General features: G+C 50.9%; 2 protein-coding genes and 1 long non-coding RNA gene across 3 annotated transcripts; 1 reads left to right on the top strand and 2 right to left on the bottom strand.

The window, feature by feature from the left end:
• Nucleotides 1-32,787: 32,787 nt before the first annotated feature.
• LOC149346129 (uncharacterized) lies at nucleotides 32,788-34,767 on the bottom strand. The gene has a single exon (XM_089585351.1). It carries the CDS (start codon nucleotides 34,765-34,767, stop codon nucleotides 32,788-32,790), a length of 1,980 nt encoding a protein of 659 aa, XP_089441477.1.
• A 7,683-nt stretch (nucleotides 34,768-42,450) lies between these two features.
• On the bottom strand, nucleotides 42,451-45,512 carry LOC149346128 (uncharacterized). The gene is made up of 2 exons (XR_016292058.1): nucleotides 45,372-45,512; nucleotides 42,451-42,621 (listed from the first exon to the last, which is right to left on the bottom strand). It is a non-coding gene; the product is annotated as an uncharacterized LOC149346128 (long non-coding RNA).
• A 4,497-nt stretch (nucleotides 45,513-50,009) lies between these two features.
• Nucleotides 50,010-51,321, top strand: LOC149346127 (uncharacterized). The gene has a single exon (XM_089541258.1). The coding sequence runs from the start codon at nucleotides 50,227-50,229 to the stop codon at nucleotides 51,319-51,321; it is 1,095 nt and encodes a 364-aa protein (XP_089397384.1). The 5' UTR covers nucleotides 50,010-50,226.
• Nucleotides 51,322-69,647: the final 18,326 nt, after the last annotated feature.

The following is a 69,647-nucleotide window of genomic DNA, read 5'->3' as shown; positions in this document are numbered from 1 at the left end:
AGTCGATACTCAGTCGCTGGAAGAACCAACGGCTCAACCGCAGACTCAGAAAGAAGGTGGCGGAGGTCAACCGAGCGATCGAGGAGCACTGCCGCGCTCTATGCACGCAACAGTGGAACGAGATCTGCAACGCGGCAGACGGGCAGATGCACAGCGGGAAGACGTGGAACCTGCTGCGGCACCTGCTCGACGAAACGAAGACCAAGTCGCACCAAAGGGATAGACTCGCCAAGCTCATACATCGGGCTGTCTCGGTACTGGGTGCTGATGCAGTCACCAGGCGCATCAATGACAAATACCTGCCCACTACGCCCACCGAACAACACGCGCCGTACGACGGCCTACCCAACGCGAAGCTCGATCGTGACATCGACGTCGAGGAGGTCCGCGCGGCCCTGCACGCCCTCAACAGCCGGTCGGCAGCTGGCCCGGACCTCGTCACGAACAAGGCGCTCAAGAACCTCGACGACGGCTCGATTGAGAACCTCGCAAAATACTTCAACAAGTGCTGGAGAGCGGCCGCGCTACCAAAGCAGTGGAAGACAGCCAAGACTATCCTGATACCCAAGCCGGGGAAGCCACCGGACACGGACAACCTTCGGCCCATCTCGCTCACGTCCTGCGTGGGCAAGGTGCTGGAGCACGTCCTGCTCAACAGGTGGCAAGACTACCTGGAACGAGAGGGGCTGTATCCGGCCACGGTGATCGGCTTTAGACAGCACCTCAGCACGCAGGACGCGATGCTGCAGCTCAAATACCAAATCATAGACAATTGCGGCAGCGCCCGCGACAACAAGGCAATCCTGGGTCTCGACCTAAAGAGCGCCTTTGATAATGTGAAACACTCGGCGATTCTGTCCCAAGTCTCTAAGCTCAACATGGGCGAAAGATCCTACAACTACATCAAGGACTTCCTCACGGACAGGACCGCCCAGCTACGAGCAGGCGACCTACAAACGCAAGAGAAGAAGCTCGGGAGCACCGGCACACCGCAGGGATCGGTCATTTCGCCGATGCTGTTCAACCTGGCAATGATCGGAGTGGCCGAGAAGCTCGCGGACATCGAAGACGTCAGGCACACCATCTACGCGGACGATATCACACTGTGGGTGACCGGCGGCAGTGACGCCCACATCGAGGGCGCTCTGCAAGCAGCCGTCGACGCGATAGAAGACCACCTGGAAGGCACCGGCTTGAGATGTTCGCCGAGCAAATCGGAGCTCCTCATACTCCCACCTACCAACAATGGCAGATGCAAGACCAGACAACGCGAATGCGAAAAAATCAGAATCGTAACCAAATCCGGCAACGTGATCCCCGAGGTCAGAAAAATCAGGATCCTAGGCATGGTCATCGAAAAGCATGGAAGAAACGGCGAAACCATCGCCCGTCTCACGGCAAAAGCGGCCAACGCTATGCGACTCCTCAAAAGAGTCACTTCCCGGAAGGCTGGCATGAGAGAGGACAGCCTAATCAGGCTCGTCCAATCCTTCGTCATCAGCCACGTCGCGTACGTTGCAGCCTACCATAGATGGCTGCAACACGAACGCAACAAAATTAATGTAATCATCAGGAGAGCGTACAAGGCGGCGCTGGGCCTGTTCGAGTCCACGAGCACGACCCGCCTCTTACAACTCGGGATCCACAACACGCTCGAAGAAATAGCCGAAGCGCAACGGACCTCTCAACTGGAGCGGCTGTCCACGACCAAAGCCGGGAGGAAGATACTGGACGACCTGGGAATAGGACACTCGAACGACGCGCAGACGAAGCTCCCCGTCCCCGAAGAGGTCCGACGCCAGACCAGAATCGACCCCATACCCAAGAACATGAACCCCGAGTATAACAAGGAAAGAAGAGCGGCGAGGGCCAAGGCTCTCATCGACCTGCACGCCAACGACGAGCACGCGCGGTACGTGGACGCGGCCGAATACCAACGGAACGCCTTCGCAGCGGTCGTCATAGAGGCGTCGACCGGCGCCACGAGGACGGCAGCGAGCGTGAGAGGCGCCGGAGCGGAACAAGCGGAGGAGGTGGCCATCGCCCTGGCCATTGCCGACGCAGACTGCTACACGGTGCTGAGTGACTCGAGACAGGCGGTGCGAAACTTCGCCAAAGGCCAAGTCTGCAGGGAGGCCGAGCGCGTACTACGAGCGACTAGACTGCAAGACAGAAGAGTAAGAATCAAGTGGTTTCCGGCGCACGCGGGCGACGCGTCGGAACGCAGTGCGAACCACAATGAGACGGCACACGCAGCGGCGCGAGCGCTAACCAACCGCGCCCCGGCAACACACCGTCCGACGTGGTTCGGAGCCAAGGACCGCATGACCGACTACAGCGAAATCACGAAGGCCTACCGCCTGGCTCGCAGGACTCTCCCACCCCCGCACCCGAGGCTGAGTCGAGCGGAGGCGGTACTACTGAGACAGCTCCAGACCGGATCGCTACCGAGCCCGAGACTGATGCATCGCATGTACCCCGAGACCTACCCGACCGATACGTGTAGAGTCTGCCGGAGGGAGCCGGCAGATCACACGCACATCCTGTGGGACTGCATCAAAAATCCAAAGGAAGCAAGATCAGGAACAATCCCGCCGCGGCTGGAGGCAGCCGCGAAGAGCAACGACCATGACCAACAGCTATGGGCCGTCCAGCAGGTCCTCGGGGCGCTCGAAAGGCAGGGATCCAGCGAGCCGGCAACGGCGAGCGGAGACCCGCGCCGAGTAACGGCAGCCTCGTAGACGACGTAGGCCCTCGTCGGGGCGCGCGAGCGTCCAACTGCAGGCACAAATAAAGTTTACTCCAATCCAATCCAATCTGCAAAGTTCTATTGGTCGGAAAACATCATTACTGCGGAAACGAGGGGGCACGATGCTTGATAAAATTAGGAATGTTTTATTGATATGATTTTCATATTACAATAACACTGGAACTCGTAATGTTTTGTAGTTATGACTTGAACGTTAAAAATTGGCGATGACATGCAAGGTCCGCCTTAAAGGGCACCTGCCCAGAGTCAGGACATTTTTTTAAAAAACAAGCCCACTGCATAGATGAGGCATCGAAGATGACCTCTGCAAAATACTAGAGCCATGCGCGCCCCGAAAAGCTGTAAAAATTCAAATCAAAGCCCGCTCGTTCTTTTCTTCCACAAGCAAACGTCCACGCCCTCTACTGTGGATCGTTTCACGTCATACGAACACTTTCGCTAGAGGCATTCATTCATTGGTGCGTCGTTCTGACTGACAGGAGAAGGTTGGGTGTAGCCGGGGCGTTGCGTCGTCTGCGCAACGCTTTCCGCAGCGCCTTCCGTTTTGGCACATGCCTACAAACCCGCATTAAGGAAGAAAAAAAAACTAAGGAGGAAGCATCCGGCGACAGCCTTGAACCCTAGTCATAAAAAGTAAAAAATAGTAAAACTGAGAGAGAATGACGTAGACATGTGACGCACTCCACCAGACACCACGCCTCCCGCTAGCATAGGAGGAGGAAGGGAGATTTTCCCTTTCGGAGCCTACAAATCTCGAGGAGGGAACGGAAGGAGGGGAGCATTGCGAAGTTGTTGATTGCGATGGCTGTAACTATGCTTTCGACCAGAGTGTAGTCTGTTGCCCTTTAAGGCTCTGACGCGATGGCTCAATGAGTTCATGTCCATACGCACCGCCGGCTCCTACTCTAACCCTAACCCAGGCCTCCCACTGGCGCCGACTCCAGACCCGTACTGCTCCCTACCCTATTCTCCATAAGCAAGCAAGCCGGCACCCTCCTCTTAGAGGCGACAAAACTCAAAAACAAGCAGAGTGTGGTATGGGCACCTGGGCACGGAGGAGTGGAGGGAAACCTTAAAGTCGATGCGATAGTTCGAGGTTACGCAAACCGAGTGAACAACGGCAAGGGGGAAACCAACACTACTCCGAACAGCTCCGGCGAGCTCACCATGTTTTGGAAGTTAGGACGCCGTAAACACCCGCTTCCCGACAAGACCCTCACAAGACATCAGGCAACTACATGGAGACGGCTACAAACTCATACCCAAGTCGCTACACATACAGTAGGATATGGCCTACGCAATACAATGCAGATTTCGTGTGGTGCGGAGAGATAGCCACCCTCTCCTACTCCACATGGGGCTGTCGGGCGAGCCCGATAGAGCCCAAAATTACAAACCCGTCAGACGAGCAGTGGGAGGAGCTTCTGTCCAGCTCCGACCTGCAAGATCAGCTTGCGCTGGTTGAGCGGGCCGAGGAGGCAGCAAGAACCAATGGGATCCTGTACCTAGGAACACCATCTGCTGCTCAAGACCCCAACCCCTAAACCCCAACCCATTTTCCGGAATAAAGTTTTATACTACTACTACTACTCCTGTAAGCTCCGCGGGAAACCGGGAGACTTTATCCGTATCCTTCTCAAATGCCCTACCTTCCCATAACCTCCATCCCCAACCACGGCGGAGTCATACGGGGAGACTCTCCTGGCCAGCTCCGCTGCTGCTGACTAGCGCCGGACAATTACCGACGCCTTGAAGCGGATAGCCCTCCAAGTTATAAAAATGGTCTGTAGACAGTCTATAGACTTCTATTGACTCTATTGACTTCCTATAGATATTGCTTTTTGTCTATTCATAGTCTACAGACTGTCTACAGAAAAAAGTCTACTAAAAGTGCATGGTCATAAATCTATAGATTGTCAATAGACTGTTTATGGCATTTGTAATGCCTATAGACTGTTCTCTAGGATTTGTCTGTATACAGTCTATAGACTTTATAGACAGAAGTCCATAGACAATCTATAGACTGTTTAAAACTTGTTTTGTAAGGGCTAAGGGTGGCAGGGCATGCGCAGCTCAATTCTTCAAAAAACTGCATTCTAAAGATATGCCTTGCTCTAGCGCCGTTGCGAAATAAAGCTTAGTTCCTTCTGCATAAGGGAGATAGAAGGATTGCTGATGCAATCATCCTCTTGCAAACTAATCAGGAACGCCTCGAGGATTTCGTGCTCGACTTTTTCTTTGCCTCTGCCAACAATACTGACATTTGAAAACAGCGGACAGTAGCCGCATTCCAGGCAATGTCTAGGCAAGTTAGCACCGTCCGTAGGGGACAGAGATTTGTGGTGCTCTTTCAGTCCCTCATTAATACACCGGCCTGTTTGGCCGATGTACACTTTTTCTCAGGTCAGCGGAATCCTGTGTACCACACCTGTGGCACAGGAGACGCAGCGGTTTTCATGCTGCGTAGAACAGACCGGATGAGAGGTCCTGCCACGTGCAACACGTGAGCACAGGCGAGAAAGCTTGCGGAGAGCGGAAAACGCAACATTGACGCCCTGCCTTCCAGCGACCTTTTTGATGGTGTGGGATATTTTATATACATAAGGCATCACTGAAAATTTTCTTTTGTTGAAAAAGCAACACTACGCAAGTCGCCGAGCCATTTCGCAGAGCTGACGAAAGGCCATACTAAGGATGCGCTAGGAGCAGTGACGTCCCACGGCGCACAGCTGGCGCGCCGCCGCCGTTGCTGCGCGGGTGACTCAGAGGTGCCTCCGCCGCGCTGGCCAGTTGCGCATGCGCAGTAGCGGCGCATAGCTAGCGTGCCGGGGCCGCCGCCACTGCCGCGCGCTCTCCATCGCCTCTCTCTCTCCTCGTTGCTTTCGCAATCTTCCAGGTTTAACCAGAGCTAAACCACTGCCAATTTTTTTTCAACTGTCTTTGGGTCAACCCTTTTCACGTCTCGAACTTTAATCATTTGCAACACCGTTTCTGCCATCGCCCTCAAAAGCTCTTCCCAGTCGTCGTGTGCGTGCCTCGTCTCTTCGCTGTGTTCCATATTTTGACTGGTGTTTTCATGAATGTGTTTTTTGAACAGACGGGATTGAAGCCTCTCCTGTTTATCGCCAGGTAGCTATGCGCAGTAACAGGACGCTCCGCGTGTGCTGACGATTACAGGTCGGCGACCACACCGGCTGTTCTACGCAGTGTACCGCGCACGTGTGATTTATTTTTAGTGAGAGAAGACTCCGCGCGCGCGGTTTGTACTACATACACATTCCTCTTCTGTGCCAGCGCCGCGCCCAGCGATGCATATTTGCTTCGCGAACCCCCTACGCCCGGCTTCAGAAGCTCTGCTCTGCGCCTTCGCATGGGAGAGGGCAGATACTCATCGCGTTTGCTGCCGCCATGCGGTCACTATGACACAAGCGGACGCCCGCCCGCAGTGACAAGCAGTGCAGTGTTGAGACAATCCCGGGCACGTGTCGGGCTCATGTAGAGCTGCTTCATTGATAATAGTTTTATTTAGTATGTATACTAAGCGATAGGGATTAAGGGCAGGGTTAGGTATGCGTATACCTAACCCTGCATACGTACAGCCTCCGTCAAAAGTATACAGCCCAAGGGGTTTGATTCTAAGCTGCTTAGCGGGGCTCCCTACCATATCTAGCATCCAAAGTTTGGCAGGATTGTGGACGCGATGCCATTCCTCATTCGAGAGGTTATGATCGCTGAGGATGCATAACGAGGCATGCAGCAGGCTTTCCAAGCAAACCCCTTAGGCCGTACACTTTTGACGGGGGGTGTACGTATACGTACACCTAACCCCGCCTTTCCTCCCTATCGCTTCTCTCTTTTATTTCATCTCTGTCTACTCGATGTCCCTTTATTTCCGTCGACCGCAACTCATCTGATTCAGTATCCAACAGCACGTGACGCAGCCGGCAGAAATCCTTTCCTTCCATTTTTGTTTTGTTTAATAAATAACCACATACTACTACTACTACTACTGCGTTTATTCACGGCGACGTGAATTCATTCAAATGTGATTCAAGTAACGAATAGTGTGTGTCGCAACTCATCCAGCCGATGCCCGAGTTCCATTCTAGCAGTTTAAACAGGCATTCAGAATCGCTTCCTCGCTTTGGGTGACCTGGCTAAGCAGATCACATCATCAGCCTGACAACGTCCACTGCAGGGCAAAGGCCTCTCCCATGTCTCTCCAATTAACCCTGTCCTTTGCCCGTTGCGGCCACCGTATTCGCGCAAATGTCTTATTCTCATCCGCCCATCTAACTTTCAGCCCCCCCCCCGATGCGCTTGCTTTCTCTTGGAATCCAGTTCGTTATCCTTAACGAGTTTTGGTTTTCTTGCATTCGCATTACATGCCCTACCAAAGCCAATTTCTTCGCTTTGATCCTTGATTTTGACTAGGACATCATTTGCTCTTGTTTGTTCTCTCACCCACTGTACCCTTTTCCTGTCTCTTAGCGTTACGCCTGTTTCCGTGGGCTCATTGGGCTGTCCTTAATTGTAAGTTCAACCATTTTTGCGACCCTCCACGTTTAGGCCTTACAGGTGAGTATCGGCAGGGCACAGCTGTTTTATACTTTCCTCTTGGGAATATGGCTAAACTCCTATTCATCACCTGACGTTGCCTGCCGAATTCGCTCCACCCCATTCTTATTCATCTGGTTATTTCACCTCGTGCTCCGTATCTGTGGTCACTACCTGTCTTGAATATACGAGGTCTGTTAGAAAAGTATCCGACCTTTGGCCGTAGAAAAAAAACTTGCATAACTGGAACGTTCCAAACCTAGTCACCTTCAAAGTAGTCTACTTGGGACTCCACACACTTCTCCCAGCGGTGCTGCCATTTTGGGAAGTATTCCGAAAAGGCCCCTTTCGGAATGGAGTTTAGCTCAGCTGTCATTGCTGCTATAATGTCTTCTCTTGTCTGAAATCGCGCTCCTTTCAATGGCCTCTTGATTTTGGGAAACATTCAGAAGTCACAGGAGGCCATATCAGAGTAAGGACTGTGCTGAACTACAGCAGTCTGGTTTTTCGCGAAAAAAGTGTGAATTTAGTGCGAGGAATGTGCAGGAGCATTGTCGTGATTGATGCGCCACTTTCCTGTTGACCTCAACTCCGGTCTCTTGCGCTGCACAGCACCACGCAGGCGACGGAGGACATCCCTGTAGTACTCTTTGGTCATTGTTTGACCCTGTGGAGTGCGTACTCGTGGTCTGCCACACAGAGGGTGTCAAAGAAAGCAGTCAGCATCACTTTCACATTGCTGCGCACTTGGCGGGCCTTCTGAAGTCTTGGTGTCGTGTAATGCTTCCACTGTGACGACTGGGATATGGTTTCCGGGTCGTACCTGTACACCCAAGACTTGTCACCAGTTATTATGATGTTGATGAAGTCGGGGTCACTGTTTGCGGAATCCAGCATGTCCTGCGAGACTTCAACACGAAGCTGCTTTTGCTCCACCGTGAGCAGCTTCGGCACGAATTTCGCCGCAACTCTCTCCATGGCCAAATCTTCGGTGATTATGGAATGTGCGGAAAAATTGCTCATGCCCACCTCTTCCTCAATTTCTCGGATAGTCACGCGACGGTCCCGCATCATCACAGCGTTCAGTTCGGCAATGACCTGGTCATTTCGGCATGTTGATGGCCGATTGGAGAGTGGCTCGCTCTCCACCGATCTCGCCATCTTTAAATCAATTGTACCACTGCTTAATCTGTGTGCTGCTCATAGCATCGTCACCGAAAGCCGTCTGAATATTCCGAATGGTTTTCACTTGGCTGTTGCCCAGTTTATGGCAAAATTTGATGCAGTAGCGCTGCTCCTGTCACTCCGCCATTTTCCTTGCAATAAAATACCGACGAGAGCACTGCGCACCGCCTCATACAAATGCTGCGTGCCAGTGACTGACGCTATCGGCAGGCGGGAAAAAATTCGTGCATGCGCATGAAGGTTCAAGGTCACGTGATGCAAGCGCGCTTGTTTCATATCCGTCAGGTGTCGTCAGGTGTTCGCAAAAAAAAATAAAGTCGGATACTTTTCTAACAGACCTCGTATGCGTTCCTTTACCACTTCAGGTGCTTCGATGCCTATCGTAAACTGCTGTTTGATACCTTCCGACAATGTTGAACACCACTTTAGATTTCTTCATGTTCATATTTAGACCCACTGTTCGGCTTTACCTGTCAAGGTCCTCGATCATGGTTTGCAGTTCGGTGCCTGAGGTACCGAGCAAGGCGGCGTCATCAGCAAAGCGGAGATTGCTAAGGTATTCTCTTTTGCATGCCCACTCAACCAATACCTCCTAGAAATACTTCTCAACCCGCACCCCCTGTCATTAACCCGACTTCATCATCAACAGACACTTCGAGCACCCCTCCTGCAAAGAAGCAGCGCACCTCAGACGCCACACCCCCTCCCGTGCCCTCAGAAATAGACGCTAAATTAGCAGCCCTCGAAGCCAAATTTGACCACAAACTCAAAGAGCTAGACGCCCGACTCGAGGCCAAATTCAATCACCTTGCCGCCACCCTCACCGAAAAACTTGAGCAGCGTATGGACGCTATGCTTACCAAGATGATGGAACTCTTGGAAAATAATCTTACCCATCGGTTCACCCAACTTCAAACCCCCTCCACTACCCCCATCCTACCTCCGCAAGCACAAGCCACCTTTCCTGAGCAACACACACCAATTGACACCCGTCTTACTAGCATCCTCAATCCCCCTACTATCCAATATGGCGGGGGGGAGCTCTAATTATCTCCCCATTTTAACTTGGAACTGCCGCGGCTTCCGGGCCAAGCGCGCACCTCTGCAACAACTTCCTACCATCACACCAACGCCCCACATACTTCTGCTCCAGGAGACTGCGCACCCCAGCTACACATCTACACATTCAGATACCACTAACACACCCAGGGCGTCCACACTTGTCCACCGCAGCCTCACCTACAAAACTCATCACATCACGTCTGAGACGCCCTGCGTGATCACTGAACTTATACATCACACACATTCACTTCCTTCTATATTTATAGCAAACATATACCACTTCCCGTCCCAGCCGATGGCCTCGCTAGAATCACTTCTGCGAGACCTACATCATCTAGCAGGGAAACATCCCCTACTCATCGGCGGGGACTTCAGCAGTCAGCATACTGACTGGGGATACACAACCACGACACATCGAGGTCGCAGGCTCTGGCTGCTCCTGCAGAACCTCCAACTCACTGTGCACAACACGTTTCAGACGCCTACGAGGATCGGCAACAGTGTCAGCATGGACACCAGTCCGGACCTGAAGCTGAGCAGCTGTATCCGCGGCGTTACCTGGAACAGAACACAACATACACTGGGCAGTGATCATTACATTATACAAATCACTGTCCCGTACAAACCACCCCGTCACGCAAATACAACACACAAACTCATTAACTGGGATGTCTTTCGCGCTGTACGCACCGCCCTCCCAGACACTCCCATCGCGGACATCGACGCATGGGTGCAATCACTCAGGCATGACGTTCACCACAACACGCGACACATTGAAACTCCAACTGAAACCCCTACACTCGACACACGCCTAGCCCACCTCTGGGAAGCTTATCACAGCCTCCTGGAACGCTGGAAAGGCAACAAACTTAACAGGACACTTAAAAAGCGGCTGGCCGCGCTGCAGACACAAATCCAACAACACTCTGAGGAGCTCTGCCGGTACAACTGGGGACAGATATGTGACGGCATCACAGGAAACCTGTCCAGCAAACGCGCATGGCAACTCCTCCGACACCTCATTGACCCCACACGCACCAAATCAGCAACACAGCACCACGTTACACGCCTCACACACGAACACACTGACGATCCCGACACCCTCCTAGACACACTTCAAACCATGTACACCTCTCCAGGTGCACCCACAGCTCTACCCCACTACACAGGACAAGCAAATCCCACACTCGACACCGACATCACGGAGACGGAAGTCAGAGCGGCCCTCCTGATTCTCCGCGCCAACTCCGCACCTGGTGCAGACCAAATCACAAACTCCATGCTCCGTAATCTGGACGACTGATCGATCACCCAGATTACGAAATACTTCAACCAGTGCTGGAGGGAGGGTAGCCTCCCGCAGTCGTGGCGCCACGAGAAGGTAATATTCATACCCAAACCCAACAAACCACTTACCATTCAAAACTTTCGCCCGATTTCGATAACCTCATGCCTCGGGTAGCTCCTCGAGCATGTTGTGTTAGCGAGACTCACAAGTCACATGGCGGACAACAATCTTTACCCGCATAGCATGGTGGGATTCCGCCCCCATCTATCCGCACAGGACGCCATGCTGCAACTCACACACGACCTTTTTGACCCGCTTCTTCCAGGTCACACCAAGGCAGTCTTAGCTTTGGATTTTTCCAAAGCTTTTGATCGCATTGAACATCAGGCGATCATGACTGCCCTATCCCCATTGAATGTGGGTGTGCGCACGTATGCCTACATTCAAGCATTTCTCACTGACCGCACGGCTGAGATACACTTCGGACCTTTGTCTTCCCCCTCCTACACGCTTCAGAGTATCGGCACCCCACAAGGGTCCGTCCTTTCCCCCTTTCTCTTTAACATTACCCTCATCCCCCTCGCCCGAAAATTGGCAACCATTCCCCATCTGAAGCACACTCTTTATGCCGACGATATCACCCTGTGGACAACCCACGGCAGTGACTGCGACATAGAGAACACCTTACAGGAAGCAGCCACCCTCACCCAAAATTACGCACGGACCATCGGACTGTCTTGCTCCCCAGAGAAGTCCGAACTGCTCCTCATCCGTCCTAAGAGCCACCGCTGTCCCCGCTCCCCCATTGCCATTGAAAGTTCTTGTTCCTCCTCTTGAATAACGACACAAAACTTGATAAAACTAGATACCTGCTTACGCCTAATACACGTGTCACAATAACAAAACATGAAAAACATCTATCTGAATATAGATACCACAGTGATGCATTCAAATTTTCATACTTCCCGCATGTAATCCGTGAGTGGAATATGTTGCCTTCTGAAATTGTAAGCCAGCTCACTCCTGAAGCATTAGTGTCGAAGGTAGCAAACCACTTTCAAAACGGTTAACATTGTCGCCATGTGTCATTTACCATGTTTCTTTCTATTGCTGAATTCCAATGGCAGATCGAGACCGCTCCGTCGGATCGCGTACGGAGCGCGTCGGAGCGCGTAGATTTGCCACCTCCCAGTTTGCGATTGGAATGCCAGTGATCCCTCGGGAGCGCGACGCCAGCGCCGCAGCGGCGACCGCGGAAACTAGGCGCGCCGGCGGAGCGGACGCCCTGCTAGCTTCGTGTTCGAGTGCGACAGGAGTTGCGCGAGGCGCGATCTCTGCGTTGACAGACGCCGTCTCGGCGAAACAAAAAGGAGGTAGTACGAAGGCCGTAATGTAAAACCAAAACCAAAGCGTATGTACAGGATGGTCCACTCTCCGTGAACACGCGAGTATGCGGCCGCGGTCTTCGGAGAGCCGGTGAGCCTGTCCCTACCGTTCACGAAAGAAGTGGCGGACGACGCGCAGGCAATTTGCTCGCTGCTCGATGTTCCAGCCTTGCGACTGCGAGACGCAAGCCGCTGAACCAATCAGCGAGACAGTCGAGCTTTCGGCAACGACGCCGCCCGCGGACACGCCGAGCGACTAACTGCGCTGCCCCCCGGCCAACGTTTCTCCCTGGCTGCCGTAGTCGTCGCTAAGCCTAACTGTTTTTCATCGATGCCGCAGCTGAGGGCGCTTCGGAATTGGCCAGCGCTGTAGTAAAGGTGCTACTCGCGTCACCGTTTTACTGTGTTCCTCGTCTCATAATAAAATAAAGACATGATCGATTTCTGCGACGCCTCCAACAGCGGAGCTAGCAGACAGCAGGCCAGCCGCACTGGGCATCAGGAAGAAATTTGCTTGTATCGCAGTTATCACTTCTACCAGCAACTCGGTATTGGCCAACGATCCTCAAAAATGATTCATTTGTTACATTCCTCTACTCCAGGGCTTGTTATGAACGCGAACAAAGAATATTAGCGCATTTTTCTGACGCCGGCGGCAGGCATATACAGGCCGGCAGCTTCACACTCGCTGTCCGTTTCAGACGAATCTTCACTGCTGGACTCTGAGCTTTCAGTGCCCGAGTCGGAACTGTCACTTCCATGAAGCAAAATTAGTGCCGCACGGCTCGAAGCAAGATCATTGCCGTCCACTGTTGACTGGAAAGTGCCCGTCTGTCCCGGCTCGCCCGGCTCACCACGTAGCGACGACAGGAACGAAGCGGCTGCTGCCGGTCGCGACCGGAAGCAGACGCGGCGGAAAAGAAAACGTCACGCGAGGTTCCGGTCAAATCCGCCGATTTCGGCAGATCAAGAATCGCTGCTCCACGGAGCGATCCGGGATTTCCGCCTGATCCCGATCTGCCATTGGAACATACAACTCGCGCTCCCATTTTACCATTGGAATACGACTGATCCAAACCGAGCAGAAAAACTTGATCCCGATCTGCCATTGGAATTCACCATATGAGAGTGAAAAGTTCCTTCTCTGCAGTCTTTTATTGTGTACTTTTTCATGCATATGTGCACCCAATCCTGTTACGGCCTCAAAGAGAGGCCAACAGTATGTAATAAATAAATAAATAAATAAATAAATAAATAAATAAATAAATAAACTGAATGGTGACCCGGTGCCTGAGGTTGGCACCCTCCGTGTATTGGGCCTGCACATCCAGAACGATGGCAAAAACACCACCACTCTGAAGAAACTCAAGCAGGTTGTAGGCGCGATATCGCACCTCATCCGCAGGGTTTCGGGACATCATAGAGGCATGAAGGAGCGTGACCTATGTCGCCTCATTCATGCCTTTGTCCTCAGCCGTGTGCTGTACACAACCCCATACTTACAACTATCCAAACATGTCATAAACGCTTTGGATGCTTTGATTCGCAAGGCATTCAAAGTAGCACTTCATCTTCCTCTCAACACACCCACTGACAGATTACTAGGCTTGGGCCTCCACAACACGATCGGGGAACTGGGGGAGGCCCACCGAGAGGCCCAATACATCAGGCTCACAAAACCCTCCACAGGTCGGTATATCCTGGACTCCCTCGGAATCAGAATACCTGCCAACGACCCAACCCTCCTCGCCATCCCACGATCCCTTCACCAGGAGCTCCTCATCAGGCCGCTCCCGAGGAACATGCACCCGTCCCACCATGAGCAGCGCCGCAGAGCCCGTCCGAAGGCACTCCATCGAGCGTACGGCTCCGAGCCGGACGCCGTATGGGTGGACGCTGCCTGCACGGGTGATGAAGCGACAGCAGCTATGGTGGACTCCTCTTTATCTGCCCTCATCACACTACCTCTCCCTCCCAACACCTCCCCAGAGGCTGCAGAGGAAGCCGCCATTGCACTCGGAATCACCCGCACGGAAGCCCGGTACATTTTCAGTGATTCAAAAACTGCGATTCTAAATTTTGCTCGAGGCCGAATCCATGTCCCTGCTTTTGGCATACTGGACTCGCCCGATGCACCCCCGCCCAGCCAAGTGGAGCTGATATGGGTGCCTGCGCACTCCGGGAATCCCGGAAACGAGGCCACCAACCTTTTAGCCCGAGGTTCTTTAAACCGAGCTCAGGTGGCCTCTGATAGGGGATTCACGAAGGAGCGCATGCACTCACTCAGTGAGCTGACCCAGGTATACAGAGCCTCACGCCAGCTCTACCCTCCGCCCCACCCCTCCCTAGATAACAGACACGCAACACTCTGGCGCAGATTACAGACACACACTCTCCCCGCTCCCCTTACCCTAGCCCACTATCATCCCTCCTTCCCTACTCCGGCATGCGCCCTATGCCCAGAACCCTTCGCTTCTACCCTCCACATCCCTTCCCTCTGCCCGGCGGACCCTCCACCGCGGGCCCTAGAGAACCTGAAGACCTGGGAGGACTGGGAGACCCTGCTGCGCTCGGAGGACCCGGCCGTGCAGACCATCACCACCGGCCGGGCTGCCAGTGTTATGGACCTCAGGAACATAAACACTTGAGTGGAGTGGGGTCGTGCGGGGACCCTGGGGCGTGCCCCGAATTCCTGTTGTAATAAAGTTTTCTCTCTCTCTCTCTCTTTTGGCCTTTTTTGCCTATTTTTACAGCTGCGACACCTCTTCTCTCTCCACTTCCCCCATCCCACCTCACTCGATACGGCGCATGCGCACAGCTGTTGGAACTCGGTTTCGCCGGCGCGCCCCACCGCGGGCAGCAGCAGCAGCAGCTCCGCACCACGTGACCAGCCGGCTCAAGGCCACGGAGCTCAGGGGATGCCACGCTGAAGGCTCGAAGAGCTGGCGTAGTGCAGCTCTCGCTACAAAATGTTGCCGACGGCGCAGCCAGGAGTAACGCAGCGGCGTCGTCTGCATTGTCTGCTGCGCATGCGCAAGCACGCTGAGACGGCGGCCAACGAGCGAGGGGGAGCCCTAACGTCCGGCTTCAAAAAAAAATTAGGCAGTGGCTTAGTTCCGGTTGCGCCTGGATATACAAGCGAAAAGCTTCAGTTATGCTTAGTTTGACGGCCGTCCACACACTGCCTGTATGGAGGCGGAAGAGGAGACGGAAATCGGCGCGGTTAGAACGGCCCGCAGGATTGCGGAGAGGAGAGTTGCCGGCTGCAACGAAAGGTCAAACGGCAGGGAGGAGAGGCAGTAGTAGCGGCGGTGAGAAGGCGGCGCACATGCGCAGTAGCGCGCGGCTGCGTCGCCACCTGCGCTGCGCGAGACGTCACTCGGTCATGGCGTACGGCATACGCAAAGCTCGGCTCCGACCCTCTTAGTGATGCTTTTCGCTTCAAAATGTGACGTAACGGCCTCTCCTAACTTCTTTCCTTACCCCATGATTTCAGGGATGTGGAGATGCCTGTGTGTGCCTAGACCTACTGATGACTATGGGTCCATCTTAGTCCTGCCTTACGGAAGTAGGGCGTTGTTTAAATGTGACCTAAGATAACCTAAGAGAGAGTAAGCTCACCTCTAGCGCACTCTCCTTCATAAAAGGGAGTGCGCCAGGGACAGTCAGTTCCGCGGTGGCTCAGTGGTTATGGTGCTCGGCTGCTGACCCGAAAAACGCGGGCTCGATCCCGGCCGCGGCGGTTGAATTTCTTTGAAGGAGAAATTCTACAGACCCGTGTACTGTACGATGTCAGTGCACGTTAAAGAACCCCAGGTGGTCGGAATTTCCGGAGCCCTTCATTACGGCGTCTCTCATAGCCTGAGTTGCTTTGGAATGTTAACCCCAATAAACCAAACCAATCTTTTTACTCTTTTCTTTTTGTAGCCTATAACCATTTCCTAGACGACAGTGAAGCTACCTTCGTGGACGATAATCAAACAGAAAGCTAGTTTGGTTTGGTTTTGGTTTTATGGGGTTTAACGTCCCAAAGCGACTAAGGCTATGAGAGACGCCGTAGCGGAGGGCTCCGGAAATTTCGACCACCTGGGGTTCTTTAACGTGCACTGACATCGCACAGTACACGGGCCTCGAATTTCTCCTCCAAAGAAATTCAACCGCCGCGGTCGGGATCGAACCCGCGTCTTTCGGGTCAGCAGCCGAGCACCATAACCACTGAGCCACCGCGGCGGCATCGCAAGCTAGTAGAGGTCCTCTGTATTTCTAAACCAGATGGTGGTATACAGGGTCTGTTCTGAAAATAGTAGGACTGGTTTTTTCCTGGGCGACCGGGCGGACGAGAGGTGGTCTGCGCGTGCAGGATCGTTGAAGGGGGATATTGGGAATGCTGGGGAAAATCGGCAGTAGGCTCTCGGTCGTTGAAGAGAGGAGGTTGCTTGTACTGTGAACCCCTGTTGAAACGTCTCGTCACGCAGAATCGTCGAGCGTTTACTCGGTCAGCGATACGCGATCAAATTTTGAGTAAATCTTAGTAAAACGGGCTTTTCTTAATCTTCATTAACGATCTACCTAACTGCGTTACCTCATCCATTCACCTATTTGCAGATGACTGTGTTCTTTATCGCGAAATAATAACTGATGACGACATACAGGCAATTTAAGCTGATATTAACAACATTTCCTCTTGGTGCGAGACATGGAAAATGACGCTTAACGTAAAGAAATGTAAATTCATGCGCATATCTCGAACAACTTGCGACTTACCTACGTATCACGTCAACAATATTGCTCTTGAATCTGTCACGACATATAAATATCTGGGCATTCATATCACTTGCAACCTCAGCTGGAAAACTCATGTCGATTTCATCATTCGCAAAGCTAATCGCATGCTAGGGTACTTAAAACGGAACTTTCATGCAGCGCCTACTGACACTAAGCTTCTATTCTATAAAACACTTGTTCGTTCACAACTCGAGTATGGATCGTCAATTTGGGACCCAGGTATTAAAATCTTGATTAACCAGACCGAAATGATCCAAAACAATGCAGCTCGCTTCATCTTTTCTAAGTATAATCGCACATCCAGCATATCTACCATGAAATCTAACCTAAACCTCTTATCACTGGCATCCTGGCGTAATCTTGCACGGCTATCTATGTTTCATAAGATCTTTTACCACAATATTCTGCATGATCAATTATTGATTCCACCTTCATATGTATCATCACGTTTAGACCACATCCACAAAGTTGGCACATTTATATGAAATACTAAAACATTTTCCGATTCATTCCTTCCCCGCACATCAGTAGACTGGAATCGCCTTCCCTCCTCTGTTGCAATAATCACCCAACCTTCATTATTTCAGTCAGCCATACGCAATATGTAGCTACTAACAAGTTTTGTACTGTATAAGAGATCACCTACCTAGTTTCTTTCATTTGTATTTTCGCTGTTTTTTGTAAACTGACATGTGATATTACAATTAGAAACTGCCTCTTAGGTTGTAATCATTCATCCTGTTGTATGCCCACACACTTAACACTGTTCCAGTTATATTCCAGACATTCCCGTTATTTGTTACTTATATTATGAAATTTTCGCTGTGTTCGTATATATCGTTGTAATAACCCACTCCCCTCTGTAATGTTCCCACCCTGAGAGTATCAATAAATAAAAAAAGAGACTCACAACATGATTAAGGAGGCCTACGGTGACGCTTACATGGGTAGATCAGGTGTGTTTTGAGTGGCACAAGCTTTTCCGAGAAGGTAAGGAAATAGTGGAGGAAGACGACCGCTCCAGACGCCCTTCGACCAGCAAGACAAACGAGAATGTGTAGCGAGTGAAACATTTACTTAACAGTGATCGTAGAATGAGTATCAGAATGATTGATGATGACTTGAGCATCCCTCAAGCCCAAGTTTTTGAGATCGCGACAGAAAACTTATCCATGAGGAAAGCGTGCGCAAAGTTGGTGCCTGGAGTGTTGTAAGAGGAGGAAAAGGCCAATCGGTAGGATCTTCTTCATCATGTGAATGAGGACCCCGATTTTTTGCCCAGCACAAGGCGGCAACGCTGCCTCAGCCCCCCTACAGCCTCGACTTGGCCCCGGCAGACTTTTTTCTATTCCCGAGAATAAAATCGACGCTCGAGGGGAAACATCACGGATCGGTAGAGGCGGTTCAACAGGTCGTGACGAGGGAGCTAAACAGCCTTCCGGTCCAGGCGTTCCTGGAGGCGTACGAAAACGGTAAAACTCATTGGCAGCAGCGTGTAGGTGCGGAAGGGTGCTACCTTGAAAAATTGTAATAATTTGTACTATTCTATTGAATAAATTTTGTTGAAAAAAAATGAGTCCTACTATTTTCAGAACAGAATATGTATGTGCGGTTTAGAGTCCCGAAAAGACACACCATGAGGGACGACGTATATATTGGATAGTTCCGGAAGTAATTTACCTGGGGTTCTTTAACGTGCGCAGGTGTCGCACAGCGAAAATGAAAATTGTATTTGAGGAAAGGAAATTGCGCAGTAATTCTTTTTCATCTCGGTGGACACCTGAACTGCACCGTACAGGAAGGGAGGAAGTGGGAGTGAAAGAGACCCCCCCCTAAAGAAGAAAATGAAAATTGTATTTGAGGAAAGCAAATTGCGCAGTAATTCGCTGTCATCTCGGTGGACACCTGAACTGCACCGTACAGGAAGGGAGGAAGTGGGATTGAAAGAAAGAGGGCCCGTAAAGAAGAAAATGAAAATTGTATTTCAGGAAAGGAAATGGCGCAGTAATTCGCTGTCATCTCGGTGGACACCTGAACTGCACCGTACAAGAAGGGAGGAAGTGGGAGTGAAAGAAAGAGGGCCCGTAAAGAAGAAAATGAAAATTGTATTTGAGGAAAGGAAATGGCGCAGTAATTCGCTGTCATCTCGGTGGACACCTGAACTGCACCTTACAGGAAGGGAGGAAGTGAAAGAAAGGGAGCCCGTAAAGAAGAAAATGAAAATTATATTTGAGGAAAGGAAATGGCGCAGTAATTCGCTGTCGTCTCGGTGGACACCTGAACTGCACCGTACAGGAAGGGAGGAAGTGGGAGTGAAAGAAAGAGTGCCCGTAAAGAAGAAAATGAAAATTGTATTTGAGGAAAGGAAATGGCGCAGTAATTCGCTGTCATCTCGGTGGACACCTGAACTGCACCGTACAAGAAGGGAGGAAGTGGGAGTGAAAGAAAGAGGGCCCGTTAAGAAGAAAATGAAAATTGTATTTGAGGAAAGGAAATGGCGCAGTAATTCGCTGTCATCTCGGTGGACACCTGAACTGCACCTTACAGGAAGGGAGGAAGTGAAAGAAAGGGAGCCCGTAAAGAAGAAAATGAAAATTGTATTTGAGGAAAGGAAATGGCGCAGTAATTAGCTGTCATCTCGGTGGACACCTGAACTGCACCGTACAGGAAGGGAGGAAGTGGGAGTGAAAGAAAGAGTGCCCGTAAAGAAGAAAATGAAAACTGTATTTGAGGAAATGGCGCAGTAATTTGCTGTCATCTCGGTGGACACCTGAACTGCACCGTACAGGAAGGGAGGAAGTGGGAGTGAAAGAAAGAGGGGCCGTAAAGAAGAAAATGAAAATTGTATTCGAGGAAAGGAAATTAAGCGGTAACTGTCTCACATATCTCGGTGGACACCCGTCAAAAGCGTGACACCCCGGCTGACAGGCTTCTGCTGACGACCTTCTGTCGACAACGATAGGACATTAAAGGTCTTCGCCTTAATAACACAAGCCCAGGATTCTTGGACATCCACTTTGCGCGATAGCGTAACAAGTAGTTCGGTCGAAAAGCCCGTGCGAAGGCACTCCATCGTGCGTACGGCTCCGAGCCGGACGCCGTATGGGTGGACGCTGCCTGCACGGATGATGAAGCGACAGCAGCTGCGGTGGACTCCTGTTCATCCAAACTCCTCACACTACCTCTCCCTCCAGACACGTCCCCAGAGGCTGCAGAGGAAGCCGCCATTTCACTTGCTATCACTCGCACGGAAGCCCGGTATATTTTAAGTGACTCTAAAACTGCGATTTTAAATTTTGCACGAGGCCGAGTTCATGTCTCTGCTTTTGACATACTGGACTCGCCCGATGCACCCCCGCCCGCCAAGTGGAGCTGATATGGGTGCCTGCGCACTCCGGGAATCCCGGAAACGAGGCCACCAACCTTTTAGCCCGAGGTTCTTTAAACCGGGCTCAGGTGGCCTCTGATAGGGGATTCACGAAGGAGCGCATGCACTCACTCAGTGAGCTGACCCAGGTATACAGAGCCTCACGCCAGCTCTACCCTCCGCCCCACCCCTCCCTAGATAACAGACACGCAACACTCTGGCGCAGATTACAGACACACACTCTCCCCGCTCCCCTTACCCTAGCCCACTATCATCCCTCCTTCCCTACTCCGGCATGCGCCCTATGCCCAGAACCCTTCGCTTCTACCCTCCACATCCCTTCCCTCTGCCCGGCGGACCCTCCACCGCGGGCCCTAGAGAACCTGAAGACCTGGGAGGACTGGGAGACCCTGCTGCGCTCGGAGGACCCGGCCGTGCAGACCATCGCCACCGGCCGGGCTGCCAGTGTTATGGACCTCAGGAACATAAACACTTGAGTGGAGTGGGGTCGTGCGGGGACCCTGGGGCGTGCCCCGAATTCCTGTTGTAATAAAGTTTTCTCTCTCTCTCTCTTTTGGCCTTTTTTGCCTATTTTTACAGCTGCGACACCTCTTCTCTCTCCACTTCCCCCATCCCACCTCACTCGATACGGCGCATGCGCACAGCTGTTGGAACTCGGTTTCGCCGGCGCGCCCCACCGCGGGCAGCAGCAGCAGCAGCTCCGCACCACGTGACCAGCCGGCTCAAGGCCACGGAGCTCAGGGGATGCCACGCTGAAGGCTCGAAGAGCTGGCGTAGTGCAGCTCTCGCTACAAAATGTTGCCGACGGCGCAGCCAGGAGTAACGCAGCGGCGTCGTCTGCATTGTCTGCTGCGCATGCGCAAGCACGCTGAGACGGCGGCCAACGAGCGAGGGGGAGCCCTAACGTCCGGCTTCAAAAAAAAATTAGGCAGTGGCTTAGTTCCGGTTGCGCCTGGATATACAAGCGAAAAGCTTCAGTTATGCTTAGTTTGACGGCCGTCCACACACTGCCTGTATGGAGGCGGAAGAGGAGACGGAAATCGGCGCGGTTAGAACGGCCCGCAGGATTGCGGAGAGGAGAGTTGCCGGCTGCAACGAAAGGTCAAACGGCAGGGAGGAGAGGCAGTAGTAGCGGCGGTGAGAAGGCGGCGCACATGCGCAGTAGCGCGCGGCTGCGTCGCCACCTGCGCTGCGCGAGACGTCACTCGGTCATGGCGTACGGCATACGCAAAGCTCGGCTCCGACCCTCTTAGTGAAGCTTTTCGCTTCAAAATGTGACGTAACGGCCTCTCCTAACTTCTTTCCTTACCCCATGATTTCAGGGATGTGGAGATGCCTGTGTGTGCCTAGACCTACTGATGACTATGGGTCCATCTTAGTCCTGCCTTACGGAAGTAGGGCGTTGTTTAAATGTGACCTAAGATAACCTAAGAGAGAGTAAGCTCACCTCTAGCGCACTCTCCTTCATAAAAGGGAGTGCGCCAGGGACAGTCAGTTCCGCGGTGGCTCAGTGGTTATGGTGCTCGGCTGCTGACCCGAAAAACGCGGGCTCGATCCCGGCCGCGGCGGTTGAATTTCTTTGAAGGAGAAATTCTACAGACCCGTGTACTGTACGATGTCAGTGCACGTTAAAGAACCCCAGGTGGTCGGAATTTCCGGAGCCCTTCATTACGGCGTCTCTCATAGCCTGAGTTGCTTTGGAATGTTAACCCCAATAAACCAAACCAATCTTTTTACTCTTTTCTTTTTGTAGCCTATAACCATTTCCTAGACGACAGTGAAGCTACCTTCATGGACGATAATCAAACAGAAAGCTAGTTTGGTTTGGTTTTGGTTTTATGGGGTTTAACGTCCCAAAGCGACTAAGGCTATGAGAGACGCCGTAGCGGAGGGCTCCGGAAATTTCGACCACCTGGGGTTCTTTAACGTGCACTGACATCGCACAGTACACGGGCCTCGAATTTCTCCTCCAAAGAAATTCAACCGCCGCGGTCGGGATCGAACCCGCGTCTTTCGGGTCAGCAGCCGAGCACCATAACCACTGAGCCACCGCGGCGGCATCGCAAGCTAGTAGAGGTCCTCTGTATTTCTAAACCAGATGGTGGTATACAGGGTCTGTTCTGAAAATAGTAGGACTGGTTTTTTCCTGGGCGACCGGGCGGACGAGAGGTGGTCTGCGCGTGCAGGATCGTTGAAGGGGGATATTGGGAATGCTGGGGAAAATCGGCAGTAGGCTCTCGGTCGTTGAAGAGAGGAGGTTGCTTGTACTGTGAACCCCTGTTGAAACGTCTCGTCACGCAGAATCGTCGAGCGTTTACTCGGTCAGCGATACGCGATCAAATTTTGAGTAAATCTTAGTAAAACGGGCTTTTCTTAATCTTCATTAACGATCTACCTAACTGCGTTACCTCATCCATTCACCTATTTGCAGATGACTGTGTTCTTTATCGCGAAATAATAACTGATGACGACATACAGGCAATTTAAGCTGATATTAACAACATTTCCTCTTGGTGCGAGACATGGAAAATGACGCTTAACGTAAAGAAATGTAAATTCATGCGCATATCTCGAACAACTTGCGACTTACCTACGTATCACGTCAACAATATTGCTCTTGAATCTGTCACGACATATAAATATCTGGGCATTCATATCACTTGCAACCTCAGCTGGAAAACTCATGTCGATTTCATCATTCGCAAAGCTAATCGCATGCTAGGGTACTTAAAACGGAACTTTCATGCAGCGCCTACTGACACTAAGCTTCTATTCTATAAAACACTTGTTCGTTCACAACTCGAGTATGGATCGTCAATTTGGGACCCAGGTATTAAAATCTTGATTAACCAGACCGAAATGATCCAAAACAATGCAGCTCGCTTCATCTTTTCTAAGTATAATCGCACATCCAGCATATCTACCATGAAATCTAACCTAAACCTCTTATCACTGGCATCCTGGCGTAATCTTGCACGGCTATCTATGTTTCATAAGATCTTTTACCACAATATTCTGCATGATCAATTATTGATTCCACCTTCATATGTATCATCACGTTTAGACCACATCCACAAAGTTGGCACATTTATATGAAATACTAAAACATTTTCCGATTCATTCCTTCCCCGCACATCAGTAGACTGGAATCGCCTTCCCTCCTCTGTTGCAATAATCACCCAACCTTCATTATTTCAGTCAGCCATACGCAATATGTAGCTACTAACAAGTTTTGTACTGTATAAGAGATCACCTTCCTAGTTTCTTTCATTTGTATTTTCGCTGTTTTTTGTAAACTGACATGTGATATTACAATTAGAAACTGCCTCTTAGGTTGTAATCATTCATCCTGTTGTATGCCCACACACTTAACACTGTTCCAGTTATATTCCAGACATTCCCGTTATTTGTTACTTATATTATGAAATTTTCGCTGTGTTCGTATATATCGTTGTAATAACCCACTCCCCTCTGTAATGTTCCCACCCTGAGAGTATCAATAAATAAAAAAAGAGACTCACAACATGATTAAGGAGGCCTACGGTGACGCTTACATGGGTAGATCAGGTGTGTTTTGAGTGGCACAAGCTTTTCCGAGAAGGTAAGGAAATAGTGGAGGAAGACGACCGCTCCAGACGCCCTTCGACCAGCAAGACAAACGAAAATGTGTAGCGAGTGAAACATTTACTTAACAGTGATCGTAGAATGAGTATCAGAATGATTGATGATGACTTGAGCATCCCTCAAGCCCAAGTTTTTGAGATCGCGACAGAAAACTTATCCATGAGGAAAGCGTGCGCAAAGTTGGTGCCTGGAGTGTTGTAAGAGGAGGAAAAGGCCAATCGGTAGGATCTTCTTCATCATGTGAATGAGGACCCCGATTTTTTGCCCAGCACAAGGCGGCAACGCTGCCTCAGCCCCCGTACAGCCTCGACTTGGCCCCGGCAGACTTTTTTCTATTCCCGAGAATAAAATCGACGCTCGAGGGGAAACATCACGGATCGGTAGAGGCGGTTCAACAGGTCGTGACGAGGGAGCTAAACAGCCTTCCGGTCCAGGCGTTCCTGGAGGCGTACGAAAACGGTAAAACTCATTGGCAGCAGCGTGTAGGTGCGGAAGGGTGCTACCTTGAAAAATTGTAATAATTTGTACTATTCTATTGAATAAATTTTGTTGAAAAAAAATGAGTCCTACTATTTTCAGAACAGAATATGTATGTGCGGTTTAGAGTCCCGAAAAGACACACCATGAGGGACGACGTATATATTGGATAGTTCCGGAAGTAATTTACCTGGGGTTCTTTAACGTGCGCAGGTGTCGCACAGCGAAAATGAAAATTGTATTTGAGGAAAGGAAATTGCGCAGTAATTCTTTTTCATCTCGGTGGACACCTGAACTGCACCGTACAGGAAGGGAGGAAGTGGGAGTGAAAGAGACCCCCCCCTAAAGAAGAAAATGAAAATTGTATTTGAGGAAAGCAAATTGCGCAGTAATTCGCTGTCATCTCGGTGGACACCTGAACTGCACCGTACAGGAAGGGAGGAAGTGGGATTGAAAGAAAGAGGGCCCGTAAAGAAGAAAATGAAAATTGTATTTCAGGAAAGGAAATGGCGCAGTAATTCGCTGTCATCTCGGTGGACACCTGAACTGCACCGTACAAGAAGGGAGGAAGTGGGAGTGAAAGAAAGAGGGCCCGTAAAGAAGAAAATGAAAATTGTATTTGAGGAAAGGAAATGGCGCAGTAATTCGCTGTCATCTCGGTGGACACCTGAACTGCACCTTACAGGAAGGGAGGAAGTGAAAGAAAGGGAGCCCGTAAAGAAGAAAATGAAAATTGTATTTGAGGAAAGGAAATGGCGCAGTAATTCGCTGTCGTCTCGGTGGACACCTGAACTGCACCGTACAGGAAGGGAGGAAGTGGGAGTGAAAGAAAGAGTGCCCGTAAAGAAGAAAATGAAAATTGTATTTGAGGAAAGGAAATGGCGCAGTAATTCGCTGTCATCTCGGTGGACACCTGAACTGCACCGTACAAGAAGGGAGGAAGTGGGAGTGAAAGAAAGAGGGCCCGTAAAGAAGAAAATGAAAATTGTATTTGAGGAAAGGAAATGGCGCAGTAATTCGCTGTCATCTCGGTGGACACCTGAACTGCACCTTACAGGAAGGGAGGAAGTGAAAGAAAGGGAGCCCGTAAAGAAGAAAATGAAAATTGTATTTGAGGAAAGGAAATGGCGCAGTAATTAGCTGTCATCTCGGTGGACACCTGAACTGCACCGTACAGGAAGGGAGGAAGTGGGAGTGAAAGAAAGAGTGCCCGTAAAGAAGAAAATGAAAACTGTATTTGAGGAAATGGCGCAGTAATTTGCTGTCATCTCGGTGGACACCTGAACTGCACCGTACAGGAAGGGAGGAAGTGGGAGTGAAAGAAAGAGGGGCCGTAAAGAAGAAAATGAAAATTGTATTCGAGGAAAGGAAATTAAGCGGTAACTGTCTCACATATCTCGATGGACACCCGTCAAAAGCGTGACACCCCGGCTGACAGGCTTCTGCTGACGACCTTCTGTCGACAACGATAGGACATTAAAGGTCTTCGCCTTAATAACACAAGCCCAGGATTCTTGGACATCCACTTTGCGCGATAGCGTAACAAGTAGTTCGGTCGAAAAGCCCGTGCGAAGGCACTCCATCGTGCGTACGGCTCCGAGCCGGACGCCGTATGGGTGGACGCTGCCTGCACGGATGATGAAGCGACAGCAGCTGCGGTGGACTCCTGTTCATCCAAACTCCTCACACTACCTCTCCCTCCAGACACGTCCCCAGAGGCTGCAGAGGAAGCCGCCATTTCACTTGCTATCACTCGCACGGAAGCCCGGTATATTTTAAGTGACTCTAAAACTGCGATTTTAAATTTTGCACGAGGCCGAGTTCATGTCTCTGCTTTTGACATACTGGACTCGCCCGATGCACCCCCGCCCGCCAAGTGGAGCTGATATGGGTGCCTGCGCACTGCGGGAATCCCGGAAACGAGGCCGCCAACCTTTTAGTCCGAGGTTGGATGGATGGAAACAACTTTATTACACCAAAAAAAATAAAAAATCTTCCAGGGTGGTCCCCTACTGGTCCAGGAGTCCACGGGCTTGCGCTTCACGTAAAGCCCGATCCACTAGCCATTTCTGGCCCGCGGGCTGAGCGGTCCGTAAAGCAGCCTCCCAGGAAGAATGAGTGGGATTGGGGATGGGGAGTACTGCCTTTGGGGAAGGACATTCCCAAAGGTAGTGGAAAAGTGTAGATCTGGGCACGCCACAGGTGGTACAATCAGGAGGAAAGGTGGGGTGAAAGCATGAGAGACGGTGGGGGGAAATAAAACAGCCTGTCTGTAATTGCCGCCATGTGGCGCTGAATGAGGGCGACAAGGTACTGTGGGGTGGTGGCAGTGTCATGCGGCTGAGTTTGTAGAATGTTGTAATTTGATGATATGTATACAGGACCGATGTAGCCTCGTTGGCAGGATTGGGTGCCTGATCATCCGGGGTCCGGGAGGAGAGTTCTCGGGCCAGCGCATGAACGCGCTCATTACCGGGGATCGTGGCATGCCCAGGGACCCACGACAGAGTAACCGTTCGGTCGAGAGAGGTGACTGTGGCAAGAATACGATGTGTTGCCGGCGTCGCCACGCCCTTTAGGTAGTGGCGGTACGCGGCCTGGGAATCTGTGCAAATTTCGGTTACGTTTTTGTCAATGGTGGAGTGGGCCAAAGCAAGTGCGATGGCGGCTCCTTCCGCTTCTGCAGGCGAATTAGTCCGGATAGTGGCGGCGGCCCCCACTGTGCCGTCTTCATAGGCTGCGACTGCCGTGAAATATCCTGGTTTCGAATTTTGTGCCCCGTCGACATAAAGGATATCGGAGCGGTTGCTGTATGTTTTCGTGTAATAGCTCGCTCGTGCCTGACGCCTACCCTGATGGAAACTAGAGCTCATATTGCGCGGTAGGGGCTTCTGATATATGTGATCCTGAGTGCGCAGAGAGATCATGTAAGGTGTAGGACTTGTTGGGGTGGGAATGGGTGGATTGAGACGTAGCTGTCGCAGTAGGCGTTGTCCTGTTTCTGTGCGACTCAGGCGGACTAATTGGTTGGTGCGTTGAGCCTCTATTAATTCGGTCACTGCATTGTGGGTACCAGTGGCCAGGAGACGTTTCGTGCTAACCGTCCGTGGAACCCGTAGGGCGGAGGTGACAGCCGTGCGTATTAGGATGTCTGCCTGTTGTGTTTGCCGCTGAGTGAGTATGTGGTATGGGAGGTGGTATATAATGCGGCTAATGATTAGTGCATTTGTCATATTGAGGGTCTCGCGTTCAGACAGCCCATGATTGCGTGCTGCCACCCGCCTGATAAGTGCAGCGACCTGTTTGGTCTGTTTTTGCAAGAGCTGAAGGGTGGTGGTTGCATCGAGTGTGTTGCTGATGAGAAGGCCGAGAATCTTCACCTGAGGCACAATGGGCACTGGATTGCCGTACATGTGTAGTTCGATCTGAGGGTCACTGGGGAGGGGCTTCAGTTGCAGGAGTTACGATTTATTTGGAGAGCAACGGAGGCCTGTGTTAGCTAAATGAGTGGTGGTGATGTCTATGGCAGATTGCAGGATATCCTGGGCTGTTCCAAGGGATCCTCCCGTTGTCCAGAGGGTTATATCATCTGCGTATATGGCTGTGTGCAGCCCTGGGATAGCAGCAAGGGCCTTTGCCAGTGGCGCTAGGGCAATGTTAAAAAGTAAAGGTGACAGAACCGCCCCTTGTGGGGTACCCCGGTTAGGCAGGGGGAAAGGCTGGGAGGCAATATCCCCAAGGTGGAGTTCTGCCGTGCGTCCCTGAAGGAAGGCCCGAATATATTGCCATATGCGGGTGCCGCATCCCGTGGTGGCTAATGTCGTGAGGATATGGTCATGGGTTATTGTGTCGAAAGCCTTATGAATAGCCAGGGCCAGTATGGCTCGCGTACTGGGTGTACGGCCCCTGGTGCAAAAGAGGGACTCTTTAAGGGCAAGAAGTACGTCTTGCGCCGAGATGTTTGGGCGGATGCCGAATTGAACGTTGGATAGAAAGCCTGTTGTTTCTAGAAACGGTTGCAGACGATTGAGAATGACATGCTCGAAGAGCTTGCCGACACAGCTCGTTAAGGAGATTGGGCGCAAATTTTGAAGAGTGAGGGCTTTGCCCGGTTTGGGTATAAATCGCATGCTGGCATGGGTCCAGGCTGATGGGAGCGTCCCAGCTTGCCAGTGGTTATTAAAGAGCTCCGTGAGTTCCTGGAGGGAGACATCGTCCAGATTGAGTAGTGCCTTGTACGTTATGCCATCCGGCCCCGGCGCCGTAGAGCGGCGAATACTGAAGAGTGCTCGGCGGACTTCGTTTAAGGTGATGTCGGCATCAAGTTCTGGGTTAGGTGGAGGTAGATTAGGTGGATCTGCCGACTGAAGAGATGTGGGTATATAAGTGTCCCGTAGTTGGCCAATTACGTCGGTGCCCTTTTGGAGCTCTAGTTGTATTAGACGTTGTATGTTTACTTGTGTCTGAGATTTAGTGGTTGTTGGATCCAAGAGAGCACGTAGGAGGGACCACGTGCGTTTAGTGCTTAATGTACCCTTGAGGCCGTTACAAAATGTTGCGCAGTTTGAGCGGGCTAACGTGTTCGCATATTCTTTTGCCTCGCGAGTGAGAGCGGCTATGCGGAGTCTCAATTTCCGATTGTGTCGCTGGTGACGCTAGCGCTTGAGAAGTCCCTGTCGGGCCTCCCATAGATGAGCAAGATGCGGATCAATCTGCGGTGCCTTAGGGGTATTTTTAATGCTTTTGCTGTTCGCCTGGATGGCCTTCACCAGACGGTCAGTCCAGTCAGTAACAGTACGGGGTTCTGTAGAATCAGCTGCCAAATATGAGCGCAATTTATCCCAGTCAGTGAGAAGCTGCAAACGAGGGTTGAAAATTTTGGAATCATAAGCTATAATAGTGCAGACTGGAAAGTGGTCACTTCCAAGGCTGTCTTGGAGCACCGTGTGAGAGTTAACGGTTATGTTCGGTGTGGCCCATGTGAGATCGGGTGTGGTGTCGCGGGTGACGCTTGTGCCAATGCGAGTGGGTACGGTGGGGTTTGTGATCAAGCTAAGGTTGTAATCAGCCATTGCGGTAGAAATCAGGTTACCTTTGGGGGTATCCGAGGTGTATCCCCAGTGCGTGTGACGTGCATTAAAATCACCCACCACAAGGAGCTTTGAGGAACGGAAGGAGCCCAGGATGCCCGGAATAACTCTGCCTTTATCTTTAGGATTGCTGTATATGCTAATAATGGTGAGGCCATATGTGTGTCCTGGTGAGCTGAGCTGTATCGCGGTATATTGAGTGCCCTTGCTGTCTGGGATGTTTGTCGGTGCGCGGTCTAGTACCGGCATGGATGCGAGTGTCAGGATTGCCGTACGTGGTGTAAGGGCTGTCGTGTGATAACCGCGGATATGAATGTGATTTGTTTCCGTCTCTTGCAGAGCGATGACATGGGGGGGATTAGGGGAGTTTGCTATATATGCGGCTAGTTGTGCTTGTTTTCGGCGTATGCTGCGACAGTTCCATTGCCATATAATTGTTTCTGTTGATGTAGTGGACTGTCGTCGCCGCCGACCTTTTCGCGTGCTATTGTTCTGCGCCATGTTGCTGGTCTGGAGATAGTGAAGCAGCGGGTTGAACTGCGCGCTGCTTGCGAGGTAATTCCTGATGCGGTACAAGTTCGTAAAGCTTGTTGATGCCGGCTTCATGTTTTTCCAAGCGTGTGTTAATCGTAGCTTCTATCCTGTCAGCCATGGACTGTATCAACTGTGCCTGGGCTAGTATGAGCTGTTGCTGCATCGCTCCAAGTTGTTCAGCAACTATAGTGTTTATTATGGTAGTGATTTCTGAGCGAAATTCAGCGGAACGTATGTACTGTTTAACCGCTTCTTGAGGTGTAATAGGGGGGTCAGGGTTTCGAAAAGAGGTAGGAGTGGAGGCTGCTTGGACGGACAACTCACCCTTTTTAGCAGGGCCGGCTTCTTTCTCGGGTGTAGCGTTCCGGAGTGACTGCGTCTCCTGGGTCTCCTGGATGTGGGCTGCGCAATCACTGGCTTTCGAGGTACAGGCCCGTGGCTCGGTGGCGTCTGTCTCGGTACCACTGGGCCCCCGAGGGGGCCGAGGTTTAAACTGGGCTCAGGAAATTGTCTGGGTACCTGCACACTCTGGGAACCCTGGGAACGAGACGGCTCACATGGATGCTCGAGGTTTCGTCAGCCGAGTAGGTGAGCCGGACGTCCATATCAGCAGCGCGAACACCACACAGGAAGAAGAAGGAGAAGAAGGTAAAGAGCGCTGAGCAACCAACCAATGGATCGCAACCAACTAGCCCGACAGATGGTGTTATTCGAGCCGGACGTCCCGGGAAGGTCCACGAGAGATGGGCTGGTATCCTTTCATGACATTACTAATCATTTCAGACTTGAGCGGAGGATTTATCCACCCCCGGACAAGCAATTGGTGAAAGCGCAGGAATGAGTCTGGCGACGATTGCAGACTAGATGTTTCTTGAACCCATACGTGTTGAGCAAAATCTACCCGGACATTCAGCCGGAGTGCAAATGGTGTCACGAATTGGCAACCTATGACCACATATTATGGAGCTGCAGCATAGCACCGCCACCGGCGGACATTATGCGTGATCCTTACCTCGAGCAGTGGGAGGCCGTGTTGGCCAGCTCAGACCCGGTCGTTCAGACCAGGGCCGTGGAGTGGGCCACCCAGGTCGCCGTCAGCCATGGGTTGATGGCCATCTAACACGGAATCGTCCACACATGCTCTCTGACGAAAATAAAGTTTTTCCATCCATCCATCAAGACCTGGGAGGACTGGGAGCCCCTGCTGCGCTTGGAAGACCCGGCCGTGCAGACCATTGCCACCGGCCGGGCTGCCAGTGTTATGGACCTTAGGAACATAAACACTTGAGTGCAGTGGGGTCGTGCGGGGACCCTGGGGCGTGCCCCGAATTCCTCTTCAAGTAAAGTTTTCTCTCTCTCTCTCTCTTGAAAAGACGTCGCCGTGACGAAAAACTGCAGAACAACTCAGCAACGTATCGGAATTATGGAGGCCTTGTATGCTGCTTATGAGGTGATCTCGGATTACAATTCATTGTGCTGTCATGAACAGATTGTCAGGAATAAAGCCAACTTTCGCAGGTGCGAAGGCTTGAAAACTGCACGGACAGAAATTTCTAACTCCTGCAGCAGCCCTATGCGTGTTCCTTAACATGGCTTAGAGATACCAGTGCACTGATGTGCCGGCTCGAAGCACGCGGTCCTCCAGCTGAGTGGACCAGCGCTTATAATATGTCGGGATCGAAAATGTGGATGTAACGGATGTGGTGTCTAATGTCGTCACCTTGTCTAAGGTGCATAGCGGCAAAAGCTTACTCCGCAACACTTAATGGCACTATAGTTACGCCAGCACTGCATGACGTCACACTACTAATGCCTAATTGCAGATTAATGGCTAAAAAATAATTTACTGCTAATTAATAACGCTTAAGCTTCGCCTTTAGGAGGGGAACACGACAGCGTGTTGTAGCGCTGCCAAGCAGTCCACGGAACGCCGCAGTAATTCTCTGTTATCTCGGCGGACACCCGAACCGCACCGTACAGGAAGGGAGGAAGTGACAGTGAAAGAAGAAAGAGGGGCCGTAACGAAGAAACTGAAAATTGTATTTCAGGAAAGGAAGAGGAAGAGAGAGAGAGAGAGAGAGACTGTCGGCGAGGCGATGGAGAGCGCGTGACGGCGGCGGCGGCTCCGGCGGCGGCCCCGGCGCGCCACTGTGCGCCGTGTGACGTGACCCGCTGCTCGCGCCTGCGCAGCTTCGCCTTTCCAGAGCTCCGCGAAATTGCTGAATCACCAGCGTAGTGTTGCTTTCGCAACAATATAATGACAGTAGCGGATATAAGGTAGGTGGCGCAGTATATTGTGACAAAAATACGGTATAACGAAAGCACCGGATATAATCAGAGGTAGTGTAGTATGTCGCTATCGAAAATACGGATATAACAAAGAGAACGGTGTAGCCTGCCATCATCGTAAACACGGATATAAGGAAAACGCCGGATATAAAGAAGAGTGGTGTAGTATGCCGTAACCAAGCAGTTGAGCGAAAGAAAGAAAAAGAATGGAATTATAAGTGGACAAAGGGAGGCAAAATTTTCGCTCGCAAAACAGACACGTCGAGCATTTTCCCGAAGAGAGAGAGAGGAAAAACTTTTTTTACACAGGAATTCGGGGCACGCCCCAAGGTCCCCGCACGACCCCACTGCACTCAAGTGTTTATGTTCCGAAGGTCCATAACACTGGCAGCACGGCCGGTGGCGATGGTCTGCATGGCCGGGTCCTCCGAGCGCAGCAGGGTCTCCCAGTCCTCCCAGGTCTTGAGGTTCTCTAGGTCCCGCGGGGGAGGGTCCGCCGGGCAGAGCGAAATGACGTGGAGGGAAGAGGCGAAGGGTTCTGGGCATAGAGTGCATACCGGAGTGGGAAAGGAGGGATGATAGTGGGCTAGGTTAAGGGGTGAAGGGAGAGTGTGTGTCTGTAGTCTGCGCCAGAGTGTTGCGTGTTTGTTATCTAGGGAGGGGTGGGGCGGGGGGTAGAGCTGGCGTAAGGCTCTGTACGCCTGGGTCAGCTCACTGAATGTGTGCATGCGCTCCTTCGTGAATCCCCTATCAGAGGCCACCTGAGCCCGGTTTAAAGAACCTCGGGCTAAAAGGTTGGTGGCCTCGTTTCCGGGATTCCCGGAGTGCGCAGGCACCCATATCAGCTCCACTTGGCGGGGCGGGGGTGCATCGGGCGAGTCCAGTATGTCAAAAGCAGGGGCATGGACTCGGCCTCGAGAAAAATTTAGTATCGCAGTTTTAGAATCACTTAAAATGCACCGGGCTTCCGTGCGGGTTATAGCAAGGGCAATGGCGGCTTCCTCTGCAGCCTCTGGGGACGTGTCTGGAGGGAGAGGTAGTGTGAGGAGGGCGGAAAAAGAGGAGTCGACCACAGCTGCTGTCGCTTCATCACCCGTGCTGGCAGCGTCCACCCATACGGCGTCCGGCTCGGGTCCGTACGTTCGATGGAGTGCCTTCGCACGGGCTCTGCGGCGCTGCTCATGGTGGGATGGGTGCATATTCCTCGGGAGCGGCCTGATGAGGAGCTCTCGGTGAAAGGATCGTGGGATGGCGAGGAGGGTTGGGTCGTTGGCCGGTATTTTGATTCCCAGGGTGTCCAGGATATACCGACCTGTGGAGGTTTGTGTGAGCCTGATGTATTGGGCCTGTCGGTGGGCCTCCACCATTTCCCCGATCGTATTGTGGATGCCCAGGCCTAGTAATCTGTGTGTGGGTGTGTTGAGGGGAAGGTGAAGTGCTACCTTGAATGCCTTGCGAATCAAAGCATCCAAAACGTTTATCTCATGTTTGGATAGTGGTAAGTATGGGGTAATGTACAGCACACGGCTGAGGACAAAGGCGTGAATGAGGCGACATAGGTCGCGCTCCTTCATGCCTCTATGACGTCCCGAAACCCTGCGGATGAGGTGCGATATCGCGCCTACAACCTGCTTGAGTTTCTTGAGGGTGGTGGTGTTTTCGCCATCGTTCTGGATGTACAGGCCCAATACACGGAGGGTGCCAACCTCAGGTACCGGGTCACCATTCAGTTCAATAGCAATGGGGGAGCGGGGACAGCGGTGGTTCTTAGGCCGGATGAGGAAGAGTTCGTACTTCTCTGGGGAGCAAGACAGTCCGATGGTCCGTGCGTAATTTTGGGTGAGGGTGGCTGCTTCCTGTAAGGTGTTCTCTACGTCTCCGTCACTGCCGTGGGTGGTCCACAGGGTGATATCGTCGGCATAAAGAGTGTGCTTCAGGTGGGGAATAATGGCCAATTTTCGGGCGAGGGGGATGAGGGTAATGTTAAAGAGAAAGGGGGAAAGGACGGACCCTTGAAGGGTGCCGAATCTCTGAAGAGTGTAGGAGGGGGAAGACAGAGGGCCGAAGTGTATCTCAGCTGTGCGGTCAGTGAGGAATGCTTGAATGTAGGCATAAGTGCGCGCACCCATATTCAAGGGGGATAGAGCAGTCATGATCGCCTGATGTTCAATGGGATCAAAAGCTTTGCAGAGATCCAAAGCTAAGACTGCCTTGGTGTGACATGGAAGAAGCGGGTCGAAAATGTCTTGTGTGAGGTGCAGCAAGGCGTCCTGTGCGGATAGATGGGGGCGAAATCCTACCATGCTATGCGGGTAAAGATTGCTGTCCGCCATGTGACTGGTGAGTCTCGCTAACACAACATGCTCTAGGAGCTTCTCGAGGCATGAGGTTAGCGAAATCGGGCGAAGGTTTTGAAGTGTAAGTGGTTTGTTGGGTTTAGGTATGAATATTACCTTCGCGTGGCGCCAGGACTGCGGGAGGCTACCCTCCCTCCAGCACTGGTTGAAGTATTTCGTAATGTGGGTGATCGATTGGTCATCCAGATTACGGAGCATGGAGTTTGTGATTTGGTCTGCACCAGGTGCGCAGTTGGCGCGGAGAGTCAGGAGGGCCGCTCTGACTTCCGTCTCCGTGATGTCGGTGTCGAGTGTTGGATTTGCTTGTCCTGTGTAGTGCGGTAGAGGTATGGGGCCGCCTGGAGATGTGTACATGGTTTGAAGTGTGTGTAGAAGGGTGTCGGGATCGTCAATGTGTTCATGTGTGAGGCGTGTCACGTGGTGCTGTGTTGCTGATTTGGTGCGCGTGGGGTCAATGAGGTGTCGGAGGAGTTTCCATGCGCGTTTGCTGGACAGGTTTCCTGCGATGCCGTCACATATCTGTCCCCAGTTGGACCGGCAGAGCTCCTCAGAGTGTTGTTGGATTTGTGTCTGCAGCGCGGCCAGCCGCTTCTTATGCGTTCTGTTGTGTTTGTTGCCTTTCCAGCGTTCCAGGATGCTGTGATAAGCCTCCTAGAGGTGGGCTAGGCGTGTGTCGAGTGTAGGTGTTTCGGTTGTAGTTTCAATGTCTCGCGTGTTGTGGTGAACGTCATGCTTGAGTGACTGCACCCATTCGTCGATGTCTGCGATGGGAGTGACTGGGGAGGGCGGTGCGTGCAGCGCGAAATGCATCCCAGTTAATGAGTTTGTGTATTGTATTTTCGTGACGGGGTGGTTTGTACGGGACAGTGATTTGTATAATGTAATGATCACTGCCCAATGTATGTTGTGTTCTGCTCCAGGTAACGCCGCGGATACAGCGGCTCAGCGTCAGGTCATGACCTCGATGTGTCGTGGTTGTGTATCCCCAGTCAGTACGCTGACCGTTGAAGTGCCCACCGATGATTAGGAGATGTTTCCCTGCTAGATGGTGTAGCTTTCGCAGAAGTGATTCTAGCGGGGCCATCGGCAGGGACGGGGGGTGGTATATGTTTGCTATAAATATAGAAGGAAGTGAATGTGTGTGATGTATAAGTTCTGTGACCACGCAGGGCGTCTCAGACGTGATGTGATGAGTTTTGTAGATGAGGCTGCGGTGGATCAGTGTGGACGCCCTGGGTATGTTAGTGGTATCCGAATGTGTAGATGTGTAGCAGGGGAGGGTTGCCCGGTGTGCAGTCTCCTGGAGAAGTAGTATGTGGGGCGTGGGTGTGATGGTGGGAAGGAGAAGTTGCAGAGGTGCGCGCTTTGCCCGGAAGCCGCGGCAGTTCCAAGTTAAAATGGGTAGATAATTAGTGTCCCCCCCCCCATATTGGATGGTGGGGGGAATGAGGATTAGCCTTTCACACATAGCTGTTGAATATCTGACCCCTGCGGATGTGAATAAAATTTAACACAAAAAGTGCACGTTCTTTTTTTCTGTTAAACACTCAGTCAATGCGCAATAAGTCTGATAGCTGTGCGCATTATTTTCATGTTTGACTTTTCAGTCGATATTATTATGCTCTGTGGAGCATGGTACCGACACGAACACGAATACAGATCCCAAGGTTACACTACCCAATACCGAAATCGTTCAGACAAAAAAGGCGGAGGAAAATTTTTGATGGCCATTTTAGTGTGATATAGTTTACTGCTTTACGATGATAACTATGGACTTCAAAATTCTGACTCGGATTCATAACAAAAGCATATTTTTTGTTTTATACCGCCTTCCAAGCGGGAACGTAGCATTGTTTTTTACGTATATAGAAACATTTTTATCCAGGATTAATGCAAATAGGTATGAGTTCGTCTTGGGTTACGGTATAAATATTAGCATGCTGAACGAAATAAAATTTCGTATCTATTTGGGAAAACCTGGTTTATTGGGGTTTAACGTCCAAAAGTAACGCAGGCTATGAGGGGCGCCGCAGTGAAGGGCTCCGGAAATTTCGAACACCTGGAAATCTTTAACCTGCTCTGACATCGCACAGCACACGGGCCTCTAGAATTTCGCTTCCATCGAAGTTCGACCCCCGCGGCCGGGATCGAACCCGCGTCTTTCGGGTCAGTAGCCGAGCGCCGTAACCACTGAGCCACCGCGGCGGGGCTTTCGTACCTATTTAACTCCACTATTAGAAGCCAATGCATGTTTCAACACAACTGCTAGTCCAACTCGCATAAACAAGGAATGTGAAATTTACTTGATGTTTTCATTACAAACATTGACTGGCGGACAATTAACTGCGAAGTAATTTGCGCTCATGTTAGCGATCATTTGCCAGTATTTCTTTTCGTGGAACCATATACCTCGCATAAAGAAAAATACTGCCCTCCACTGAGATTTGAAGATTTAATCCGGCCACACACGAGTTTCGCATCAGAATGTCAAAAACAAATTGGCCTGACATCTACAATCAGTCTGACGTAGACACGGAATACGAGCCTCCACCCCCCCCCCCCCCCCCCCCCCCCCCCGAAGAGCTGAAGCCTAAAAAGCTAGAAAACCTTGGGTCACCGATACACTTTTGAAACTGGTTGGTTTGGTTTATGGGGTTTAACGTCCCAAAGCGACTCAGGCTATGAGGGACGCCGTAGTGGAGGGCTCCGGAAATTTCGACCACCTTGGGTTCTTTAACGTGCACTGCTAATGAAACAAAAAGATGCCGAGTTTAAACGCTTTTTGGACACAAGAAACGCGTGCCATCTATTCGAATTTAAGAAGTTCCGAAACAAGGTAACGGCAGCTCTCAGACAAGCCAAGAAAGATTACCTTCTTGGGTTGTTTCATCCCGAAGCAATAATGCGAACGGACACAACAGGGAGTAACCTTAGCACAGGGGTTAACATTGGGCGTCGGCATTCAGCGGGCGTACGAGAATTGATGCTTAATGGTCAACCTTTTCCGGCCACGCGTTCAGAAAACGCTTTTAACAATTATTTCGTCTCCCTGGTGAATAGTTCGCACGATCTATTCTCCGCAGAGCACCTGAATACCAGAAATTGTGATAGTGCATTTCTACATCCCACTAGCTCCGAAGAGATTTATCTTACGTTCTCCGCTCTGCGAAACAGTAAGAGCTGCGATATTAATAACCTGCAAATCCGCTACGTAAGACAAGTTTTAGATGTGATATGCTCAGTTCTTGAGCGTGTGGATTAGAGCACTGCACGGGCCTGACTTTGAGGCCCGAGCCCGGCCCGGGCCCGCGACCTGAAGCCCGAGCCGGGCCCAGGCCCGCGGCTTGAAGCCCGGGCCCGGCCCGGGCCCGCTAAATTATCGCTCTAGTGAGCCCGGCCCGGCCCGTGAATCCCGGAGCGAAGCCCAGCCCGGGCCCGGCCCGGCCCGTTTTACAGTAACTGAACAAGTAGACTGCTACTACACCGATAAGGAACTGGCCGACAAAGGTTCTGAAACCGCAGTTTGGCTTAGAGAAAGTTGGTTCTTTTTAACCCAGAAGGAAGTGATGAAGAGTAGTTCTCGCCAGGCCCGTCTTTTGGAGACTGATCTCGTGTAGGTGGGCAAAGATAAACTCGGAAGTTCCGACAGCCAAATAAAAAGGGCTGCATACACGCGTATTAGCCTACTATGCGTTCCCCCATGATTGTAATCAGTTATATTCTGCCGCCTGCGAAGTATGAATATTAAAGCTACCTGGCAAGCAGTAGGATGACATTTTTTTTACTGAACGCGATCTCACAGGTTGAGCTCATAGCCGAACTGGTCACCTTTCAGTAGAAACGAAAAGCTAAAAGGCTTGAGTATTTCATGGTATGTGCTTGAAGACCATAAGCGTCCTAAACTAATATGTTCTTCCCTAATGCATTTCTAATAGTGTATAGGTATGTTTTGGGAACGCGAATGATCAATGGCCAATTAAGGCCGGTTGAATTTTGCTCTTACTGCACCGCGGCGTGGAAAGAAAGAAATAAGTAAGTCAATGAATAAAGCTTAGTTTTTTTCTCAGCGCGTACTATAACTCATAGCTCAAACGTGTCGCTGCTTCAATGCCGCAGTTCTGCACTTCACTCTGCAATATTGAATGAAAAGTCGGACACCAGCCGTTTCTGTACGGACCGAAGCCTGGCTCGGGCCCGCAGCTTTAAGCCCGAGCCCGGCCCGGGCCCGCAACTTCAGGCCCGGGCCCGGCCCAGCCCGGGCTTTCGGGCTGGCCCGAGCCCGTGCAATGCACTAGTGTGGATAGCTCGTGGTTTATAAAAGGCACGATTCCTAAGCGCATGCAGCTCCCAATGGTAACAGTTCGTTTCAAATGTGGTGATAAAAATCTAACTACAGACCAATATCCGTTTTGTCTGTTTATTCAAAACGTCTAGAAAAGTTAATAACCCTGAGAACGACTACTTTCTGTGAAAAGCACAATACTATTACTGACTGTCAGTTCGGTTTCTGAAACAACTGCTCGACAGAGTTGGCTCTACTAACACAAAATGAACTAATACTACAAGAATTTGAACAAAGTATAATAACACTAAACCTTTTCATCGATTTGTGTAGAGCATTTGATACAATTAACTATAGCACTCTGCTCACAAAACTCGAAATATGTGGTTTTAGGTGACTATTTCGTAGCTTAATCAAAATCTATCTGCAGTTCAGGTGTCAGAGGATTTCCGCAAATAACTCTTTTGAAATAATTTACCCATTCACTCTGGTGTACCTCAAAGAAGCATTCTTGAACCCTTGTAATTTTCTATTTACATTAATGACAATAAATATTGACACCAACGCGAAATTCATTATATAAGCTGAAGACACCACTTTGCTTTTTACATCCGGTTGCGCAAATAACCTGTTGACTCTTGCGAACGCTGCTTTATGGGAACTTAATAGGTTGAGTTCACTAAATTCACTGTCCGACCATTATGGTCTTCGTGTGACATGTTTGCTGGAAGAGGCCGCACGTGGAGGGCACGTCTCCACTATCGCCGCCTCTGTGTTGCCCAACTCCGAGCAGCGCTCCTCCCACGGCAACGGGGCGTCGGCGCTGACGTGAGTGACGTGCGTCAGGCCGCACGTGACGGTGAGAGGCTAGGAAGGGAACGCAAGTAAGCGAACTTTCGTTTGTTCACCGCGAGACGTTGTTTTGGCCGGGGCGATCGACCGCCGAGCGAACGGCAGGCGATAGGGTTTCTCGCGAACGCTGCCCTGAACAACGGAGCGTCCACAGTACATGCGAGGCGGAGATGATTGTTGGAAAACAGGCGGACAGTGCGAAACAACAGCAGCTTAGCACGTGCGTTTGCTTGTCTGGGCTGGTGAGTAATGGGCACGCAGCGGATTTAGCTATAGCCTCTTCTATATTTTTTTCTTCCTTGCCCATGGAGAGTCATGATAAATATAAGAGGGAACAAACTTTGAGCGTTAATTTATTTCATACTCCGCAGTTATGTGTGAGAAACACAGTTTTTTTGTTTTCTAGCTATTTTTCCTGTTCGCGCATATTATTCAAAGCTGAGTTTATGGTTTATGGGGGTTTAACGTCCCAAAGTGACTCAGGTTATGAGGGACGCTGTAGTGAAGGGCTCCGGAACTTACCACCTGGGGTTCTTTAACGTGCACTGACATCGCACAGTACAGTGGCCTCTAGAATTCAACTGAGAAAAAAAACCAGTCACACAAGACGACGGACAAGAAGAGAGTACACACCACAACGTCGTCTTGTGTGACTGGTTTTTTTCTCAGTTTACAATGTACCAACTGGCCCGCATTTCAACCCTTCTGCATAGAATTCAACCTCCACCGAAATTAGACCACCACGGCCAGGATCGAACCCACGTCTTTCGTGTCAGCAGCCGAGCGCCGTAACCACTGGGCAACCGCGGCGGGTATTAAAAGTTGACTCCCAAATTTATAAAAGAGATAACCAAGAAATTCACAATTTTGTGGAAATTGTTTGTTGCCTATCATATTTCCCACGACTGTGCACCCGAGAGTGAAATTGCGGTACTATTCATTCCGTCCCCGGGCCATCTCGAACTGCCCTTACAGCCCATATGTCCATTGTGCGTACGGTTTTTATCGAGCAACGGTGTGTTTTCGCGTGTGAATTTTCGCTACGATGTGGGTCTTACTTCGGCTATTCTACGATTTTTATTTTAGAAATTTTATTCTGTATTTTTATTTTCCTCTCTCTACTCCACCACCTCCTCCCGGCCGTTATGGCGGCCACATTGATACCAGCTGACTAGCCCGTGCTCAGTTATGTCCGCTTCCTTAATGTCACGTACGACAACTGTCGCGTTGATTATTCTTGGCTGTTAATTAACTGAACTCTGTCACGCACATTCACCATTATCCCCGCGGTTACGTCTAAAAGTGATAAGTCAAAGCCAACTTCCTTTGACCTCGAATTATACAGCCGTGCCTCGCAGCAGCCGCTACAAGGTTTTTTTTTTAAAAATCTATGTAGCTTCTTTTATCTATAAAAAATGGCTGAGGCTTAGCTAAGGTTAAGCCTAGTCAGATGCGAAGCATATTGATGGCTAGGCTTGGTAATACATGGCTTTCCTTGGTTGAATACTTGGTCATTTTAATACAACCACTAGAAATGTAGGAAGGATTGCCGTGGCAGCTATATACGGGATCATCGGTGAATTCAATGCATAGTGTACAACCGCTGCCCCAGCACCGGCTACAACAGCATTCTTGGCACCCATGGAAAGTACATTGGAAACACCCTTAGTTATTCCACCACCGCCACCATTCCCTATAGACTGTATTGATGTACCCCCAGCAGCAGCAGGTAGCGCCCCTGATGTGGAGCCTCCACCGCCGCGGCCGACCGCGCGAGCCGGCAGCCCATCTCTCCTCTGCTGTGAAGTCATGTTGTCGCGTGGTGTCACGTGGTCACGCTAAAGGTCAATGGTAGCTCCACCGCCGCGCTCGACGGGCTGTTGTGTAGCTCTAGTAATATGCTTCGCATAAAACACAGATAAGGACGAGGCATCCCTTATAAAAATTTCTATAGACAGTCCATAGACTGTCTATAGACTTTAGTCTATGAAGTCTATAGACTGTCTATAGACAAATCCTTTAGACTGGTCTATAGACAGTCTATAGATTTATGGCCATACACTTTTAGTAGACTTTTGTCTATAGACAGTCTATAGACAAATGTCTACTGAAAGTCTATAGGTCTATAGGAAGTCTATAGACACAGGTCTATAGACAGTCTATAGACGATCTATAGACTTATGGTCATACATTTCCTATAGAGCTGTCTATAGACCGTCTATAGACACTTGTCTATAGACGGACTATAGACGACCTATAGACTTATGGCCATCGACTTCCTGTAGATTACTGTCTATAGACAGTCTACAGACAAAAGTCTACTGGTCCAGTAGACATATGTCTATAGACTGTCTATAGACATTCCATAGGTGTGTGGCCAGGCAGTGCTAAGACATTTGTCTATAGACAGTCTATAGACCTCTGTCTACTAAACTATTAGTAGATCATTATCTATAGACTGCCTATAGACTGTCCACAATCATTGAAAAAGGTTACCAGACAGAGTTCACGCATGAAACAATCAATATACTTACAAATTTAGTTTATTTCCAAGCTATCCAGGCTGGGAATATGCAATACATGCACCATAAGAATGCACCACAGTAACATAAAAGTTGAAAGTAACAGTCCGGCTAGTTTCCTCAGAAGCATTCTTGTGGCCTGTTGTCTGCAGTAAATCATCCGGACATGTTCACCTGTACAGCACGAAGGAAAAAAAATAATATAAGAGGAACTGAAAAAAAAATTTCCATTCCATCTCTACACATGTGCTTTACAATGCAAGGCATATCCTGGCTATGCCATTCTAGATAGGCAATCTTGATCTTTTGGTGTGGTTTTATGGGGTTCAAAGACCCAAGGCGACACACGCTACGAGACGCTAAAGTGAAAGGCTGGGGAATAATTTCGGTCACCTGTGCAGAGTACACAGGCCTTTAGCATTTTGCCTCTATTAAAATGCGACCGCCTAGGCCGGAATCGAACCTGCATCTTTCAGGTCGCCATACGAACATGATAGCCACTGAGCTATCATGCCGGCTCAATCATTTCAGTAAATACACTACAGATTATAAGTGTCGTCATAAAACATTATAACAAAGACCCCTAATCCCTGGAGCACTCTACTCTGAATCCAGTACTAATATTGATTTCTGTATGGCAATACTGTTACAGCCAATACTGATCTCTTTATGGCAATCCTTTTACACTATTTGTAACAGAAGACTTCGAACCATTGTGCCACATATCTGCATTGACTCGCAAGGAGCTGTTAAGAATGCCACCTCAATAAAATACAGATTCAGTGCACCTTATAGAGGGATGCAAAAAGGAGAATATTGCAGCATTTATTCTTATAACCGCTATAGAAGAAGCGCTTCAGAGTACCTTGCGTGAATTAAGCCTGGTACACTCGGCCAACTTTTTAACTGGCTCGGGTGTTGCATCGCTAAATGCACCTTGTAAAAAAGGTGCCTTTCGGCTACACTGCTGGCATATTCATGCTGTAATTTAACGAGTGAAATGTCATTTCGTGGTTCCTTTTTGTTCATATAATGTTTGAGTGCAGTACTTGCGTATTTAGATCAACGTTATCAGAAACATTCGTCTGCCACTACGAACAGCTGAAACAAGCGGCATACGCAGCAATGGATCTTGTCCATATGGCCTCATCCTCTGGGTAAAGTACCACTCCTTTCATGGCGGACAAGGCGTTTACCCAGATTAGTGCAAATACGCCACCATAACCATTGCTGCGTATTCCGCTTGTTTCGGCTCATCGTAGCGGCAGACGATGAATATTTCTGATAACTTTGATCTAAACATGCAAGTACTCCACTCAAACATTATATTAACAAAAAGAAACTATGAAATGCCATCTCACGCATCAAATTACAACATGAATATGCCAGCAGTGTAGCCAAAAGGCACCTTTTTACAGGTGCATTTAGCGATGCAACACCTAAGCCAGTTCAAGATTTGGCCGAGTGTACGTAAGCCGATACTCAAACGGGCACAAGCTATACAAAACCAGTAGGTAGAAGCAACCAGTACACCACAGATTTGCGCCTATAACTTGAAGCAGAAAGACGGAACAGCATACTCGTACATCTGCGCGCGCTCTTAGAAACAAGCGGGTTGCAGCGCTTCCATGCCGCGCTCATTATTCAGAAAACTAATACAGTACACAGAGGCTGCAGCTGCGCCGTTTCAAAAGCAGTCGCGAGGTTGAGACAGCAAATTACTGACTGTCACGATAAAATACCGCCTGAAATTCACTTAGTTTTTCCTTCAAGTGCAGCTCCAACAGCGCAGTAAAGAGGTGTGTTTCTTGCATGGAGGCAGCTAACCCAACGCTGCTAGAAAAATCAGCGAAAGCATTGAACGTGCTCAAAGTAGGAAGTACTTCAATGAAACAATTAACGCCTTCAACAGGCGCAGCCATAATAACACGAGAGCTTAATTTAATTTTAGGCGCAAATAAGCGGCGAGTCACATCGGCGCTTTCGTAACGTAGCAGTCTGAAATCAGAAACACATACTTTGCCTCTCGCGCAAATGGTATTCTAGATATCTGTGCACGCGTGAGCGGGATTCATGAACGAACCACTCGGAACGAAATGTAAGCCACCTCTTGTCGAGCCGACCTTTACCCAGCTTTCAAAATCAAGTGCCCGCAAGCCAGCGGCGGCGGCCAACGGCTCCGATGACAGACACGGACGAATCCATACGTGTGCAACGAAGGGGAGATGGGATGAAGCTCGTGGGTTCTTCGCGGTGTTTGAGCACGACGGCCATTCGCGCCGGCAACGAATTTTATTCACCCATCACACTATAAGCATTCCTCCAGCGCCGCTTGAATACAACTTTGACAAACGTCTCGCGCTCCAGTCTATAGCGTTACAAGACACCTTTGCTGAAACGTCGGCGTCCACGACGCGCACCGAGCGAGCGTCCATACGTAGCAAGCAATGCACACCTCAAAAAGAACAGCACTCCATGGTCCAGAGAGGCGATAACACAAAGATAAGAAAACAAATGTAATCCACCACTGAGCGAGACTGTATGTAAGTACGTTTTCGGAGGTGCAAAGTAAATTGAGCTCACACGGCGCTAACTAACACAAAGTTCCATTTCGGCCGTCATTCACAGGCTAAACGACATTTCTGGCCGCGCATCTACCTTGAAACACGAAAAATCTAGTAGACAGCTCGCGAGGAGCGGCTTATCATCAAGGGCATCGCACAGACTGCCTTTCCGCGCGTTAGTAAAGACAGCGGGACAGAGATAAGCGGCATTAGTCGAGAACCCGATGGCTTCCGCCTTAGAAACGAAGATAGGACAAGATAGGACGTTTGTAACTGCGCACATAATCTGTTCTGCACACACAGCTCTGCTTAGAGTGGTTTAGGAGACCAAATGAATACAATATAAACGTGTAGACTTACCGTAAGCGGACGATGAAGCTGGATTTTGAAGAAAACGTAATCCGCGAAAAACACTCCAACGCCATTGATGCAGCCACGCACAGGGTTGTTAGCAGCCCGAATGATTTTCCGCCGTCTAGCGGTAAAATGGGTAAAACGTGAAACAGAAACCCATTTCACGGTCGTATCTTTATCGCTCGTACTCTTGCCGTGTGCAGCTTGATCTGATATCCAAGACCACAGAAGGCAATTGGTTTACAAGCTTAAATTCTTCGCTTACCCTCTAAAAATCTTACTGTTTTCGTGAAAACAGAACCGAAATCTAACTTCTTGTCGGTATACGCGCCGCATCTCTCACCGAATAGTATGCTGTACAATTCTCAAATAATAATTATAAGGTTGCATAGCACAACGTCTTTTTTGCATGTGTTCGTGTTTAGAAAACTGATATGCGCCACATCAGCGTGTCATCGGCTCCGAAGCAACAGGTGCAAGGGTAGGAACGAAAAAATGCTGGCTTTGTGACTGTTGCGTCGCAGCACTTATTCACGTGAATAAAAACTGCAAAGGTAGAAATGGCAGATGTTAATCGCACAGAGGACCAGGCTCTTTGAGATTAATCTAAAGTGTTTCTAAGGCATGGGCGCTTCCTTGAATTCTCACACCCGTATTTCCCCCTTTATCTTCAGGACGTTTTAAAGAGAAATGTAGAACCTTTGATGAAATGTTTCTAATTTCAGCGCGTTGGACAGTAACGATCGAAAGATGGAATGGAATTGTGTAGAGCGATTCCTTTAAGGGACAGCGTATTCGTTCGATGTAGTACGGTTTGCGGGCGCCCTTAGTTCAAGAACGGCTGCCTTTCCTCGGCTTACTTGTTAGCATTAAATATTTAATTGTATTGACAATATACGTCACGGTATAACGAAAAGGAGCTTGTCAATGCTCCTGAAAACAATATACAGGAGGGTGTTGTAATGGCCTTACGCAATACTTTTTAATTTCCGTAATAGCGAAGGAGGTGGGGGACTCCCGACATAGTTGCGGTCACTACATGCAGGTCCCCTCAACATGCAGTGCAAAAATGAATTCACATTGTTCTGCACTTAGTCGAAAGTCATTGTATCGAATATTGTTGGATAAAATTACGATTGTTATAGACTGGTCTATAGGCAGTAGACTATCTATAGTGTACAGTCTATAGACGAAAGAAAATTGAGGTAGTTGTAGACTGTAGTCTATAGAGAGTCTATAGACCGTCTATAGACAAAAGTAAATCGAAGCAGCTATAGACCTTGGTCTATAGAGAGTCTATAGACCGTCTATAGTCGAAAGGATATTGTGGAAGCTATAGACCTTAGTCTATAGACCGTCTATAGACGAAAGAAAATTGAAGTAGTTATAGACTTTAGTCTATAGACAGTCTATAGACAAAAGGAAATTGAGGCAGCTATAGACCTTAGTCTATAGCGAGTCTATAGACCGTCTATAGACGAAAGGAAATTGAAGCAATTATAGACTTTAGTCTATAGACAGTCTATAGACAAAAGGAAATTGAGGCGGCTATAGACCTTAGTCTATAGCGAGTCTATAGACCGTCTATAGACGAAAGGAAATTGAAGCAATTATAGACCTTAGTCTATAGACAGTCTATAGACAAAAGGAAATTGAGGCGGCTATAGACCTAAGGCTATAGCGAGTCTATAGACCGTCTATAGACGAAAGGAAATGGAGGTAGTTATAGACTTCAGTCTATAGCGAGTCTATAGACCGTCTATAGACCAAAGGAAATTGAGCCATCTATAGACTTTAGTCGATAAAGTGTCTATAGACAGTCTATAGACAAAAAGAAATTTGAGCCAGCTATAGACTTTAGTCTATAAAGTGTCTATAGACAAAAGGAAATTGAGGCAGCTATAGACCTTAGTCTATAGAGAGTCTATAGACAGTCTATAGACAAAAGGAAAATGAGGCAGCTATAGACCTTAGTCTATAGATGGTCTATAGACAGTCTATAGACGAAAGGAAATTGAGGCGGCTATAGACCTTTGTCTATAGAGAGTCTATAGACCGTCTATAGACAAAAGGAAATTGAAGCAGCTATAGACTTTAGTCCATAGATTTTCTATAGACTGTCTATAGACAAAAGGAAAAGTCTATAGGATGGCTATAGAGTCTATAAAAAGTCTATAGAAAGTCTATAGACCATTTTTATAAGGGATAATAGCCAATCACAACAACTTTGCTAGGAGCGGCACAAGTGCCGTTTGAAGCGGTGTGGAGGTACCTTCTGTTGATCATCATCAGCATGACTACGCTCACTGCAGGGCAAAGCCATCTCCCGTGTCTCTCCAACTGACCCTGTCCTTCGCCAGTTGCGGCCTCCGTATCCCCGCAGACTTATTAATCTCATCCGCCCACCTAACTTTCTGCCGTCCCCTGCTACGCTTGCCTTCTCTTGGAATCCACTCCGTTACCCTTAAGGACCAGTGGATTATCTTGCCTACGCATTACATGCCCTGCCCAAGCCCACTTCTTCCTCTTGATTTCGACTATGCTCGGATACAACTCAAGAATGAAGCGGCATATGCCCCTCCAAGGAGGCCCTCCAGCCAATGGCGTAGACCAATTTTTATGACGCCGTGGTTAATCCGATTAGGCCCTTGTTATTCCCCGTTCATATGCCGCCCACTGCGATTTCACGCTTGCAGGTACAAGGGGGATCGGTCAAGGGGGAGAGTGGGGAGAGCAGGCCAAAGGGGGAAATCGTCCGACGCCATTGGCTGGAGGGACTCCTTCGAGGAGTTTTCTGCCGTATCGTTTTTGAGTTGTATTCGACTTCAGGGTGTCGTTAACCCGCGTTTTTTCATTGACCCACTCTGCTCTCTTCCTGTTTCTGAACGTAGTAGTAGTAGTGGTTTTTATTTTGCATTGAATATGGAAGGTAAAAGAATTGTTGCTAGCCCCGGCATCTGCTATCGCTGCTGGAAGCACCTGAGCTGGGGCAGCGGAAATGAAGGATAGCAGGCAGCGTGTAGGAGTGAAAAGACAGAGGTGAGGGGATAGTAGAAAGGACAGGGGGAGGAGTACACTGACAATAAATCTATTTACGTATATACATGATAAATATAAGCATATATACAGGTCGCACGCGCGTGAAGTTTATGCAGAGCACAGTACAAACACACGCGCACCACACAAAGTACAAAACAACTGGAGTGGGGGCGTCCAGCTCTACATCATCCAAGGTAGCGCACACACTTGTCAGTACAACACACGGACAATGCATTGCGTAGAACGTTGGCGTCATTCAATAATGGCGCGAAACAATATAGCCCAGGCCGTGCGCTTTCGCATGGGCGTGATTTGCTGCTCGAGCTTGGAAAAGCCTTCCTGGATCAAATTAACGCACAGGCAGATGTCTCTAGTATGTGGCCCACTTTACAGGTCTTATCGCTACTTCATAGAATTTCACTTGTGCAGAAGCCTACAAGGAAGCCGCAGCAGCAGTTACAACAACCAGACAAAATTCATTTCATTTATTATTTCCTTAAAGGCCCGAAGGCATTACATAATAGGGACATATTGGTTTGCTACGGCGAAAATGATGTGAACATGCATATTAAAAAACCAAACAAACAAACATAACAGGAGCTGTAATCATGGATGGATGGATGGAAAACTTTATTATGCGAGCGAGTTTGGACCGTGCAAGGTCTCAGGGCCACCGCACAGCCCTCACATTACGCGCATGTGTCCAGGCCACGTAGGGCCATGGCACTGGCACCCCGGTTCACACAGCGAAGTTGCGTGTCCGGGTCCTGCGACGCAAGGAGGGCCTCCCATTCCTCCCATGTACCGATGGCGGGCTGTCCCTGCGGGGGAGGATCGGCAGGGCAGCCGAAGAGGATGTGGTCCAGGGTGGCGTGCGATTCTCCGCAGAGAGTGCACTCCGGGGAAACATGGCGGAAGTAGGATAGACGCTGAGGGGTAGGAAGAGTTCGGGTCTGCAGTCGCCTCCAGAGGATTTGTTGGGAGTGGGATAGGCGGGGGTGAGGAGGGGGATAGAGTCGACGGGCAAGGCGTGCTTGCTGAGTCAGTTCTGAGAACGTGTGTGCCCTCTCCCTCGAGAAATTCCGGCTGTGGTCGCCATTTGCCCGGCAAATAAGTCCTCGGGCTATGTTATCGGCGGCCTCATTTCCAGGATTGCCAGAGTGAGCCGGCACCCACACGAGCTCAATACTCCTATCGGAATTTAGGGTGCACATTCTCAATATCTGCCACGCGGGGGGATAGACGCGGCCGCGGGCGAAGCTAAGAATGGCTGTTTTTGAATCGCTAACTATATAAGCCGCATTGGTTTCGGCGATGGCTATTGCTATAGCTGCTTCCTCTGCTTCTTCCGGGGTACAAGGGGGGTCTATGAAATGGGTAAGTGGGGGGGGCTGCTGGATGGTAAGCCACAGCTACTGAACGGTCTGGACTACACGCGGCGTCCACCCAGCGCACGTCCTCTGAAGTGCCATATTCTTTATGGAGAGCTTTGGCTCGCGCGACTGGGCGGGATTGATGGTATTCAGGGTGGACATTCTTCGGAAGGGGTGTCAGGGTTCAACAGGAATTGATACATCACTGTTCTAAGATATATTAAATGTGATGAAGAAGAAGTGCTCGCGCGGCAGCGGGACTGCTCTCGGCGAGCGCGCGCTTCCTGTTGGTGCCGTTGGAACCAGTGCCTGTCGGTGAACGCCGTTCCGCGCTTTGTGCTTTGTGTCGAGCTGTGCTTTGTGCGTTGTACCCGAAAAGCCCATTACAAGTGGTGGAGGTGGACTCTGATCCCGTCCTGGAGCTGAGAAACGGCACCGTTACCACCCAAATGCCGAGAAACACATCCCCGCCGCCGTCATCGGTTCCGCCAGCACCTGTTATCTGCGCTGGCATGCCTCGGCAGCGAGACCCAGCTGTCTTCAGCGGCACAGGTGACAGTGATGTCGAAGATTGGCTGGCGTCCTACGAGCGGGTAAGCACGCACAACCGCTGGGACGATACCATGAAGCTTAACAACGTTATTTTCTACCTTGCTGACGTCGCCAACCTGTGGTTCCGCAACCATGAAGCAGACATAACCACCTGGTCGGCTTTCAAAACGAGCTTTGCCGAGGTATTTGGCCGTCCTGGTGTGCGCAAGCTTCGCGCTGAACAGCGCTTGCGTGAGCGGGCGCAGAAGCCAGGTGAGACGTTCACCAGCTACGTGGAAGACGTCGTAGACCTGTGCAAGCGCGTCAATTCTGAGATGACTGAAGCCGATAAGATCCAGCACATTATGAAAGGCATCGACGAGGACGCCTTTCAGATGCTTCTTGCCAGGCAGCCGGACACCGTTGCCTCCGTCATCAGCTTGTGCCAGAGCTACGAGGAGCTGCGCAAGCAACGCGTCCTCGCTCGTCGCCCTTTGCGGCAGGCCGAGGTACTATCTGCGGATGCCATGGTCGCTGGAGAACCCCAGTTCATGCAAGAGGTGAAGCGGTTTATCCGTGAAGAAGTTGCACGTCAACTCGCGCTCGTGCATGCGCCCCCAGCTCCGTCTCCAGCACTTCCGCCGGCCTTTCAGCAGACCATCCAGGCACAGGTCGCAGACGCCCTGCAGATCGCGGATGCCGTGCCACCAGTCCCCCAGCAGGCAGTGGCTGCCCCGCTTACCTACGCCGCCGTCCTGTCCCGCCCGGCTCCTCATACCACGGGCAATTTCTCCGACGCCACAGCAGCTCCGCCGCCCTTGGCACCACGACCTGGCCGGCCGTATCGGGTTCCCGCCCCACCATCGTTGCCGCACATGGCGTCGGCCCCCCTCCCCTCGGTCGCCCATGGCGCACTCGGGACAACAGGCCCATTTGTTTTGCCTGTGGCATTGCCGGACATGTCGCTCGCTACTGCCGCAATCACTCTTATTATCCGCCTACTGACGTCATGACGCACTCAGCATACGGACCTCACACGCAGCGGTACCGCATGCAGCCTAGTTCGCCACCATCTGCATTCACCACTGACAACCAGTCCGCACCGCCGCACCGCTCCCATTCTCCGCGGCGCCGTTCCATCTCTCCGATGCGCCGCCGCGCCAGCCCCAGTGAAGCGGAAAACTAGTGAGCGCAGTTCACGAGGCAAGAGCTGCGCCTTCGCCGAACTTTACAAGGCCTCTGACGTCCCCCGCCAATGTCGTTGATGTAGTAGTAGACGGTGTTGCGACGTGTGCCTTGATAGACACCGGAGCAGCCGTATCAGTTATAGACGCGAAATTTTGCCGCCGCATCAAGAAAGTTTTGACGCCATTCCCTGGTATTTTACTGCGTACTGCTGACGCCCAGCAAATTCAGCCGCTCGCCGCTTGCACTGCACGAGTTGCTATCCAAGACGTCATCTACGCAATTGAGTTTGTGGTACTCTCCTCCTGCTCGCATGACGTCATTCTTGGGTGGGACTTTCTGTCGGACCACTCTGCTGTCGTCGACTGCGCCCGTGCTGAAGTCACACTCTCTGTCCTACCCGACGACTCCACTGCCGAAACCGCTGAGTATCCGGACAAACTTCTCCTTTCCCATGATGTCGAACTTCCTGCTTCCTCGTCCGTTGTAGTCTCCCTGTCCTGTATCTCTCCAGCCGACCCACCCGACACAGCTGTACTCTTTACTCCCTCGGAATTGTTCGTTCGCCGCAGGAACCTACCGCTTCCCTTCGCTGTCCTCACAATGACTTCTGGCACCGCAACCATGCTCATCAGCAATCATCTGCCCACTCCTTTGACTCTGCTTCGTGGTGAATGCATTGGTTACGTAGCATCGGCTGAACTTCTACAAGTCGTTGACGACGCCCAGGCCGCTCCTACACCGTCGCTCGATGCTCTCACTCCGGCTCCCCTGTCCCACCGACCACCCTCTGACGTTCTGTACAGTGCTATCGATGGAGACCTTCATTCGGCGTGCCGTGACCAGCTGTTCGCTCTTTTGTGCGAATTTCGTTCGTCTTTTGATGCGTGCCAAACTCCACTCGGCCGTGCTTCCGCTGTCACCCATACCATCGATACTGGCACCCATCCTCCTCTGCGCCAGCGACCATATCGCGTGTCAGCTTCGGAGCGTCGCGTCATCACCGAGCAAGTCGACGACATGCTGGAGCGCGGGATTATACAGCCCTCGAAGAGCCCATGGTCTTCCCCTGTCGTTCTCGTTCGCAAGAAAGACGGCTCTATCCGATTTTGCGTGGATTATCGACGGCTGAACACTGCAACCCGGAAAGACGTTTATCCTCTGCCGCGCATAGATGACGCCCTCGATTGCCTACAAGGAGCAGAATTTTTTTCGTCACTCGATCTGAGATCTGGTTATTGGCATATACCCATGGCCGACGATGATCGCGCAAAAACAGCATTCGTCACGCCTGATGGGTTATATGAGTTTAACGTCATGCCATTTGGGCTTTGCAATGCCCCTGCTACATTCGAAAGAATGATGGACAATGTCCTGCGGGGCCTACGCTGGAAGACGTGCCTCTGCTACCTTGACGACGTCGTCGTGTTTTCGGCCGACTTTTCGACGCATCTGACTCGCCTGCGCCAAGTGCTCACTTGTCTCACCACCGCAGGGCTGCAATTAAATTTGAAAAAGTGCCATTTCGGAGCTCGCCAACTGACCATCCTCGGTCACGTCGTCTCTAAACACGGCATCCTTCCGGATCCCGCAAAACTTCGTGCGGTCGCCGAATTTCCGAAGCCGTCCACGCCCAAAGAACTGCGGAGTTTCATCGGTCTATGCTCATATTTTCGCCGCTTCATCCGGAATTTCGCCACCATCATTTCACCTTTGACGCGACTTCAAGCCCAAAATTCCTTGTCGTCGTGGTGCTCCAAATGTGATGATGCTTTCGCTACAATGCGCCGGCTCCTTACTTCACCACCCATACTTCGCCATTACGACCCGGACGCTCCGACCGAGATCCACACGGATGCTAGTGGCATTGGCATTGGTGCTGTGCTGGCACAACGGAAGCCTGGGTTTCATGAATATGTCGTCGCCTATGCCAGCCGCACACTTTCTAAAGCCGAGATCAATTACTCCGTGTCCGAAAAAGAATGTTTGGCCATTTTGTGGGCAATAACCAAATTTCGACCATATCTCTACGGCCGCCCCTTCGACGTAGTCACCGACCACCATGCTTTATGCTGGCTGTCGTCCGTGAAGGATCCATCCGGCCGACTTGGTCGTTGGGCACTGCGACTTCAGGAGTACGACATTCGAGTCATCTACCGTTCCGGACGCAAGCACTCTGACGCCGATGCCCTCTCCCGCTCACCGCTACTTGCAAACGATGCGACAATCTCTAGCATTGACCCCGTGCTCTCTTCGTTACGCCCTCCAAACATGCATCTGGAGCAGCGCAAAGATGCCTGGATAACCTCTCTCGTGCACCTCCTCTCCGGCCGCACTACGTCAGCGCCCTCCCGCTCGCTTCGACGTCAAGCCCGCCATTTCACTTTGCAAGACGGTATTCTTTATCGCCGGAATTACATGCCAGATGGTCGAAAATGGTTGCTTGTCATACCTCGCCACTTACGTGCTGAAGTCTGCGCATCTTTTCATGCCGAACCCCAGAACGCCCATGCTGGTCTCTTAAAAACATACACGCGCCTTCGGCACCGGTACTACTGGCGCGGCATGTATACCTTTCTACGAAAGTATATTCGTTCATGCCTTGACTGCCAACGCCGCAAGTCACCACCGCAGCGCCTTTCCGGGCCATTGCAGCCTTTACCTTGTCCTGCCCGTCCGTTTGATCGTGTGGGCATCGACCTTTATGGGCCTCTGCCGCCTTCTACTTCTGGTCACCGCTGGAGTGTTGTCGCTGTCGACCATCTTACGCGCTATGCCGAGACGTCCGCTCTTTCGACGGCTACAGCCAGAGAAGTCGCTTTCTTCATTCTTCGCAACCTCGTTGTTCGCCACGGTGCTCCCCGCGAGCTTCTCAGCGATCGCGGCCGCGTGTTTTTATCCGACGTTGTTCAGGAGCTTCTACAAGAAGGTCGCGTAGTTCACAGAACAAGCACAGCGTACCATCCTCAGACGAACGGGCTGACCGAAAGGTTTAATCGGACGCTCGGTGACATGCTCACTATGTATGTCACTCCCGACCACTCTAACTGGGACCTCGTACTCCCATTTGTGACGTACGCCTACAATACCGCCGTCCAGTCTACTACAGGGTTTTCGCCATTCTTCCTCCTTTATGGACGCGAACCTACCTGCTTGATTGACACCATTCTCCCCTACCATCCTGACGCATCTGACTGCTCGCCTGCTTCTGAAATCGCCAAGTACGCCGAAGAATGCCGCCAACTAGCCCGATCCCTCACGTCTGACGACCAACATCGTCAGAAAGAACGGCGTGATTCTGGTCAATCCTTTGCCCACCTACCCGCCGGCTCCCTTGTTTGGCTCTGGGTCCCTTCTGGTCCTCCTGGCCTGTCGTCGAAGTTCCTCACAAAATATCACGGCCCCTACCGTGTTGTCTGTCAGAGTTCCCCCGTGAACTACGTTGTGGAACCTTTGACACCCTCCTCTGACCACCGCCGCCGTGGCCGTGAAACCGTTCACATCAGCCGCCTCAAGCCCTACCACGAACCCGTGATGTGTACCACGCCGTGAGTAGCCAGGCTGGCTCCTCCTTCGCCGGGGGCCATTGTGATGAAGAAGAAGTGCTCGCGCGGCAGCGGGACTGCTCTCGGCGAGCGCGCGCTTCCTGTTGGTGCCGTTGGAACCAGTGCCTGTCGGTGAACGCCGTTCCGCGCTTTGTGCTTTGTGTCGAGCTGTGCTTTGTGCGTTGTACCCGAAAAGCCCATTACATAAAGAATATTCGCTACAAAGTGCGCAGGAGCGATCAAAATCTATACGAGGTGAATTTTTATTTTCTAATCTAAAAAAATCTTTCTAAAATAAATTTTTCTAAAATAGCATAATTTATCAATTTATCAAGGACGAACAAAAAGACACGATAGCGATACGTGGCAACGAGAAAAAGAAATTATTTAAAGAAAAAAGTGGCATGTGAGCTATTAGACGAATAGTACATTTAAGAGCAGTCATTTGATAGGTTCGATCACTACGATCCATTATTTTCTGCCAACACTCGTACTTGTTCATCTGTCGCCTCTAAGCGTATTGAAGTTGTTTCGTAACCAGTGGACTTTTGTGCCACCGTTGTTGATGATGGCAGTGCTTATTGATGAAGAACACAGCGGCTGGAAAAGGCGCCAGCCGAAGTGAATGCCTCGCTCAGGGCCCAGACTTGAACGGCAGTCGGGTTAACGCCAGCTAAATATTGCCTCTAACCTGTTTTGTGCTCATTTCATTCATCAGTGTTCTTTGGTCGTAATCAATCACCGCTAGTTCTGTCCGCAAATGCTACTTGTTTGCCGAGCATCACCACGGCTTCGGTATTCTTGAAAAATGGTTTGGTTTGGTTTTGTGGGGTTTAACGTCCCAAAGCGACTAAGGCTATGAGAGACGCCGTAGTGGAGGGCTCCGGAAATGTCGACCACCTGGGGTTCTTTAACGTGCACTGACATCGCACAGTACACGGGCCTCTAGAATTTCTCCTCCAAAGAAATTCTGCTTGAAAAAAAAACACACAAAACGGACCAGTTCCCTGTTTGGCTCTTTTCCTGAGCGCCAGTTCTCAACTGCCCGCACAAAGAGAAAAGCAGGCAAAAAAAAAACGACAGAATTAAAGCAAATGCAGGAAGGGTAGCTTAGAGCAACCAGGAAACTAAACATTCCAAGCACAGTGGGAAGAAACGCTGACCCACGGGCTATTTGTTACGATGATCATACGAAAAGAATTCAACTATGCGCGGACGGACATGGAGCACGGCAGCAGCTCGCGTCGTGCCTGCGTATTTCTTTCGTCGGGAGCGCTAGACTGCTTGTTTTTAGAAAAACAAACCCCGACCTGCTCCCTCTGGTCGTTGCCCCTCGTCGCTAACCCCTGTTTCGCCCCCGTAGGAGTGGAGTCGCATTCTTTTGGGGCTGCCAACAGAAGCGGTGACAGAGTCAGCAGTGCTTTCGGCTCCCCTTCCCCAACCCCTTTCTCAAAGAGGCTGCGCTACAGCCATGTCGTTGCGCCAGGGAAAGCAGCGTCAACCTTCATCCGCACACCCGGTCGCCATCAATCACTATACTCCATTTCATACATCAGGTGCAACGCTGTCAAAGCTAGCGCTCTTTTTTGCGCAGCCTGCATCCGTGACAGAAAATAGTGCGCTGCTTGTGGTGAGCGAAAAATAACAAATGCATTGCCGATAGGCTTCGTGGATAATACATTTGTCATCAGCGTTACAAAAAACGATGTTATTGCGAGCGAATCGGTCGAGATCTGTGATTCTGTATTTTGCGTTTGTCGTCTTTTTCCATTTCACGTTTTCGCTGTCCCCGCTGGCCGCCGTGTTTACTCTTTCCGTCCGGAGACCGCGCGGCCACAAAACAGCGCGGAGTGATACATTTCTCTTTATTTTTTTCTGCGGACTACTTCCGTAGCCTTCACAGCGTTGCACATGATGTATGAAACGGAGTATACACTGGTGAGACTGTGTGAATGCTGGCGGGTGTGATTCGTCACAGTATAATCGCAAACGAGCATAATCGCAGTTGGTAGTGAGGTGCTGGAAATACTAAGAGAATATGTCTACTTAGGTCAGGTAGTGACCGCTGATCCGGATCATGAGAGGGAAATAACTAGAAGAATAAGAATGGGGTGGAGCGCATATGGCAGGTTCTCTCAGGTCATGAATGGTAGCTTACCAATATCCCTCAAGAGAAAAGTATACAACAGCTGTATATTACTGGTACTCACCTATGGGGCAGAAACGTGGAGGCTAACGAAGAGGGTTCAGCTTAAGTTAAGGACAACGCAGCGAGCTGTGGAAAGAAAAATGATGGGTGTAACGTTAAGAGATCGGAAGAGGGCGGAGTGGATGAGGGATCAAACGCGGGTTAATGATATCCTAGTTGAAATCAAGAGGAAGAAGTGGGCTTGGGCAGGGCATGTAATGCGAAGGCAAGAAAACCGCTGGTCCTTGAGGGTAACGGAGTGGATTCCAAGAGAAGGCAAACGTAGCAGGGGGCGGCAGAAAGTTAGGTGGGCGGATGAGATTAAGAAGTTTGCGGGGATACAGTGGTCGCAACTGGCAAAGGACAGGGTTAATTGGAGAGACATGGGAGAGGCCTTTGCCCTGCAGTGGGTGTAGTCACGCTGATGATGATGAATCGCAAACTAGCAGCACTGATTTTGTAAAAGAAAATATAGTGAAACGGACTTTCTTCGGATGAAAAAAAAATATTCTGGATAACATGAAAAACAGACTTTCTCAAGCGCAGAAAGGCAGCATGAGGTGTGATTTCACGGAAACGCTACATACATTTTGTTCATACGCGCTGTTCTCTGGCGTTTAATGGTGATAAAAAAATATCAACTTCCAGATCACCGTACTGCGTAATAAATAAATTTCAATCGCGCACAAAATGAATTCTATGCCAAGTATTCCGCCAGAATTTTTGTTTGCTGCATTACTTTCTTGCTCTGCATAAACAATACCGTAACACTCAGCCGTGAAAAACTATGGTGCAATATGGAAATGACACAAATGTCTGTTCGTTTTTTTTTTTTCAAGAGTTAGTACGCATGACATCGCTTGAAAATGACTAAAGATTTGAAATACTACCGTGAACTTAAATTAAATGTACGTAAAACCAAATCCTTCTTGCGTGCGATGTCAGTGCACGTTAAAGAACCCCAGGTGGTCGAAATTTCCGGAGCCCTCCACTACGGCGTCTCTCATAGCCTTAGTCGCTTTGGGACGTTAAACCCCATAAACCAAACCAAACCAAATCCTTCTTGCTTGTACCGAAAGGAGTTGCGATGAACAGGAAGCGGCCCAGTTTTTAGGTGCCCTTTTCAGGATACTGTCCAACCACCAAACAATTGCACATCAGAAAGTGGTGTTTATGGATCCACTGTCACATTAAATAGCCTGAGACACTTCCTCCCCTCAAGCACTTAGCGGTCAATAATTATGCGTTTCTGAATTTACATTGGACTTACTTCCCTCCGGCGAGGTCACTGGACCCGATGTGAACCTTACGAACGCATGCAATACGGGAAATTTGAAATGTTGCAATCACTGAAAAAACTTTGCGGACACTTTAAAATTTACAAAACACAGCCGATAAAGGATTGCTTGTTGGTTGTGTTGGGTTTTAAGGCATATACTCAGCTAAGGCTATCATGCGTAAGAGGTGTTGACGAAGCGCGGCTACGGCCGCTTATCTGTTTTTTCAGCCAGCGTTCGCTTCGGCGGACGCGGTTGTTGCTGCGACGCGCGTCTCTTCTTTCCTTTTATGCGAAGCGTACTAGCCGCACAACCGAGCTCTTCCTTGCTGCGCCGCGCGCGGCCGCGTAGCTACCACTTGACCTACATCGGCGCACCACGTGATATGACGTCACAACAGCTGTGAAAGCTGGGGCTCAACTCGTGCGCTCGCTTGCGGACGCGCAGCCTCTACCGGCGGCCTAACTCCCGCTCCTTCCGCTAGGGGCGCTGACATCACAACAGCTGTGAAATCTGGGGGCGCAGCCTCCGCTGGCGGTATGCTTCGCATCCTAGGCTTAACCATAAGCTAAGCCAGGCCATTTTTTTCTCTTTGCTCTGATCTTTTAACTCTCCTCTGTCTGCACGAGGCAGCGGTGGTGGCTCGGCTGGAGCCAGTTGGCAGGCCCGTGCACTCCCCTTTTCATTCTTCTCTCAGTCGCAAAAACAACAACATGCGTAAACACGCACATGAAGGAGCTATAGAAACACTTTTAAGGCGAAAGCCTTTAATGCCTCATCGTTGTCGACAGAAGGTTGTCAGCAGAAGCTTGTCAGCAGAGGTGTCACGCTTTTGACGGGTGTCCACAGAGATATGTGAGGCAGTTACTGCGTAATTTCCTTTCTTTAAATACAATTTTTCTTTTTTTCATTACGGCCCCCTCTTTCTTCTTTCACTCCAACTTCCTCCCTTCCTCTACAAACGGATGACGGAGGGGGGGGGGGGGGGGGGGGGGTCCACCGAGATATGTGAGGCAGTTACTGCGTAATTTCCTTTCTTCAAATACAATTTTCATTTTCTTCATTACGGCCCCTCTTTCTCTTTCTTCTCTCACTCCCACTTCCTCCCTTTCTGTACGGTGCGGTTCAGGTGTCCACCGAGAGGACAGAGAAGTGCTGTGCCATTTCCTTTCCTCAAAAAGTGCTGCGTTCAAAGGGCAAGGCACCGCGCCGAACGGTTGGTGGCGTTCCGTGGACTCCCTTAGCGCTACAACACGCTGTCGCGTTCCACTACTAAAGGCGAAGCTTAAGCGGCATTAATTAGCAGTTAATCAGTGTCTAGTCATTAATCATTAATTAGCTATTAATTATTAAGTTGTATTTACTTAGTAATTAGTCAGTACTTATGTGTGACGTCATTCAGTGCTACAGAGGCAGTCAAAGTGGTGCGGAAAACGCTTTCGCCTCTACGCACTTTCGACAAAGTGCCCCCCCCCCCGAGATGCCGCCGCCGCTGCGATTGCCGCGCCGTTGCCAGGTAACGAGGCTGCAGACGCAGCCGCCCGCGCACTCACTTCCCGGGCCCCTGGCGATGACCTTACCGATTCGGATCTGGACAACGAACCCCTTTTAAAATTTAAAGATATAGTCAATCACTACCAAGACTCTAACCGCAAGTACCCGACCCCCCTCAAGGGGCTGGGAAACGCAGGTGAGCGTCTTCTGATAAGACTTTTTACAAATACATTGCTGTGCCCGGCAGTCATGAAACACTTCGACCCCTCCTTTTCTGGCGTCTGCCCATACTGGGGGTGGCTGATACTAAAGTCCCTAGATAAGCTTTTTTTAGAAAAGCTCATAAAGGGACTTTAGCTGATACCTACCATATGGTGTGGGCATGCCAGAAAAATCCTTCCCTCACCCCCCACCCCAACCCAACCCGAGAGGACTGGGAGGCGGCTCTGCTCGGCTGCCACGACCCTCCGGCCCAACAGGCCATGGTCCGGCGTGCCCGAGCGGCGGTAGAGTCAAATGCGGTACCGGAATAGGGACCCCACCTAGTATTGTGAGGGGGGTGGCGCACTAGGGGCCACCTCCCAAACTACCTCTCTATGTGTAACTTGTAATAAATGCTTTTCACCACCACCACCGCCGTTGCTTCCGCATTTCTACTCGGGATGGCCATTGGTCAAACCACAGCCAATTTTTTTTCTATCGAGAGCTGCACTACGCAACCCAGTCGAGCATTTCGCCTGATCCTGGGAGGCCCATAGTGCGCATGCGCGAAACCAGAAAGGAGCAGCAGGTGCGCGGCGCATGACGTCAGAGTACGTCGCCGCTGTGCGAGCAGCCGTGCCGGCCTGACTACGCCCGCCGGCACAGCGGGTGAATGTGTGTCACCGAATACTTCTTCATTGCTTAAAATTATAGCCACAACAACAAGCTCGACAACATGCGTAACCAGGGGGCAACTGTAGCTCTCGCTACGTATATCCTGGCATGGCTCAGCCAACACCACCTAGACGAACTTCGTCTAGGTGGTGTTGGCTCAGCTAAGCCACTGCCAATTTCGAAGCGAGAAGCTTCACTACCCGCACCACAGCCGCGCTTCGCGTGAGTCGTCGGGGCCAAAATTTGCCACAGCTGCGCATGCGCAAAACCGAGTGACGTCACACGCGGCACAAATAAAAAAATAAATAAAAGACAGACAGTGCGCCAGGAAACTCTCATATCTCGGTGGACACCCGAACCGCGCCGTAAGGGAAGGAAAATGAAAAGAAAATCGGTTTTAAGGAAAGGAAACGACGCCTGTCTCATATCTCGGTGCATACCCGAACCGCGCCGTAAGGGCCTTAAGGAAAAAGAAATGAAAATTGATTTTAAGGAAAGGAAATGCCTATCTCTCATGTTTTCGTGTACACCCGAAAGGAATGGACACACACAGTGCCTGTCTCTAAAACAACCTTCTAAGACAGCACCGTATTCACTACACGCGCGTCTCCTCCTCCGCCTCCGTACAGGTAGTGTGTGGACGGCCGAACGCCTCCACCGTTATCGTGGTGCTCCCAGGGCATTGTGCGCCAACTGCGACAGCCATGACGTCAAACAAAGCATAACTGCAGCTTTTCGCTTATATATCCAGGCTTAACCAGAGCTAAGCCACTGCCTAATTTTTTCCCCGCTACTTCCTGTTCACGGACAAAAAAAATTACCGACGATTACGTTACTTCCTAATGCGAAATTTGAGCGCAGCAAATAAGGTGTTTCACCTTTTCGATAGATTGAGGCAAAGAAATCGAGCAACACATGTATGCGCTATCACAGAATTTTTTTTTTATTTTTCACACGTATTCCTTTAACAAAGACTCCACTAACAGTTCTTGACAGTCATGAAGGAAGCTTTGTGGTCGGAGAAATAGACTGATATATGTTCGACTTGGTACACCAATGCTTGATTCTCAAAGACGAGATCTATACAAGTGCCTCGCGAGGTTGTCACAGCCGTGGGACGCGTTACGAGCGAGAGGAACGGGATGTTCTCCCGCATAAGTGTTAAGAAATTGCTGTTTGTCTTTATGTCAACATTAAAGTCCCCCACTACTAACATCGGTGTGGATCGATGGACGGTTAATGGGAGTTGCAGGAAGTGCACGACGTCTTTCGTGAGTGCGGTAGGGGCGAAGTAGGCAGCAACTACCAGCAAGCCGTTGGGCAACTTTGCGGCGCACAGTTCGCCAACTTCATGTGACGTGCCAAACATTTCGACTGGTATTGCAGAGAGACCTGTGCGCAAGTAGATAGCGACTCCCGCCGCTCTGTTGTGGTCTCTGCGAGCACCACAGCAGTATAGGAAATCTATGATTTCGAGAGGCTCTTCGGGATCCATCCAGGTTTCAGCAAAGCAAAGTACAGAGGAATGGCGCAGAATGTGATCGTGGTGACGTCCTTGGCATGTGCGGCAAGGGAGCGTACGTTAAGAATGTGGTTGTGAATGATGAATCAAGTGCTGCCAGCGAATGACGCGTCCATTGGCTGTCTGCGTGTGTTACTGATGTGTGGTTAACATGTTAAGCTTCGCCTGTAAGAGTGGAACGCGACAGCGTCTTGCAACGCTGCCAGGGAGTCCACAGAACGCCATCGCCAATTCGGCTGTACGCCTTGCTGGACGGTAAATTTATTTTTTGAGGAAAGGAAATGTATCTCTCTCGCATATCTGGGTGGACACCTGCACCTCGCCGTAAGCGAAAGGGGGAAGATGGGAGTGAACGAAGACGCCGTATTAGCTAGACGCGCCTTTGTTCATTCCAAACCATTCAGCTGGCATTACGGAGTGGCTAGCGTGCTCGTATCGCACTCCGGAGACCCTGGTTCGATTCCCCAACTCGACCAATTTCGTTCTCGGTTTTATTGATTTATGCGGTCTAACTAGAAAGGTTAATTAGGCTATTTCATATTTATATTATTGTATTTCTATCCATCGTGTTCTGTCATTAACCTGTCAATTGTTGGAACTGTCTAGGATGTTCGACACAACGTATATGAAACGAGCAACGTCTTACTGAGTGGTGAAGTGCGTGGTGGTGGAGGGAACGCGGCTTCGTACTTATGTTTTTTTCAGCAGCGTCTCCTTCCGCGGACGCTGTTGTCGCTGCGGCGCGCGTCTTTCTTTTCTTTTCTTCTGACCTCTTCATTCTCCTCTATATTAATTAGGCTAATTGATTAATTAAGCAATTAACTAAACTCAGTCCAACTTAGTTGCAGCATCACTATACGATCCCTTTGATTGGTTGCATGGTTACTAGCCAAAGTACAATTGGCCCCATTTGAAATTCGCGCACTGTGACGTCACGAGCATTTCGACCAATTGAAAAGCGTGACATTGGGGGCGGAGCTGGTTACGAGGCCGACTCCGACGCGAAACCCAGGAACGGACGCCAAAGAGCTGCGCTCTAAAAAAGGCTACATCGGCACAGTTGGAGCAATTACATGATTTGCAGCTATTCAGGATAACAGCTTTGCATGGTCAGTGGAACTAACTGTGAATATTTGTAATTTGTGCCCTTAGAGCGCAAGAATATTCGTCATAGAGACCGTAGTTGCAGTTTTACTTTGTTCGCCTAAGCAAGTTTTTGATCTCTGCATTCAGGCGTCAGAGAGAGGTAGTTGGCTCCGGCGATGGTAGCTCGCCGTTCACAGTACTTGCCCTTCGAGCAGTGTGGCGTCGTCAAAAAAAATGCGCCACGTTCTTTGGCACCCCAGCTGAGTTGCGTCAGTCCCGTAATTCTTGTCAGCCTCGGCCTCTTTGCCATTGTACTTCATCGAAACTATGCATTCTTTTGGGTTTTAAGTACACCCTGGATGGCGGAACATTCTGCTACAAGAAAAGCTGCAGGCGTGTGTTAGTGCATGTATCCCATCGATTGCCAGATAAACATGGTGACGTCATCAACCGGCCGTAGGAAGCACACAGCAACTCGAGGACTGCCGCTTGAGACCGTCGAAAACATTATTCCCCCACACTGCATGTATTCCCCCACACTGGCTGGCCTTCTTGTGGCACCTGATTTCGCGACTGCGTTAGTACGAAGTTTTGAGCAACGTAGCCCCAGAGAGCCCCAACTGCGCATGCGCGAGGAGCGAGTGCGACAGGTACTGCGTAATTTCCTTTCCTCTAATGCAATTTTCATTTTATTCATTAAGGCCCCTCTTTCTCTTTCTTCTTTAACTATCCCTTCCTCCCTTCCTGTACGGTGCGGTTCGGGTGTCGAGATGACACAGAAGTACTGCGCCATTTCCTTTCCTCAAAAAGCGTTGCGTTCAGAGGGCAACGCATCGCGCCGAACGGGTGGTGGCTTTCCCGTGGACTCCTGGCAGCGCTACAACACGCTGTTGCGTTCTACTCCTAAGGGCGAAGCTTAAGCGACATTAATTAGCAGGTAATTAGTATTTAGTCATTAATCAGTAATTAGCTATTAATTAGTAATTTCCATTACTTAGTAATTAGTCCCTAATTATGTGTGACGTCACCCAGTGGTGACGTCACCTGTGCCACAGCGGCAGTCAAAGTGGTACGGAAAACGCTTTCGCCTCTGCGCACTTTAGACAGTCGAAAGGCGTCCTGAATTTTTCTGGAGGCTCTAAGACAATATAAAACAAACAAAACGGTGTTTCTGAAAAACATCCACACTCCTTGTGAACTAAGGCAGATTTTGTTTATTTATTGACACTGCGCAGTCACTTAACTCCAAGCTGGGGTCAGTGCGAAGTACCAAATAAAATAGCATAATAAGCAAGGAGAGAGAGAGAGAAAACTTTATTCTACAAGGAATTCGGGGCACGCCCCAGGGTCCCCGCACGACCCCACTGCACTCAAGTGTTTATGTTCCGAAGGTCCATAACACTGGCAGCACGGCCGGTGGCGATGGTCTGCACGGCCGGATCCTCCGAGCGCAGCAGGGTCTCCCAGTCCTCCCCGGTCTTGAGGTTCTCTAGGTCCCGCGGGGGAGGGTCCGCCGGGCAGAGGGAAAGGACGTGGAGGGAAGAGGCGAAGGGTTCTGGGCATAGGGCGCATGCTGGAGTGGGGAAGGAGGGATGATAGTGGGCTAGGGTAAGGGGTGAGGGAAGAGAGTGGGTCTGTAGTCTGCGCCAGAGCGTTGCGTGTTTGTTATCTAAGGAGGGGTGGGGCGGGGGGTAGAGCTGGCGTGAGGCTCTGTAGGCCTGCGTCAGCTCGCTGAATGAGTGCATGCGCTCCTTCGTGAATCCCCGATCCGAGGGCACCTGAGCCCGGTTTAAAGAACCTCGGGCTAAAAGGTTGGCGGCCTCGTTTCCGGGATTCCCGGAGTGCGCGGGTGTGACGTTCCCGCCTGTCGGGGGTCAGTCACAATGCAACACAATATTTGTTGCCATCTACGGGTTCTGCTGAAGCGAGGAGAAATGAGCCAACACACAACGCCTCCGAGTCAACCTAATTTATTTACACTCTCTGCCTGAAGGTGTAACTGGGAGTTCCGCTCACCGCTGTCTTGTATCAGGCGTCGGTGCGGTCCGGCCAACAGGTGCCTCGCTGCTTGGCTGCTCTGGCGGGGGTGGCGCTCAGCCTGGTGGCGGTCCCACGTTTCGGTGACTATGACGGGTGGTGGCGTCAGGCTTCTTGGCCGTCTCAGCTGGCGGTACTCTGACGGGTTGTGGCGTCCGGCTTCTTGGGCGTCTCGGCTGGCGGTCAGTTTGCAACGGATGCCCTCGGGTCCGGCCTCACCGACTACCGACCAGCGCGATCTCCTTCCGTCCACTTCGCCCGTCCCTGCCCGTTCTCTCCTTTGTCTCCCTGTCCCCAACGCGTCTCTCTGAGGACTCCTTTTCTTTCCTTCGGTGTCCTCCTCGCCTCCTCTGCTGGGAGCCCTCTTGGTGCTAACTTGCCGGCCTCCCCCGCCACCTCGAGCCGTTAGTAAGGCCGTTGCGTTGCAAGACACTGCTGGCCTGTGGGCCCACGAACTCCGGGAAACTGTTTGTGCCGCGAGCGTTCCGGCCTACCCTCGGCGCCGTAGGGTGCCGGCCTCTTCGCGAACGCGGGGCTCATGTTCCATCGAAGACGCACTCCTCTCGAATTTGACATATTTATGAGGGTCACGGCTGTCCTCTCTCTTCTCGCATCGGAACCCGGGGTGGTCTCTTCCAAGAACCGCGGCTTGGTCACGCGACCACGGCATTCGAAAACTTGGCCGTCAACGGACAAAGGGAGTCCTCCTTTAGCAGCGGAAAAGAGCAGCTGCCCGGAGAGACAGTCTGTTTTCCATGGGCCTGGGGCCCTCTTTTCTTTTTGGTTAAATTCCCCTAATAAAGACCCAACTCCTAGCCTTCTCCGAGTCCACAGCCCGTACCTCGCAACAAGGCCGTCTGCAGGCGCGCATGCGCGCACACACAAACGCACAAACGTGCCTGTCTCTACGCCAAAGGGGGGGAAGTTGGGGACGCGCTGCAAAACGGGCCGCAGGGATGCGTGTGGTCGCGCTGGGCGCCCCGCGCGGCCTCTCCTCCTTAGCCCTCTGGCTGCTTCGCACGTCTTTGTGTTGCGCCGGCCGCATTCCACACAACCGCCTTCGCTGACGGGGCAGAGCGACAATTTTGAACCAGACACAGTGTCTCTGGTGTTAGTCGATGGAGAGAGTTCTTTTGGGCCATGCGCCCTCCCGTACACAGACCTTCACAACCCCCTCTTCTTATAAAGAAATTTTCTATGAAAATTTTGTGATCACCGCACTTTCACAACCAACAGTACGTCGCAAAGTTCGCAACTCAATCTTATGGCAGCAGTCATATTTCGAGCACAACAAAGCTGCCAAACATCGTCGTCGCGCACAAGCACTGGTTTCACAACACGGCACAATGTGGGCGGTCCCTCAGTCCCCCCAGGCAGAGGAGTAAATTTAACACGGCGGACAACTCCGCCCTCTATGTAAAACACGCAACCGCAGAAAAGTCATGAGTGCAATTCAATGGTCGTGGCAACTCAAAGACTTCCGTTAAGTCACACTAAGATCAGGAGGTGGTCCATGCAACTCTCTCAACCTCGGTGTCTTTCTCCACTGGCAGTTTCTGCAGTGTTCGGTAACATCCTGTCTCAGTCCATGCCAGAAATAGCCTTTGCTAACCGCCCGGCGGGTCTTTTGATATCCTAAATGTCCTCCGCCTTCCATTTCGCGGCATAACCTCACAACTTCACTCCTCATTAGCAAAGGGACAACTACTCGATCTGCGGTACCGTGCGCTTTGTCTCTGAAACGGAGTATACCAAAAGAGTCCAAATGATACAATCTTGACTTTTTTCCCTCTGAGCTGTCACACTCGTTTATCATTTTAGCACAGACAAATCTTTCCTCTGCTCCTCGTACAGGCGGGTTTGCTCAATCACAGGGGGAACCTCGGTTGGCCTTGTGTCCGCCGCGCGTCTGAATGGCGACTGGTTTCCCTTGGCTCGCGCACTCCTGCTTTGCCCGTGCATAGGCTCACCACCGCTTCTGAACACCCTCGCTCGTGACGGCTCTCAGTAGATGTTTTATTTAGCTCCTTGATACCTTCAGGGCTACCCTCGCCTTCCTTCTTACGCTGCTCGGAGTGGTCCAAGCGCCCTGAAATGTGCCCGTGCGATATCTGACGCAGACGACAAAAACGTGAGATGTGCCCTAACCTGCCGCACGAGAAACAGGCGATTGATTTGACGCGTCGATTCAATTCTCGCGCCTGCCCAGATGGAGGGCCCTCACGTATCCGAAGGACCTCTTCGAGCAGCTTCTCCAGCCGATCCAGACGTTCACGGAAATCACCCGTCTCCCCTCTGCTTTCTACAAGTCGGACAGTCGCGGTTCTCGTGCTCGTCACTTCCTCTAACTGCTCTTCTCTAGACGCTACCTCCACTACCTCTTCGAATGTCTTGGGATCGTGTGACAGAGCAAATCTCCTTACCGGATCGCGGAGCCCATTCAGAAAAATAGAGGCCAGCTGCTCCCTAAGGATTTCGCGCCTCGCTTCTCTCTTCGACGTGTCATCGCCATCAACGTCCTCAAAAGCCTCTGTTCCGAGCGTACGCAGCCGGCTCGCGAACGAGCGTACATTCTCACCAATGTTCTGCCTTGCTCTCAGAAACTTCTCAAACTTCCTGCACGCCGGCTCGGTATCATATCGTTTCAGCGCGAGCGCTTTAAACGATTTATACGAAGTCACGCCTGCCACCTCCTCATCCAACCATGCAAAGTCCAGAGCAGCCCCGACCATCTTACATCTCGCCATCCCGACTAACTGTTTCTCCTGCCATCCGCCCAGATTACCGACCTGCTCTAAAATTTTCAGAAAGTCGCTTATTTTGGGACCGTTGTCATCCCCCGTGAATGATGGAATCACAGCTCCCAACAGCTTTTCATTTGCTCCCATCACCCCTTCCTGAAGACTCGGTGATTCCTGCAGCGACATGTTGGCTCCTTTCTCCTCGGGTACGAGGGTGAATGTCTCGCACCACAACTTCAGCAAGATCCCACCGCTGCCACCACTTGTGACGTTCCCGCCTGTCGGGGGTCAGTCACAATGCAACACAATATTTGTTGCCATCTACGGGTTCTGCTGAAGCGAAGAGAAATGAGCCAACACACAACGCCTCCGAGTCAACCTAATTTATTTACACTCTCTGCCTGAAGGTGTAACTGGGAGTTCCGCTCACCGCTGTCTTGTATCAGGCGTCGGTGCGGTCCGGCCAACAGGTGCCTCGCTGCTTGGCTGCTCTGGCGGGGGTGGCGCTTAACCTGGTGGCGGTCCCACGTTTCGGTGACTATGACGGGTGGTGGCGTCAGGCTTCTTGGCCGTCTCAGCTGGCGGTACTCTGACGGGTTGTGGCGTCCGGCTTCTTGGGCGTCTCGGCTGGCGGTCAGTTTGCAACGGATGCCCTCGGGTCCGGCCTCACCGACTACCGACCAGCGCGATCTCCTTCCGTCCACTTCGCCCGTCCCTGCCCGTTCTCTCCTTTGTCTCCCTGTCCCCAACGCGTCTCTCTGAGGACTCCTTTTCTTTCCTTCGGTGTCCTCCTCGCCTCCTCTGCTGGGAGCCCTCTTGGTGCTAACTTGCCGGCCTCCCCCGCCACCTCGAGCCGTTAGTAAGGCCGTTGCGTTGCAAGACACTGCTGGCCTGTGGGCCCACGAACTCCGGGAAACTGTTTGTGCCGCGAGCGTTCCGGCCTACCCTCGGCGCCGCAGGGTGCCGGCCTCTTCGCGAACGCGGGGCTCATGTTACATCGAAGACGCACTCCTCTCGAATTTGACATATTTATGAGGGTCACGGCTGTCCTCTCCTCGCATCGGAACCCTGGGTGGTCTCTTCCAAGAACCGCGGCTTGGTCACGCGACCACGGCATTCGAAAACTTGGCCGTCAACGGACAAAGGGAGTCCTCCTTTAGCAGCGGAAGAGAGCAGCTGCCCGGAGAGACAGTCTGTTTTCCATGGGCCTGGGGCCCTCTATTCTTTTGGGTTAACTTCCCTTAATAAAGACCCAACTCCTAGCCTTCTCCGAGTCCACAGCCCGTACCTCGCAACAAGGCCGTCTGCAGGCGCGCATGCGCGCTCACACAAACGCACAAACGTGCCTGTCTCTGCGCCAAAGGGGGGGAAGTTGGGGACGCGCTGCA

The sequence above is a fragment of the Amblyomma mixtum genome, chromosome 4 (genome assembly GCF_055824585.1).
Source record: "Amblyomma mixtum isolate Tamu chromosome 4, ASM5582458v1, whole genome shotgun sequence".
In the NCBI taxonomy this organism is placed as follows: domain Eukaryota; kingdom Metazoa; phylum Arthropoda; class Arachnida; order Ixodida; family Ixodidae; genus Amblyomma; species Amblyomma mixtum.
This window is presented reverse-complemented; position numbering and strand designations above follow the sequence as displayed.

Coding starts and splice junctions, on each gene's coding strand:
- LOC149346127 (XM_089541258.1), top strand. CDS start 50,227: ATGCCGAGAAACACATCCCCGCCGCCGTCATCGGTTCCGCCAGCACCT.
- LOC149346129 (XM_089585351.1), bottom strand. CDS start 34,767: ATGGCGGACAGCAATCTTTACCCGCATAGCATGGTAGGATTTCGCCCC.